The sequence below is a fragment of the Diplotaxodon limnothrissa genome, unplaced genomic scaffold (assembly GCF_057381915.1).
Source record: "Diplotaxodon limnothrissa isolate DT_005_m unplaced genomic scaffold, D_limnothrissa_male_GT1.1 unmapped_scaffold_7, whole genome shotgun sequence".
NCBI classification, from domain to species: domain Eukaryota; kingdom Metazoa; phylum Chordata; class Actinopteri; order Cichliformes; family Cichlidae; genus Diplotaxodon; species Diplotaxodon limnothrissa.
Genome location: NW_028188561.1, coordinates 512,923 through 581,655, shown reverse-complemented (window position 1 = coordinate 581,655; position 68,733 = coordinate 512,923). Strand labels below are relative to the sequence as shown.

General features: G+C 42.7%; 1 protein-coding gene, 1 long non-coding RNA gene and 1 pseudogene across 2 annotated transcripts; 1 reads left to right on the top strand and 2 right to left on the bottom strand.

Annotated features, from left to right (window-relative positions):
• Window positions 1-18,823: 18,823 nt before the first annotated feature.
• LOC146606797 (apoptosis-stimulating of p53 protein 2-like) lies at window positions 18,824-45,080 on the bottom strand. The gene is made up of 12 exons (XM_085349380.1): window positions 44,316-45,080; window positions 28,237-28,401; window positions 27,849-28,068; window positions 27,583-27,705; window positions 27,177-27,280; window positions 25,520-25,916; window positions 20,865-21,637; window positions 20,622-20,759; window positions 20,301-20,434; window positions 19,937-20,103; window positions 19,248-19,447; window positions 18,824-18,865 (listed from the first exon to the last, which is right to left on the bottom strand). Exons 1-12 carry the CDS (start codon window positions 45,078-45,080, stop codon window positions 18,824-18,826), a joined length of 3,228 nt encoding a protein of 1,075 aa, XP_085205506.1.
• A 6-nt stretch (window positions 45,081-45,086) lies between these two features.
• LOC146606796 (uncharacterized) lies at window positions 45,087-45,465 on the bottom strand. Its single transcript, XR_014905385.1, has 3 exons — window positions 45,350-45,465; window positions 45,205-45,258; window positions 45,087-45,124 (listed from the first exon to the last, which is right to left on the bottom strand). It is a non-coding gene; the product is annotated as an uncharacterized LOC146606796 (long non-coding RNA).
• Window positions 45,466-49,126: 3,661 nt separating this feature from the next.
• On the top strand, window positions 49,127-51,573 carry LOC146606795 (uncharacterized; annotated as a pseudogene).
• The last annotated feature ends 17,160 nt before the right edge of the window (window positions 51,574-68,733 follow it).

Sequence of the window (68,733 nt, the reverse complement as noted above, 5' to 3'; positions counted from 1 at the left end):
TTTTAATCACTTTCATCAAATTTAGGAGTACATGTACACTAAGTTTATCGTTAATTAATAAGAAAACTCCAGATGATTCCATTCTGAGCTGAAGAAGCTTCTGATAGGTTAGTAGAGTCCATGTGAGTAAATCGGTGGCACACCTGTGGATGCATATAAGGCAAAACACAGAGCCTGTTTCTTTGACATGGGAAAAATCAAGAGATGTCAACCAAAACACCAGGAAAAGAATTGTCGAGCTCCATAAGTGTGGCTCAATTTTGAATACAATTTGGTGCCATTTGCAATTAAGAAATACAGATAGTTTCTCTCTTTACTCTTAAAGTTAACAAATATGTTTTTTTATATTTATCAATCTAAAAAAATAAACATTTAGTCTGATTTGATGTTACAATTAAAAAAGTGTTTGTGTTTTTATCTGAAGAGTACATAAATATCTGGTTTCAACTGTATATTTGATGATGTTGGTGTTTGGCTTGATTGTCAGCACAGAGAGGGAGGGAGAGAGAGAGGAGAATGAGGACAGAACAGAGATGGAACAAGAGCAGGTGAGACACACATGTTAGTCAAATGGTTGTTTGCCAAAACTCATCAGAACATGTATCTCGTACCTAGTGTTTCTTTTTAGATACCATTTGTTACTTTTCAAATTCTATATTTATTAAGTTATGCAGGCTTGTTTGCACAACAAGGCTAAATAATTATATAAACTTTTCTCAATCTAAATATTGTACTTTGGTAGAATTAAAAAATAAGTGTAGTGCAGGTCTATGATGATTTTTAGTGCTACTATCATCTAGTTCTGATTCTGGTTCTGTCTTGGTTACTGTTGTAGTCCTGTTTTAATTCCGGATCAGTTCTGGGTCTTGTTGAATTGGGGATTAGTCCCTGTGTCTTGATACAGGCCCGACTTTGTTCTGCCTTGCTGCTTAAAACCCCTGGGTGGTCTTGGGGTCATTTTGTGGTTTTTTCAAATTTTGATTACATGCCATTTGCACAGTGTTGAATGGACTTCCAGAAGACGTCCTTCTGACCCGGCTGCCGGCCGTTGCGTCCTTCAAATACTTTTTATGTTTTTTTGGTGCAGATACACGGTAATTGGGCGGGTTAATAGGCAGGCAGATTTTCATCGCTGCGCTGAAAAGAATTAGTGCAATTCAGAGCACGCGCCCATTCGGCCCGACGCGACTTGGCGGTAATCATTTGAGGTGAAGGAAGGGGTCACCGCATGCTTTGCTGGCCACTGAAGAGTAACTCGCATGACTTTTGCAGCTCTTCAGCAATTTGCGGCTTTCAAACAGGAAGTGAGCATCCTCTCAATGAAAAAACCCCGAGTTTCATTATTGTCCACAATGAAGGGTCTGCACCGACGATGTTGGGTCTTTGCTCTTTGCATACGGCGAAGATGGCCTTCCAAAAGACGTCCTTCTGGCCCGGGTGCCGAGCGCTGCGTCCTTCAAATACTTTTTAATTCTTTGGGCGCAGATACACGGCAATGGGGCGGTTAATATGCAGGCAGATTTTCATCCCTATGTTGAAAAGAATTAGTGCAATTCAGAGCACGTACATTTGGCCAGACGGGACTCGGTGATAATCATTTGAGGTGAAGGAAGGGGTCATCGCATGTTTTGCTGGCCACTAAAGAGTAACTCGCATGACTTTTGCAGCTCTTTAGCAATTTGCAGCTTTTAAATAGGAAGTAAGCATCCTCTCAAAGAATTGCGTATCAATATGCAGCCAGATTTCATCTCAACATTGAAAAAAAATTAGTGCAATTCAGGGTGGTGTTGTACCTGGCTGCTCCGATCTTCTCCAGCAAATCCTCGATTCGAGGCATGGGGTAGGCATCAAAATCTGAAATGGAATTAAGCTTCCGGAAATCAATGCAGATGCGTAGGGAGCCATCTTTCTTGAAGATGATGACCACTCTGAGGGTTACACCACTCTGAGCAGGACGGCTCTATCACCCCAAGCTCCAGCATCTTCTCCACCTCCTGTCGCAGTTTATCCACTAAGTGTTGTTGAATCCGGTATGGACGTTGGCGGATGGGATGTCCATCCTTTAGGCGTATCACATGTTTGACAAGGGTGGTCCTTGGATCGGATCCCTGCTCGGGTTCTGTCTTCCCTTCTCTTGGCCATTCTCTTGCCACCAGAGCTTTCGCAGGGGCCTGGTGGGCACGCTCTTCCCATTCTTTCAGGAGATTCACATGGTAAGTCTGCTTCGGTTTCCTCTTTTCAGGATGATGAATCTCATAGGTCACTGGCCCCATTCTGCGAAGAACTGTGTATGGCCCTTGCCATTTTGCCAGAAGTTTACTGTTGGCTGAGGGGAGAAGTAACAACACCTTTTGACCAGGTTGAAATTCACGTTGCCAGGCCTGTTGGTCATACCAGGTCTTCTGGCTTCGTTGAGCATCTCGTAGGTTGACCTCGGCCTCTTCATGGTATCTCCCCAACCGATCTCTCATTTCCAGCACAAATTGCACCACTCCTTTATCATTTGGAGCAGAAGCAGGAGACTCCCAACCCTTCCGGAGGAGATCCAACGGCCCCTGCACATCCCAACAATAGAGTAGCTCGAATGGTGAGAAACCAGTGGAAGCCTGGGGAACTTCTCTGTACACAAACAACAGGAAGGGTAGCCACTGGTCCCAGTCTTTCCCAGTGGCTGACACAAACTTCTGCAGCATCCTCTTCAGAGTTTGGTTGAACCTCTCCACCAACCCATCTGTCTGTGGATGGTAGGGTGACGTCCTGATGGCAGAGATGCCTAGCTGGTTGTGGAAGAGCTGCATCAACCTAGAGGTAAAGTTAGTCCCTTCTTCTTCTTCTTCTTCCTCCTAGCGTTTTTCCCGCTTGGTTGCAGGGTCCGCTTTTCTGCAAAGTCGTCTCCACTTGGGTCGGTCAAGGGCGTCGGTCAGATCGACTTCGATCTTCTTCACGTTGTCCTTGATTCGGTCCATCCATCTCCGCTTTGGTCTGCCTCTAGGTCGACGTCCTTGGGGGCTGAGCCGCAGTGCTGTTCTCACCACTGAGTTCTCATCGCTCCGAACCACATGTCCGTACCACCGCAACCTCGCTTCTTGCATCTTATCTGTGATTGGCGCGACTCCCATCCTCTTTCTAACGTCGGTGTTCATGACGTGGTCCCATCGTGTCAAGCCTAGGCACCATCGCAGCATCCGCATTTCCATCGTGTGGAGGGCTTGTTCGTGCTTTGCGGTGGCTGGCCAGCACTCGGATCCATAGAGGGCGACAGGGCGCACTACACTCTTGTAGATCTTTGACTTGAGGCGATTGGGCATTCTTCGGTCACACAGGACGCCAGTGACTTGGCGCCATTTCATCCACGCTGCGTTGATCCTGGCTCGTACATCTAGTAGGATATCGCCGTCATTGCTGATCATCGATCCGAGGTATTTGAAATGAGGTACTTTCGCCAGATCTTCTCCATCGACGTTGACCGTGCCGTCGGTCTGGGGGCCAGCCTCTAAGTATTCGGTCTTGTTGGTGTTAAGCCTCAGGCCGAAGTCAGCTAGGCGAGTCTTCCACTGCTGCGTTTGATATTGCAGTTCTATTCGCGATTCATCAGCCAGGAAGACATCGTCGGCGTAGAGAAGTGTCCAGGGATGGGGTGACTGGAGATCCGCCATCACAGTGTCCATGCAAAGGATGAAGAGCAGCAGGGAGAGTGCCGAACCTTGGTGGACGCCCACATTGATGTTAAAGGGCGACGATGTTCCCACTGGGCTTCTGACCACGCTGGTGACTTGTCGGTAGAGGAGCTTTGTCCAGTTGACGTAGGCTTCAGGAACTCCATGTGATCGCAGGGAGTGCCAGATGAGGTCGTGTGGGACACGGTCAAACGCCTTTTCCAAGTCGAGGAAGGCCATGTGGATGGTCTTGGACTTCTCTCGGTGCTTCTCCAAAAGCAGGCGGGCAGCATGGATGGCGTCTGTCGTGCCACGCCCCCTGATGAAGCCACATTGGTTGGGCGTTAAGTTGACGATTTCTCGCATCCTGGCGTCGATGATCCGTTCGTAAACCTTCATGGTATGGCTTAGGAGTCGGATCGGGCGGTAGTTGGAGCATTCAGCCACATCGCCTTTCCCTTTCCAGATGGGCACCGTTATGCTGGTTGACCAGGCTGCTGGGACGGTCCCGTCTCTGATGATGCTATTGAACAGGATGGCGAGGACTAAGGCGCCTTGGCGCCCGAGCAGTTTCCAGACATCGGCTGGTATGTCGTCTGGTCCGGTCGCTTTGCCATTCTTCATATTTTTAACGGCTGTTTCCACTTCCTTGACGGTGATTGGCGGGACAGGTCCTGGGACGGGCGGGGCACTGTGGATTGGCTGGTGAGGGAACTCCACGTTGCAGATATCGGAGAAATACTCGCTCCAGCGATTGAGGATGGCGGGTGGGTCGCGGAGGGTTTGATGGTTAGCATCCTTGATGTGTTTGACCTGGCCAATATCCTGTGTTGCTCGATGGCGGCTACTGGCAAGGCGGTAGATTTTGTTCGCTCCTCCGGGTGTGTCCAACTCTTCATACAGTTGGTCATAGTGCGATGCCTTTGCCGCTGCTACCGCCTTCTTTGCGGCCGATCGTAGGGCCCTGTGTTGCTGGTAGTCGCCATCGCTGCGGGATTGAAGCCACACTTTGAGTGCCGACTTCTAGGCAAAGTTAGTCCCTTGGTCAGTCAAAATCTCATCTAGTATCCCCACCCGGGAGAACAGCTGTACCAGTGCACGCAGAACATTGGGTGCCGTGAGCGCACGCAGAGGGAAAGCTTCTGGGAAACGAGTCGCATAATCACACACCACCAAGATGTACTGATGACCCCGATTACTTTTTACCAGAGGACCCACAATGTCCATAGTTATCCTACGGAAGGGGGTGGAGATGACCGGAAGTGGCTGTAGCAGGGCCCTGTCAGACTTGCGAGCTGGACAAGTTTTCTGGCAGGTAGGGCATGTACGGCAATATTTTTGTATGTCTGTGTACATTGACGGCCAAAAGAAACGTGAGCTAACTCGCATATAGGTTTTTTGGCGACCCAGATGACCTGCCCAGGGGAGGGTATGTGCTAGGTGCATAATGAGGGGTCTACAACTAGAAGGTATCACAAGCTGTTGGTGGTCACCGTCAACTGCATACAACACATTTTTGTCAACAATGAACTTCTCTTTCCCTCCCCATTTTCCAGTTCTCCCTTCAGTCACATTAGCAAACGAAACTTTCAACGTTTCATCCTCCCTTGGCAACAAAGTGATATTTTCTGGTACATCCCTTTTCATGCTCTTAGTGTCCGGCCCATTTGACCATAGCTGCTTCTCAAAGCGGCGTTGGCGGCGGGATTTTCTTGGCCCATTAGTGCCACCCTCACACAGACTACTGTCAAAGTCTGGCAAGGGTTGGCATTCAGCCTTCGCCTTGGCTCTAGTGACCACTGGGCCAGACACATTTAATTTAGCATTCCCCTTATCCCCCACATCAGTCTCTGTCCACTGTTCTTCTTTTTATTGCAGCAAGTCCATGAGTACAGGCAAGTCCATCCCCAGAATAACCTCTACAGGCAAGTTCTGCACCACCCCAACTGACAACAGGTAGGGCTGTTCATTAATAGTCACTGTTACCGCCACTTTTGGGTATGGATGTTTATCACCATGCACACACAAAACTTCTTCCTATCTGCTATAGTCCACACTGTTCACTGGTACGAAACTATGCTTAATTAAAGATGTAAATGTCCAGTTTTGTTTATTGATCTAAGCCTGAACAGCTACGCGTAGTGTCCAGTAGAGGGCTCTGTTGTTTAGTTAGCGGCAAGCTGCACTTCCAGGTCAGACCGGTTTTTGTGGAGCACATGTCCCAGTAGGCAGCTCTCAATGAAGCGTGAAGCAGCGTGATACCGGACTCTAGCGAAATTAACAATTTGCAGCCCTTGGAATGCGGAGCGAGGTACATGTTTTAAGTTGTATTTCTTTGCTTAACTGATATTTTGTTGTATTTTCTGCTTTATTTGAGTTCATATTTGTAATAAGCGTCTAAGAAAATGTATTTTGTGTTTCTGTTTAGTTTTCACGGTGCATTGGTGCACCTCAGCACTGTTAGATTCTGAATGAATCTCAAAGTAAAAATTACTGCACCCGTCGAGGCTCTCTCTATTTCTTCCTTGGTCCAAGGGACTGCTACAAAAGACATAAAACTACCAGTGTCCAGCAAAGCAGTAGCTTGCTGACCATTGACCTTTACTTTTTTATAGCGTTGCACATCCACTGGCTGGACCCTTGTGGGCTCCATCTCCAGCCGGGGTGCATAGCAGGCACCAGTGACTGTAGCCTTCCGGATAGGGCATACCGAGGCTTTATGACCTGTAACAATAATAACAAAGAAAGTCCTTACCCGCTGCTCGTAAGTTTGATGCCTTGGGGTTTTCTGGTGGCTCTGGGATGCTCTCCCTCTTCAGAAGACCCGATGATGGGAGTGGTGGTCGCTGTGGCGTCCCACATGAGCGTGCAGGTGGTGCTCCTTTACGCACATTGAAGTACTGTGACACCAGCTTAGCAGCGGTCAGTCCATCTGCTGGCTCATGCTCCCTCACCTCCCCTGGAAGTACCCGGATTAACTGCTCCAAGATGATAGCTTCTCCCATCTCTTCTTTAGTATGCTACTCTGGTCGGATCCAGCACCGATAGAGGCCCTTCAGGCGATAATAGGTCTCAGTGGGGCTCTCACCAGGTGGAACTGTATTGGACCGGAACTTCTGCTGATACGTCTCAGGGGACATGTCAAATTTGGTTAGCAACTGTTACGGATTCAAATATTGGGGATGGATACAAGAGGAAAAACCACATGCTGACCCATGACTGCACTCCATCATATAGCTCCAACCTCTTCATCAAGTTTGCGGACGACACAACGGTGGAGGGTCTCATTAGCAACAGGGATGAGACCGACTACAGAAGTGAGGTGAGACGCCTGGCCACGTGGTGTGTTGACAACAATCTCTCTCTGAATGTGGAGAAGATGAAGGAGATTGTTGTGGACTTCAGGAGAATGCACACCCAACATGCTCCTCTGACCATTGACGGAGCGTCTGTGAAGAGAGTGAGCAGCACCAAGTTCTTGGGTGTGCACATCACAGAGGATCTCTCCTGGACGTACAACACCACAGCACTGGCCAAGAAATCACAGCAGCGTCTCTTCTTTCTCCGCAAACTACACTCAACAAAAATATAAACTGCTCCCATTCCCCATGGGATGGACGTAGAGACCTAAAATTCATTCCAGATACACAATATAACCATCCCTCCCAAACAGTGGTCACAAATCAGTCCAAATGTGTGGTAGTGGGCACATCTGCCATATTGAGATAATCCATCCCACCTCACAGGTGTGCCACATCAGGATGCTGATCTGACATCATGAGTAGTGCACAGGTGTACCTCAGACTGCCCACAACAAAAGGCCACCCTGGAATGTGCAGTTTTTTGCGCTATTGGGGGTCTGGGGACCCAGAACCGGTCAGTATCTGGTGTGACCACCATTTGCCTCATGCAGTGCAACACATCGTCGCATGGAGTCTATCAGATTGTCAATTGTGGCCTGTGGAATGTTGGTCCACTCCACTTCAATGGCTGTGCGAGGTTGTTGGATATTCGTGGGAACTGGTACACGCTGTCGTATACGCCGGTCAAGCACATCCCGAACATGCTCAATGGGTGACATGTCCGGTGAGTATGCTGGCCATGCAAGAACTGGGACATTCTCAGCTGCCATCTGCCCTGAACAATGTGAACCATGATTCATCCGTGAAGCGCACACCTCTCCAACGTGCCAGACGCCATCGGATGTGAGCATTTGCCCACACAAGTCTGTTACGGCGACGAGCTGGAGTCAGGTCAAGACCCCGATGAGGACGACGGGCATGCAGTTGAGCGTCCCTGAGACGGTTTCTGACAGTTTGTGCAGAAATTGTTTGGTTGTGCAAACCAATTGCTCCAGCAGCTGTCTGGGTGGCTGGTCTCAGACGATCTTGGAGGTGAACCTGCTGGATGTGGAGGTCCTGGGCTGGTGTGGTTACACGAGGTCTGCGGTTGTGAGGCCGGTTGGATGTGCTGCCATATTCTCTGAAACGCCTGTGGAGACGGCTTATGGTTGAGAAATGAACATTCAATGCACGGGCGACAGATCTGGTTGACATTCCTGCTGTCAGCATGCCAATTGCACGCTCCCTCATTGCTTGTGGCATCTGTGGCATTTTGCTGTGAGACAAAACTGCACATTCCAGGGTGGCCTTTTGTTGTGGGCAGTCTGAGGTACACCTGTGCACTACTCATGATGTCAGATCAGCATCCTGATGTGGCACACCTGTGAGGTGGGATGGATTATCTCAATATGGCAGATGTGCCCACTACCACACATTTGGACTGATTTGTGACCACTGTTTGGGAGGGATGGTTATATTGTGTATCTGGAATGAATTTTAGGTCTCTACGTCCATCCCATGGGGAATGGGAGCAGTAACAAAGGTGTTGCGTTTATATTTTTGTTGAGTGTAAGAAGAGCAGGAGCACCAGCCCCCATCATGTACACTTTTTACAGAGGCACCATCGAGAGCATCCTGTCGAGCTGCATCACTGTGTGTTTTGGAGCCTGCAATGCGTCCTGTCATAGAACCCTCCAACGCATAGTGAGAGCTGCAGAGAGGATCATTGGTGTCTCTCTCCCCTCCCTCCAGGACATTTACAGCACCCGTCTCACTAAAAAAAGCCCTTTGCATAGCGGCTGATCCCATGCACCCAATTCAAAGCTTCTTCAAGCTGCTGCCGTCAGGGAGGAGACTGCGGAGTCTCCAGGCCAGGACCAGCAGACTGAAGGACAGCTTCATCCATCAGGCTGTCAGGAAGCTAAACTCCCTCCCGATTCTGCCCCCTCTCCCCTCTTCTCCTCCATGGTCTCACTGAACTCTGTCACACACACACACACACACACACACACACACACACACACACACACTCTCTCTCTCTGACTCACTCACTGGCCTGCACCAGTTACAAGTCACTTTGTGGAGCATTGGACTGCCATTACCTCATAAGACTTTGTTGTTACACTATCTTTTACCGTACATTACTAAATCTCCATTTGCACTATTTGCCTATTTGCACTACTCTGCCTGGTTTACACTCAATTTCATTTACCCTTACTTGAACATTGTATATTGTATATTGTATAGCTTTCTTGTTATATGTAAAATTGTATTGTATTTATTTAAATTTTTTACTTTTTAATTATTTTACTTGCATTTTTTAATCATTCTGTTATATTTAAATGTTCATTTGCTATTTCATTTAGGGTTTGAGAGTAACGAAATTTCTATTCTCTGTATGTCCTGTACATGTGGCAGAATTGACAAATAAAGTTGACTTGACTTGACAATAACAACACTGGTCCGGCCGGGTTGAGTCAAACGATGATTTTAATGATCACACGCATAGGAGATGGACACCGTACGCAGACAGCATCAGATCTCAAAATGGTGGAGCATTGATCAAACTCTTATAGCCTCTAGTGGCCCCCACCTAATCATAAAAGCCTAAACATTCACATTCTTTCTCTCACACAGCGCCTAAGCTACGACCTTGGCTCCCTGTTTACCTGCTCCTGCTGAGATGGGGCAGAAAACTCCAGCATGTTCGGTTCTCTTCTAATTAGATAAATAAGGCGATGACTTTCTGCGAACAGTATTTCTTATAACTCAGCAGTATAATGCATCATAAAACAATATCATTCATTCACAATAAATCAGCAGTCTAATGTAATGCAAATCAGTTTAACAAATGCAATAGTTATCACCTTCTAATTCAGGAGAATAATGCAAACTAAAACTACATAATAATTCACAATTTTTAATTAGGGGTCTAACATGGCATAAAGTAATATTATAATCCCACACTCCCCCTGATGAGCTCTTTAGAATAAAGAGATCACCTACACCCTGCAATCCAGAGTTGCCGGGTTCATTTCTTCTCACTCCTGAGGCCCTTTGTCCCCCTGTTGGGTGAACCATATGTGAGATGACCTCTGTGTTTGCGCAGTTCAGATGCAAGAAAAACTATTATTACAACAACAATAGCAGGTACAGATGACACTCCCATCACTCCCCAGTTCTCCCACAGCTTTATTTTGGTGCTACCTTATACCCTTCAGACGTACTCAGACTAGAACCTCTGTCCGAGGAGCTTTTAGCCTTTATTTTATTGCTGCAGCCACCAGTGTCTTCCAATCGGGTGATCCTCTGCTCTTCTTTTTCAACCTCAGGGGTTAGACAACCCTTCAGTCGTTGCACAGATCAGGGGATTATTCTGCCCCGATTTTAAACAACGATCTGTGTATTCTGGGGTCACAGCTGTGTCCCCCAGAGAAAAGAACAGGAACGTGTCCCCCTTTTGACCAAGAGCCTCTCGAACCTCGTCGGTCTGGTGTTCCTGGATTTCCACCAACCCCTTCATGGTTATTGCTGTGTTAATGGGATCCATCCTTTTGAGGTGACTAGCTGGAGCCCAAAATGCCATGACACTTGAACCCAGTTGGTGTCTCGGCAGTCTCCACGTCTATCTCTGCTGCCAAGGATCCTCGTATATCTGTGACCTCATCTGGTGTCTGTTCCTTTCTCTGTAAGAGACAGAAAACCAAAACACCTCTCTTCCTAGCTCCAATAATCTAATGTTGTTATCCATTGTTCCTCTAGTGATTCAAAATCGGTTTAGCACATCATGTTCAGGACCCCCTGACCAGTAACTTATTCTAATCACAATTTAAGTGTGTGTAAGCGTGTTTGCATTTAGCCCTCTGCACTCAAAGTCAATACCTGCAATATATCAGTCCGGACCATCACGCCGAACGAAGCTTATGACCTTCAAAAGACCGAGTGCCAACTCATTATAAGCACATTTGCAGGGTGTGTATGAAAATTATTAAAACCACTCATTTTAACAAAAGACATAAAAAACAAATTAGCCATTTTTAATTCTAACATTTGCCCCCCCCCCTTTCACAAAAATCATGTGTTTCCTTCCGCCTACCGTTCCACGGTTTCCTCGGTGTGGTACTCAGCTTCTCATGAACACAGGCATTTTATCTTCTAAACGCTATTCAGTTCATTTTAATGATTAATGCTTAAACATGGAAATAATGATTTATGCTTCTCCCTGGTTCTCTAAAAAGTCTGGAAACCTTTTGGGTCATTATTGGCTTAAGTTTTACCATACCTAAGTTATTAAAAACACAAATGAAGTCATAAAAATGTTCATATAACCCTTGTTTGATGTTAAAACTCAACTCCCCCCCTTCTGACACATTCCCATGTGTCAATTCAACGGAGCTAGAAAATTAAAGGAAAAGGTTAGTGACCTCATACCTCAGAAAGTATCAGACATTCTCCTATCCAGTGTCGTTGCTCCAGTCCTGTCATCCTGTGCCAGGGAATGAAATCAATTTAATTGTCATGTTAGATCTGTTCAACTCCTGGCTCCGCCCAGAGCCTGCGTCCGCAGAATTGCCAAGAAACAAAACCTGTATTAATATGAAATTCACTTCAATATGAACCTGTTGACTACTTTTGACACGGCAAAGGAAGATTCTCTCCTCCTCGAAGACAGGCACTGACTCCCACTTATCTCCCGGAGCCAACTGTCCCTTATGGAGACACAACATTGCAGCTACAAGGTTCTGCAGATTGTTAAGTTGATCTGTGTGTAATGCTCTGAATCAGGTATGTAATATTAAATGAACAGTGTTGGGTAAGTTACTTTAAAATAGTAACTTAGTTACATTACTAGTTACTTCTCTCAAAAGTAACTCAGTTACTTCAAGTTACTCGTTACTTTCAAAGTAACTAGTTACTAGGGAAAGTAACTTTGGTTTTACTCAGAATTCTCTTGTTAATGTGTTGCTTCCATAACTTTGCCAGTCTTCTAGCTTGCTTACTTGCCACAAGTGCACTGTGCCACCTACCAATAGAAAGGAAAAGATAATGTTCATATTTCCACGAGAGAAATCCCACGCCTGGACCGTCAAATTCTATTTCAAATTCAAATTTTTATTTGTCACATACACAGTCATACACAGTACGATATGCAGTGAAATGCTTACACAACTGCTCGTGACCTAAAGAAAAATGAAAAGGCTATGAATAAGATAGGAAATAAATATGAAAAGGGTAAATTTAACTAGGAAGGAATAAAATAAAAATATATAAATTAAAGTTGAAAATAAAATAACTGTACAACAAAATACACAATACACAGTATAGAAATATATAAGAATGTATGAGAAATATAAATATATATACACAATAACAGCAGCTGTACAAGTATTAAATGGAAATGAAGAATATAATGTCCATGTTGTGCAATCCACATTTGTAAGTGTCTTGTGCAGTGCAAATATGCTTAAAGTGATGAAGTGAAAACAATGTCCAGAATGTCCAGTGTGTGTGTAAGAACCATATGTGTGGGTCAGTACTGTGTGGTGGTGTGATTGAGAGACCGTATCGCCTGCGGGAAGAAGCTCCTCCTCAGTCTCTCTGTGTTGGTCTTCAGGGACCGGAATCGCTTTCCTGACCTCAACAGAGAGAACAGTCTGTTGTTGGGATGGCTGAGGTCCTTCACGATCTTCCTGGCCTTGGTCCAGCACCGCCTGCTGTAGATTGCATTCCAAAGGTTTCTCCATGTAATGATCTGCTAGGGAGTGTGGGGAGCCACAGCCCTGTCCTCTATGGTATCAAGCAGGTATGGAGGAGATCAAAACTCCAGACATCCAGAGGCCCCCAGAACACAAGAGACCAAGGAAGACCCACAGAGGGGCAGCCGCATCACTGTCCCAGTAGGAGCTGAGAGTCCCAGATGAGGGCTCATTCAGCAGCCGCGGAGCAGAAGCCAGGGGGAGTTGCATGTGACGCGCCCGTGAGCTCCGCCGGCAGCCAGCTGTGCCTGAGTGACCGAGCCCCAGGCCGAGAGGCCGGGGGCACCCCACCTCCGAAGTGGCCCGAGCGAGCCCCAATAAGTGGCCGCCAAGGAGTGAGCCGGTGTGTACCCGGACACCCACCCCCAGATACAAAGAACCACCAACGCACCGACACCTGAGGGAGTCCGCCACCAGCAGGGGAAGTGGTGGTGGGTGGAGATGGGCCTCCAAACCTTGGAGGGCCCGAGATGTCCCCAGAGAGGTGGCGTCTGATACCCAACCTGACATATAGACACAGACACACAGGCACACACAGACACAAACATCCATTCCCACCCTCGTGCTCTCATGTGCACTTCACACTCAATCGACGTGGAGACAGACATAAAGAGACGCTGTACACACGATCACACTCCCCAAGCGTACTCTACGAACCGGGTCTAGGTACCCTTGCCCCTGGAGGGGGAAAGTGCACCCAGACCCAGGTGGTGTTACCCTTTTCCCTGCGGTGGGGAGAGGCAGACCGCCCCGACTCCGCAGCAGCAGGGAGGCCCCACACCCCAGACCGCAGTCGGACGGCCGACACCTCCCAGCCCCCCGCTCCAGCAGGCCGCAGAGAACGGGGGTGAGAGAAGACTCCAAACCTCCCTCCACCCGCTCATTGTAGTGTTGATGCATGTGTGTTCTAAGGTGCAATTAAAACCCAGGAGGGCATGGAGCTACCTGCCAGAGAGCAGCAGGTAAGCGCATAGTCCCTCCTGCTAGCCCTCAATGTCTACGTGTATTTAAAATTGAGAGGTGGGCAACGATGCCAGGGGTGAGGTGTACACCCTGATGGTAACTTGGACTCCGTGTATCATGCCCACCCCCAAGATCCTATATGTATGTGTAATGAGGGTGTGAGTAATGTGAATGTCTAAGTTGTGGGATAAAATTGAGGCAGAGGCAGCCAGAAGGGGACAGAGGGGGAGGGTAGCCTCCTCTGCACCCTGGTGACATACCCCTACTCCAAGGCCCTGCATGTGTGGGTGGTTGTGGTGGAGCGGGAAGAGGGAGGCAGCTGGAGATGGGGAGGGAAGGAAGGGAGGGGCAGGTGACCCCTCCCTGGGGCCAGCTCCCCCACTGACCCCAGTAGGCACTCCCATACTCCGCGACCCGCCAGGGAAAGGGGGCTCAGGCCCATCCAGACCGGGGCCCAGCGCAGCAGCGCCCCCCGGCCCCACAGAGCCCGGGACAGTCCACCAGCCCCACCACAGAGAAAACTGCACCCACCCCACCATCCACTCATCTTCCAGACTACATGAGACAATAGACGCCCAGGCTGAGATCTTCCTCCACCTCTCCTGTATCTCCCCCTCCTGCAGAGAGTTCCTGAGGAGAGGAAAGCTCCTGCAAGGTGTGACAATCCCCCCCACCGGTTGAAGAGCCCCACAGACGGCTCGACACATCGGCGGCACCCTGCACCAGGGATGGGCCCCCATGCACCCACCCGCCCAAAACCCCGGCAACACACAAACCAGGACCCAAGGCCCCGAGGCCCGGCCAGGGCCCCGGCCCAGAGACGGAGCGCCCCCAGACCCCCACGCCCATCCCGGACCCACCCAGGGGCAGACAGGCTACCAGCTCAGTAACCCACGTCCATCAGCACAGACCCTCCCCTAGCCCCGCTGCACGCAGCCACGAGGAAATAGTCAGAAATGAGCCCCCAACCGGACATGACCACTACCCCGGGTTGAGCCCCCCAAGGAAGATGCCTCCGGGGAACCCCCCGACGCCCTAAGCCTGTCCCTATCCCCACACCAATCACAACATTGAAGGCGGGACCAAACTATGACCCCCCCACCCCCACTAGGTGATGGAGCTGATCAAAGGAGCCCAGAGCAGTTGATCTGATGTGGTGGCCGAGGCTGTATCAAAACTAATGTAATCTAATAGATAATTTCTATATTGGTTAGAATTAAGATTGTTTTTATTTTTCCAGTTCATGAGGACAGTTTTCTTGGCTATGCATAGGGCAGTGAAAACCATATGGGCTATATTCTTTTCTGAAGTGACATTATCTAAGCTGCCCAACAAACACACTAAGGGGGAAGTTGGAATGTTACATTTCAGACACTTTGATAAGTCTTCACATATCTTGCGCCAAAACTTCTGCACTGGTGGACAGAACCAAAGAGCGTGAATGCAATTGGTGTATTGCTTTGACAGTGTGAGCAGTTGTTGGAAGATGTAAAGCCCATCTTGAACATCCGATGACCTGTAAGTTCAACATCATTAACTTCATAGCACCCACCCAGCTGTATAGAAACTCCGTCATGCTAGCTAGCACGCAGTACGGAAAAAGTCAGAATAACGAAAATAAACTCCACCTAAACTTGGTTCATATCTGACCCAGAGAGACTGCAGGTCATAACTTCTTACCTGAAGTTCAGTTCACACTTGGACCGGCGGCCGCCTCGGGTCTCTTTTCCTTCTGCGTCCCCTTTCTCCAGCCCGAGAACATGTTGCTTTCTCTCATCCACCTGCTGGCCTCCACCACTTGCTAATGTTACTGAATCTGTGGAAGCTCCACAATAGCCACCACACGAAATAACGAGTAACGACCCTATCTAAATCCCAGTAACGACTAACGCGTTCCTGATTTTGGCATAATAACTAGTTACCGTGCTCGTTACCACAATAATAACGTAGTTACTTTAACGCGTTACTTAATAACGCGTTAGTCCCAACACTGTAAATGAATGTTGTTTAATTAACTGCCACTACTTAAAACTTAAAAGATATAACTGAATAAAAAATCACAAAGAAAAGCATGATATCAGTGTTATGTAAGCGCGTGCGGCCTTCTATGCTCAAAGTCACTCCAGTCCATAGATCAGCCAAACATCGCGCTGACTGTAGCTTTTAACCCTTATTAACTTGAGCACAACTCTATAATGAGCAACAAACTGCAATATGTATAAAAATGATCATGGTTACACCTGCAAGGAAAGATCATACTGTGGTGGACCACTAGAGGGCTCCACTCACACCCAGTGTATAGGAAGTGTGTTCCTGTGTTTTGTGGCGCGATATGCGCAGTTCATGTTGGAGACGAATAAAGAAGGAGTGAGAACTGAGAGCTCTGTGTCGTTGATGCTTACCTCCACATTGGTGACCCCTGACTCGAGCATGCAACGGGCCGCAGATAACACAGACTCCGCTATGGATGCATCAGCGGCCGCCGGACCTCCGCCTCCTGTTACAGCTACGTTCGCTGTGGCGCTGAAACTGCCGGACTTTTGGCTCCATGACCCCCCGTCATGGTTTGTACACGTGGAGGCTCAGTTCGCCCTTCGCGGCATCTCGGCTGACGACACGAAGTATCACCATGTGGTGGCCTCGCTCGACCCGCTGGCCACCCGTCGCGCGATGGCGCTCCTCCGGGACCCACCCGCCCAAGGGAAATACGCTGCCATCAAAGAGCTGCTTCTTCGGCGCTACGCCTTCTCCGACGCTGAACGAGCCGAAAAGCTCCTCAATCACGTCGGGGTCACCAATGTGGAGGTAAGCATCAACGACACAGAGCTCTCAGTTCTCACTCCTTCTTTATTCGTCTCCAACATGAACTGCGCATATCGCGCCACAAAACACAGGAACACACTTCCTATACACTGGGTGTGAGTGGAGCGTGTTGGACCACTAGAGGGCTCCACTCACACCCAGTGTATAGGAAGTGTGTTCCTGTGTTTTGTGGCGCGATATGCGCAGTTCATGTTGGAGACGAATAAAGAAGGAGTGAGAACTGAGAGCTCTGTATCGTTGATGCTTACCTCCACAATATGATTATTCTGACACCTTTAAATACACTCAACAAAAATATAAACGCAACACCTTTGTTACTGCTCCCATTCCCCATGGGATGGATGTAGAGACCTAAAATTCATTCCAGATACACAATATAACCATCCCTCCCAAACAGTGGTCACAAATCAGTCCAAATGTGTGGTAGTGGGCACATCTGCCATATTGAGATAATCCATCCCACCTCACAGGTGTGCCACATCAGGATGCTGATCTGACATCATGAGTAGTGCACAGGTGTACCTCAGACTGCCCACAACAAAAGGCCACCCTGGAATGTGCAGTTTTTTGCGCTATTGGGGGTCTGGGGACCCAGAACCGGTCAGTATCTGGTGTGACCACCATTTGCCTCATGCAGTGCAACACATCGTCGCATGGAGTCTATCAGATTGTCAATTGTGGCCTGTGGAATGTTGGTCCACTCCACTTCAATGGCTGTGCGAGGTTGTTGGATATTCGTGGGAACTGGTACACGCTGTCGTATACGCCGGTCAAGCACATCCCGAACATGCTCAATGGGTGACATGTCCGGTGAGTATGCTGGCCATGCAAGAACTGGGACATTCTCAGCTGCCATCTGCCCTGAACAATGTGAACCATGATTCATCCATGAAGCGCACACCTCTCCAACGTGCCAGACGCCGTCGAATGTGAGCATTTGCCCACACAAGTCTGTTACGGCGACGAGCTGGAGTCAGGTCAAGACCCCGATGAGGACGACGGGCATGCAGTTGAGCGTCCCTGAGACGGTTTCTGACAGTTTGTGCAGAAATTGTTTGGTTGTGCAAACCAATTGTTCCAGCAGCTGTCTGGGTGGCTGGTCTCAGACGATCTTGGAGGTGAACCTGCTGGATGTGGAGGTCCTGGGCTGGTGTGGTTACACGAGGTCTGCGGTTGTGAGGCCGGTTGGATGTGCTGCCATATTCTCTGAAACGCCTGTGGAGACGGCTTATGGTTGAGAAATGAACATTCAATGCACGGGCGACAGATCTGGTTGACATTCCTGCTGTCAGCATGCCAGTTGCACGCTCCCTCATTGCTTGTGGCATCTGTGGCATTTTGCTGTGAGACAAAACTGCACATTCCAGGGTGGCCTTTTGTTGTGGGCAGTCTGAGGTACACCTGTGCACTACTCATGATGTCAAATCAGCATCCTGATGTGGCACACCTGTGAGGTGGGATGGATTATCTCAATATGGCAGATGTGCCCACTACCACACATTTGGACTGATTTGTGACCACTGTTTGGGAGGGATGGTTATATTGTGTATCTGGAATGAGTTTTAGGTCTCTACGTCCATCCCATGGGGAATGGGAGCAGTAACAAAGGTGTTGCGTTTATATTTTTGTTGAGTGTATATATATATATATATACTTACATTTCTTTGTGTCTGATGGTGTTGACAAAAACCTTGCACTTCCCCAGCAAAAACATAAATTAAAAAACACCTGGGAGATTGTACCAAAACATACTCAGACAGCCAAAACTTTGTGTAACAATTATATGTAAATATGTTTTGAAAAATCAAAAAATAACTTTTTTACCTGTTTTGTCCCTAATCTCAGGAATCGCTGAAATGCGAACTGCCAAGAAAAAGAATTGCATTTTTTTTTTAAATTTAAATTTAACCCTATTACAACTGTTGTGAAAATAATGCAGCATTTCATATAACACCATATCAACAGTCAAACATGGTGGTGGTAATGTGATGGTCTATGGCTGTTTTGCTGCTTGAAGACATGGACGACTGTAATTTGGAACCATGAAATCTGAAATGTTTAAGTGTGACAAATATGCAAAAAAGCTCCTGAGAAATCCAGATGAGGTTAAATCCTTTTCACATTCAATGAAAGATTGAGAAACATTTCCTTTTTTACATTTATTTTTTAAAAATCAACAACATCTGACTTTTTTTCCTCTACTATAAGAACCCAGAGGTTTATTCCCATGATGCACTTCTCTCGTGGAAACATGTAGTCCTCTGAAAGAGACACAAGCCGTCTTTTAGGCCAGGCTTCTTTGCCGGGGCTTAATCCTCAGATATAGCTGGGAATGAAAGATAGAGTTTCTCATTAAAACACCATTAAGATAACATTAAATACTGAAACGTCAAACTTAAGACTGTTAAGTAACAGGATTCTCAAAGCAGTTTTTAAATCTGATTAAAACATGTGATTTAAGGCCAACCTGAAGTAGCAACAGATTGGCAGACTAGACAGTTTAATTCCCGCACATTAGGAAATCTTACCGTCTTATTCTTTATTACATTTTTCTGATATTCTCCTGGGATGCTTTTTTACTTTAACAAGAAAGTTTTAAATGCTGATGTAATGGGACCCTAAACCCAGAAATCTGAACATTTCCTTATGAGTAGCTTCAGTCTAAAATGTTTATACAAGCTCTGCTAAATTTGGCATGGGCGGCTCACCCCCAGAAGGTTTCGGGGAATGTATCCCTCATGGTCACCGCATTGTGCCCACCACCACTCCGTTTCCACCTCATCCTCCCTTCTCAGCACTGTCATGCAGTCACCCTCACTGAAGCAAAGCTCGTCGTCACTCTGAGGCTTATAGTCCCACAGGGCATACACTACACCGTGATTCATCACACCCATCTTCTCCTGAACACCTAAAAAGACAAAAATAGATTAAAAGTTAATGAGTCTGATATTCTTTAAGCTTTTATGTGAAAATGTAATAACCTGAGACAAATTTAAACTACTTTAAGTCCAAGTCCATTTGCTGAAACACAAGCCTCACAAGTCTAGAAAACTTTTACAAAATTGATTTACTTCCTTGATATAACTGGTCTGAACCAAACCCCCTTAAAATGCATGAACCTATTCAACAGTCCTCAAAATCCAGGCAGATCACAACAAGATCCTTATGGCACCCAAGATCTTTTAAATCTCCTAAAGAACAATTAAGCAAATTCCAAACTCACCTGTAACCTGTACAGACACCCATCATAAATCAGTAAATCTCTTGTTGCTACAGAACACGCTCAACCCCTTGAAAGATTTGCGAAATTGTCCTTGAAATCAACAAATGTGTTATGAACTATGAGGCTTATCTCCCTGAACCCCTTTTGTTAATATGTTAACAGGTTTTGTCTCACCATAGAGGAACTGGGAGCACTGGACATAGCCATCTTCCATCTCTTCGCACTTGTCAGCAGCTGTCTGCATGTCACTATATGTTGTGGCGAATACAGCTGCTCCAGACTCGACAAGGAACTTACAGACCTGAACGTTGTTACAGGAGGCAGCACAGTGAAGGGGCGTCCTGGAGACACGAACAGAAGGAGAATGAGTAGTTAGTTAATAAGGACTGGTGCTGTGCCAAATTAATTTGTTTTCTTCCTACCATAGACAATGTAAAAGACAGACATAACATCCGGAAGTTATGTCCGGAGGTGTCACCATGGCTAAGTCCATCTTTTATACTGCCCATGTTTTCTACTGTTTCCTACATAGGCTCACCAGCCGTCACTGTCGGCAGCATTAACATTGACACCAAACTGAACCAAAAACTTGACAATCTCGGTGTGGCCGGCACAAACTGCGTTGTGCAGAGCTGTGATGCCCTCGTCGTTCGGCATACTAGGGTCATCCACCTGAAAGACACACAGTAACATACTGACCATATACCCTGGGGTGAAGAACAATTAAGGAATTTGCAAGTATAAATCTTTTTAGTGGATCTATAAAATAAGTATAGCAGTGTGTAGCTCCCACAATTTTTTGGTACATGTACAATGATAATAATGGGCTATTTTATTCTATTTGTTTTGTGTGACTCACATCATAGATAACCCTCTGGACAAGATCATATTCGCCCTCCAGAGATGAATCCAGTAGCAGGGCCAAAGGGTTGAACTTGACCCGCAAATTGTGGTTGGCTCGCTCTTTGCCAGCTTTATGGAGGTTTGATTTCTTACCCTAAGAAGAAAACAGAACTGCAATAAATTAGAAAAAAAATTGTGTTTGTATTTTAGGCAAACTGGATTTTTAATAACCTCTCAAAATCTGAGTCACCTCACTCACCGGCAGAACTGTGACCTGTCCTGCAACCTCTGGTGGCTGCAGGGGAACAGTATCATCTCCCTCTTCCAACTCCCCGCAGCTGGGGTAAGGTGGGGGTGGGTAAGGAGGGAACTCCTCTAGAAACGGTTCCTGGTGAGCTAAGGTTGATGGACATTTCTCTTTCTCCTTGTCCTTGTCTTCCAGCAGTGATAGCATGCAGTGGCAGGAAGTAGGATCAGAGATGGGTGAGCAAGGGGGTAGTGGGGGTGGGGTCAAACTTTTCTCAGGGAGTGGCTCTTTCAAGTCAGTTTCACTTTCATCCTGAACCCTGGCTACTCCATCTATGCCACCCATCCTGTCCTCATGAACTGTAGGCTGTATATGGATCCCTGCAGAATTAGCCGTCTCCATGGGGATGGTTTCCATAGCAACCAGAGTGGTTTTCTGGTAGAGCAGTTTCTGAATGTTGGGTCCTGCTGGGCCTTCGGGCTCTGTGATTGAGTTGCGTTTCTTCAGGGGTCGGGGTGCATGTTGCAGCCAGCGACGCAGATTATCCAGGTCAGCATCACTGGGGTTCCTGTGAGAGTTTGATATGAAGGGGAGGAGCTTGGTGGGTCTGAGCGGGCAAGGGATACTGTGTTCCGCTGTTTCTCCTCCGATACCTTCAGTGTTACCTGGGCAACTGTTGTCAGCTTCACTTCCGTCAGGTGCACAAAATTCAGAATTGAAGGAATGGTTTTCTGAGCTGATTGATTGCTGCCTGCTGCTGGCTGGAAGGACTGGTTTTCCATACACTAAGAAAAGAAAGAGAATACATGGATTCACAAGACATTTCTCACAGCAAGCTCTATTTGACCTCCATTAAACAAAAGCACAGATTACAAATTACATGTTTGATTATTGTTTGGGGTGAGAGGAAAAAAAACTCCCCCAAAAAACTTCATTATTGATAGATAAGTACCTGTTTTTCCTAAATACTGATACTGAAAAAGCTTGCTTTGCCAATAAACTACAAAGCAAAGGCAAATCAAGTGGTATCTAAATCAGTCCCTGACAACATGCCAGTAAATACCAGTCACAGCTGTTCCCTTCACCTCACATGGTGAAGTTTCCAAAATATAGTCTGAACAAGTACAACATCACAGAGGAAATGCTATCAAGTACTGGGCTATAAGTTTTATTTACATCCATCATGCAGGTATAATTAATGGAGTGAAATACTCCGTATTTTACTTCTAGGAGACAGGCTTATGGCCTGTATTTGTATAGTGCTTTACTAGTCCTTAAGGACCCCAAAGCGCTTTACACTACATTCAGTCATCCACCCATTCACGCACACATTCACACATATTGGTGATAGCAAGCTACATTGTAGCCACAGCCACCCTGCGCACTCCCGGCGCACTGACACAGGCGAGGCTGCCGGACACCGCGCCACCGGGCCTTCTGACCACCACCAGTTTTCTCTGTCAATCGTTCCTAGTTTAGTTATCTGTACAGGGAGTGCAGAATTATTAGGCAAATGAGTATTTTGTCCACATCATCCTCTTCATGCATGTTGTCTTACTCCAAGCTGCATAGGCTCGAAAGCCTACTACCAATTAAGCATATTAGGTGATGTGCATCTCTGTAATGAGAAGGGGTGTGGTCTAATGACATCAACACCCTATATCATGTGTGCATAATTATTAGGCAACGTCCTTTCCTTTGGCAAAATGGGTCAAAAGAAGGACTTGACAGGCTCAGAAAAGTCAAAAATAGTGAGATATCTTGCAGAGGGATGCAGCAGTCTCAAATTGCAAAGCTTCTGAAGCGTGATCATCGAACAATCAAGCGTTTCATTCAAAATAGTCAACAGGGTCGCAAGAAGGGTGTGGAAAAACCAAGGCGCAAAATAACTGCCCATGAACTGAGAAAAGTCAAGCGTGCAGCTGCCAAGATGCCACTTGCCACCAGTTTGGCCATATTTCAGAGCTGTAACATCACTGGAGTGCCCAAAAGCACAAGGTGTGCAATACTCAGAGACATGGCCAAGGTAAGAAAGGCTGAAAGACGACCACCACTGAACAAGACACACAAGCTGAAACGTCAAGACTGGGCCAAGAAATATCTCAAGACTGGTTTTTCTAAGGTTTTATGGACTGATGAAATGAGAGTGAGTCTTGATGGGCCAGATGGATGGGCCCGTGGCTGGATTGGTAAAGGGCAGAGAGCTCCAGTCCAACTCAGACGGCAGCAAGGTGGAGGTGGAGTACTGGTTTGGGCTGGTATCATCAAAGATGAGCTTGTGGGGCCTTTTCGGGTTGAGGATGGAGTCAAGCTCAACTCCCAGTCCTACTGCCAGTTTCTGGAAGACACCATCTTCAAGCAGTGGTACAGGAAGAAGTCTGCATCCTTCAAGAAAAACATGATTTTCATGCAGGACAATGCTCCATCACACGCGTCCAAGTACTCCACAGAGTGGCTGGCAAGAAAGGGTATAAAAGAAGAAAAACTAATGACATGGCCACCTTGTTCACCTGATCTGAACCCCATTGAGAACCTGTGGTCCATCATCAAATGTGAGATTTACAAGGAGGGAAAACAGTACACCTCTCTGAACAGTGTCTGGGAGGCTGTGGTTGCTGCTGCACGCAATGTTGATGGTGAACAGATCAAAACACTGACAGAATCCATGGATGGCAGGCTTTTGAGTGTCCTTGCAAAGAAAGGTGGCTATATTGGTCGCTGATTTGTTTTTGTTTTGTTTTTGAATGTCAGAAATGTATATTTGTGAATGTGGAGATGTTATATTTGTTTCACTGGTAAAAATAAATAATTGAAATGGGTATATATTTGTTTTTTGTTAAGTTGCCTAATAATTATGCACAGTAATAGTCACCTGCACACACAGATATCCCCCTAAAATACCTAAAACTAAAAACAAACTAAAAACGACTTCCAAAAACATTCAGCTTTGATATTAATGAGTTTTTTGGGTTCATTGAGAACATGGTTGTTGTTCAATAATAAAATTATTCCTCAAAAATACAACTTGCCTAATAATTCTGCACTCCCTGTATTTCTAGCCTAGGTTGTCTGGTATCTGGTCCTGTTCATGCCTGGTCTCACCTCAGTGTCCTCAGTGTAATGACAGGATTTCTGCGAGCAGTTTTGTAGAAATGGTGTCTAAAGGACCACTGATGGTTTTTTATAAAGTAATTATTGAAGTTAACTCAGGAAGATCAATTGGAGAAAAAGAGACAAAATAAATATCAGTGGTTCTGAAAGTACATGATGTTACATCTGTGAGATTGTTATGAGTAATTTTTTACTGCTGATCTGCACTGTGTTGGCACATGACATTGAAGAAGACAACGGGATGAATAATATCCTTAAATTAAGGATATAATTCCTCCCCTTGTACACTTTCAGAAAGACATCTGCTGTGATGAAATCTATTCCTCACTGCTGTGTAATCCATTATTGTAGATTGAAATGTTATTAGTAAACGATCAGACAAAACAGGGTTTTCAGGAAATACTGTTAACTGTTCAGTTTCGATCCCATATGTCATAACAAGATCTAGTGTATGATTAAAGTGGTGGGTGGGTTATTTTTTCATTTTGAATACAACGGATTAAATGCATGGATGATAAAATCACCTACAATAATTATCCTATCCGAGCTGAGCACTAAATCAGATAAAAATTCTGAGAAAACAGCCAGAAACCACGAGGCCCAAGTGAACAATAACAAATAAAGCTGTTTGTGTGGCTGTAATTTCAAATAAATTACAACTCTGCCTGTGTCTTTGGTTGATTAATAAGCTGGAGTGGAAGATTGCTGTCACACCCCGACTTATATTATTTAATAATAGACACTATTTTACTCTTTGGTGCATTTGTGGATACTATGTTTTTCTTTTGTTGTTATTTTTTATGTTTAAGTCATTATTTTGCTGATTTTTGGTTTGTTTTTTCTTGGTTTGGGAACAGACACAGTCTCTAAGGGGTTTTGGGGGATAACAGGGGGAGAGAAGCTGTGGAGAGGCGTGTAAGACTGCGACTCTGCTTCCTGATCCCAACTCTCGATAGTCACGCTTTTTTTGTGGGGGGGAAATTATTAGAGACATGGACAGTTTGGTGGTGTGGTGGTGTGAAGAGTGGAGAGGCCAAGGTACTAGTCAGTCGGCTACGAGCTAAGCTAAGGTAGTGAGTCCCTAAAGATGAATGAATACTTTGAATATAATTAGCAGGTTATTCAACAGAAAGTGTGCTTTGGATAAAGCATTTAAGGATTACACTATGTAATAATATAAGTTTTTAGATCAAATTTGAATCGAAATAAGCTACAGAAAACACCACTGTGTGCTGTAACAGGAACAGGAAGTGATGCTCTACCCCAAGACCAAGTGTTGGCAAGTTTGTCGCACACACCTTATTTTTCTGCAACGATGTAAATGCAAAAGCCTCTCCCCTGTTGACTGAATTTTGGTGTTTTGGTGAAATTTTTTAAATTCATATTTTTCTACTAAGACATATACTACATTTTGGTGAATAAGGAGGACCAGTGCTTCCAAGGACCAATCTTACACTGATCAAAATAATCAGAAAAATCCTTTTGGCCATAATTGTGCAGCCCTATCTTAACAGGAAGAGTATTCTAATACACGGGCAATCGTATCAGTGGATTACCTCGGGGCTGGCTCCGAGGCAGTGTTCCTTGGCCACTGTGTTGGTATCCCTTCCCCAGTGTAGCCTGCTGGGTGTACATCGAGTAGATTGAGGAAGCCGCCAGGGTCTGAGGTTTCTGAAGCACAGGTGGGGGACAATCAGAGAGTTCTGGGGTGTAGGGTCGCACAGCAGCAGCTGGAGGACTCTCCTGCTTGTTGGGCAAAGGGAGGGTGTTGCTATGACTGGATAGAATTCCTGGAGCCCTGAGGGGGGCCCCAACTGGCTTCACCTTACCTGGGAAGGTGCCAGTGTTATAGGGGGCTTTGGAGAAGGCTGACAGGCCAGAAGATCGGAATGGTTTGGGCTTGCTGGGAACTGGAGGAGGTGCTGTCAACTTGGAAAGACTTTTGGATGAGACCTGAAAGTAAAATATAGCAAACGTGGAAACACAGGGTTATACTCAGAGATTGATGATATAACTGCAAAATACAGAAAATGAAGCAATAAATCAAATATCAAAATGAGCTGAAATGTAAAATGGCTTTACATTAAAATTGTAAGTGCTCAGCAGCTATTAACCGGTTTGAGTTTGACTTTTCATATTTAGCCTTACAATTATTGTACCGTAATTGTCGGGCTATAAGCCGCTACTTTTTGCACAAGCTTTGAACCCTGCGGCTTTTAGTCAGGTGCAGCTTTTCTATGGATTGTCCATGATTTTTGTGATATCGTAAGAGGATTTGTTTTGTTTGTTCCGCTGTTGTACGGCACTACGTTGCCTGGCGAAAGGGCATGTGATCAGACACACAGTATCGGGGTTCAAGAGTTGTATGTTGGTCACATGTCCGTCCGCCAGGCAACGTAGTGCCGTACGAAGTAGCGCGAAAAACAAACTTCAAAGTAGCACTACGCGTTCAGCGGGAGGCGTGGATGATGAGCGGCGATAAACTTGCGAAAAGCAGGTTATGCTCAACTCCACCGGTGGATTCTGACAGCGTGGAAAAGTGTGAAAACATCCACGATCACCAACGGATTTCGAAGGGCTGGACTGCTGCATGATGGAGAGGAGGACACCGCCACGGCCCTTCTGAGGGTGTTCGACTCTGACACTGACAACGAGGATTTGTTTGGTTTTGAAAGTGACAACGAAGGAAAGAAGCGGAGAGTGGATGACGAAGCCACCCTGAGCCTGTTCGTTTCCGACACTGGAGAAGAGGACTTTGGTGGTTTTAGTGCGCAGGAAGAAGAGAAAGATGGTGGTGAATGACTGACTTTTCTTCTTGTTAAAGCCGTGTCACTGCACCTGAGCCTAAAAGGTAGTCCGAAGCTATTTTTCTGGTGTGCTGTAGGTTATTGTTATGTACTACATTTCTTACTCATTTATGAAGCACAGTATATGTTTCGTACTTGTAATTACCGCTACTTGTACATATACCTAAAAAGTTATGCAAATATGTACCCATAACTTGTTTTTCAAAATATTAATAAAAGGGGTGTGTCTCCAAACAGCCATCTCTTTCCTGACAATTCGCTTTGTGCATATTCTCTTACATATGATAAGTCAACATTGAAACACCTGCGGCTTTTAGTCAGGTGCGGCTAATGTATGTACAAAACAGGATTTTCTCCTGATTTTAGCTGTATGAGATGTAGAGACTAAATGGAAGCCCACTGATACCTGATTGTCCCTGAGCAGGTTCTCTGTGGAACGATTAGATCGTGAGGGGATGGGAGGAGGAATGTCGGACCCAGAGTAGCTCTTGTCTATGGCGGTCTCACCACCTAGAAAAGAGAAAGTAACTCTAACATCCATGGGACTTTGTTTAAACAATTTTCTATCTCCCAGATCTCATTCCTTCTATTCTCAGGTTGATTAGCCTGTCATTTGTACATGGTATTCTATGAATGCATGGATAGACCATCCTTAAATTAGGTTTTCAGTGAATGTCTCAATGTCTCAAAGAATCAGCGTGCCTGAACGTTTATGTGTCAGATTAGAAATGTAGTAACAAATGATTGTAAAGGCATAGAAAGTTTAAATCCTCTTTCTGCAAAAGGTAAAACAGAAACAGGACCTAACTGACCTGAGTTGCGGCAGCTTAGACTCGACATGCGAGGCAGAGTGGAGGCATGCTCGTAACCCCTACTGGATTCGGAAAATGAGCTTTCCCAGTCAAAGATCTTGCTTGTTTTTAAGGTGTTGAAACCTGTGAGGCAGAGATAACTACATCAAGTAGAGTTTTGGTACTAGAAATAGAAGTGACTAACTCAGACTCAAATAGTGTTTCAGCATGCTAGGACAGACTCAAAACATAGAAAAATATATTTCTTACATCACGGAAACATGTACCTGAGGCTGGTTTGACAGGCCTAGGAGGTGGCTTCAGTGATGAATCAGCCATGGGCAGGGTGACAGTGCCATCTGGGTATGCTGGCTTCACCAGAATCTCCTGGCGGACCGGCACAGGTGGCCCCTGAGAGCTTGATGTGGAGGATGACTGGATGTACGGCCCCACCGCTGCCACTCTGGAGCCCATGCTATATTGTGGGGCTGTACAGTCTGAAGCCACCTAGAGTGAGCAGAAATGTTTGACTGCTGCAGCCTTTTCGATCAGTACTTGTATATTAAGCAAACAACAACAAAGCAAAAATAAATGTTTTGTACAAAAAACAAACAAAAAAACCTTGAAATTGTAGAAATCTACTTTTGCTGATATTTTTTTCCTATATAAACTCACTGGCTGGTTCTCATTCTGCTGCAAAGCAGCCTTTTTCTTCCAGAGCCGTTCCCGGAGTTCAACCAACCGACGGTCCATCGCAGCTACTTCCAAGTTCCTTTTGTTCAAGCTGTCTCTCTGCTGCTGCAGCCTGCCACTATGATCCTGATTCAGCTTGTTTCTTAGCTGTTTGGAAAGGAGGGGGTGAGAAGTCAAAGTATGATTGAAAACCAACAGAAAAAATATTGTCTAGAATAATTTATTAGACACTAGGTTTAACCTCCTAGCAACTGTAGCTGGAAGTACTAACAGTGTGAGATAGAGGTATGTACAGCCTGATATCAAATCACTCCCTATATCAGTGGTTCCCAAGCTTTTTTTGCTTTTACGTTTAGTAAACAATTAAACAAATACAAGTTCACTCAGCAGCCGCGGAGCAGAAGCCAGGGGGAGTTGCAGTGACGCGCCCGTGAGCTCCGCCGGCAGCCAGCTGTGCCTGAGTGACCGAGCCCCGGGCCGAGAGGCCGGGGGCACCCCACCTCCGAAGTGGTCCGAGCGAGTCCCAGGTTCCAGGCCCCGATAAGCGGCCGCCAAGGAGTGAGCCGGTGTGTACCTGGATGCCCACCCCCAGACACAAAGAACCACCAACGCACCGACACCTGAGGGAGTCCGCCACTGGCAGGGGAAGTGGTGGTGGGTGGAGATAGGCCTCCAAACCTTGGAGGGCCTGAGGTGTCCCCAGAGAGGTGGTGTCTGATACCCAACCTGACATATAGACACAGACATACAGGCACACACAGACACAAACATCCATTCCCACCCTCATGCTCTCATATGCACTCACTCCACACTCAACCAACGTGGAGACAGACATAAAGAGACGCTGTACACACGATCACACTCCCCAAGCGTACTCTACAAACCGGGTCTAGGTACCCTTGCCCCTGGTGGGGGGAACTGCACCCAGACCCAGGTGGTGTTACCCTTTTCCCTGAGGTGGGGAGAGGCAGACCACCCCGACTCCGTAGCAGCAGGGAGGCCCCACTCCTCCCCAGTCGGACGGCCAACTCCTCCTAGCCCTCCCGCTCCAGCAGGCCGCAGAGAATGGGGGTGGGAGAAGACTCCAAACCTCCCTCCACCCGCTCATTGTAGTGTTGATGCATGTGTGTTCTAAGGTGCAATTAAAACCCAGGAGGGCATGGAGCTACCTGCCAAGGAGCAGCAGGTAAGCGCATAGTCCCTCCTGATAGCCCTCAATGTCTAAGTGTATTTAAAATTGAGAGGTGGGCAACGACGCCAGGGGTGAGGTGTACACCCTGATGGTAATATGGACTCCGTGATTGTGCCCACCCCCAAGATCCTATATGTATGAGTAATGAGAGTGTGAATAATGTGAATGTCTAAGTTGTGGGATAAAATTGAGGCAGAGGCAGCCGGAAGGGGACAGAGGGGGGGGGGGGGGGGTAGCCTCCTCTGCACCCTGGTGACATACCCCTACTCCAAGGCCCTACATGTGTGGGTGGTTGTGGTGGAGCGGGAAGAGGGAGGCAGCTGGAGATGGGGAGGGAAGGAAGGGAGGGGCAGGTAACCCCTCCCTGGGGCCAGCTCCCCCGCTGACCCCAGTAGGCACTCCCACACTCCGCGACCCGCCAGGGAAAGGGGGCCCAGGCCCATCCAGACCGGGGCCCAGTGCAGCAGCGCCTCCCGGCCCCACAGAGCCCGGGACAGTCCACCCAACCCCACCACAGAGAAAACTGCACCCACCCCACCATCCACTCATCTTCCAGTCTACATAAGACAGTAAACGCCCAGGCTGAGATCTTCCTCCACCTCTCCTGTATCTTCCCCTCCTGCAGAGAAAGTCCCTTGTCCATCAGGGAAGTGACAGACAAGGTAAGCGACCCATGTTGTAGGTGACGTCAGACGCCAGAGATTTTGGCGGAGAAAAAAAAAGCAAATGGTAGCATAGAGTTTAACAAAGGTTTTTCAAGCTTCAGTATTACCAAATATACTAATCAATTGTCATATAACTAACATCATCTGTCCTATCACCTTTATCACACTGGATGACAACGGGGAGAGTTTAGACGCTCTCCAAGATTACATCGACCGCTGTTTTCAAGATTTAGTAATGAAGAAGGCCCTGAGTGCATCTTCCCCGGCTAAAACTGAGACGCCGTCATCGAAGAGATGTCGCCCAGCAGACTCCCCCGGTACATCATCGCCTGCCGGCAAAGACATCACAGACATCCTGGAGTCAATCGACAAGCGATTGTCCAGTTTCGATGCGAGGCTGGCCCTGGTGGAGATCTTACACCGGGAATCTAAATCTCTGAGAGAATCCCTGGAATTCAGCCAGCAGCAGGTGGAAACGCTTGCCGCTGAAAATGCCACGCTACGGGAGTCGGTTAAATCTCTCACCGATAACGTGACCCAGCTAAACATTGAAAATAAAAAAATAAAAGAATCCGTTATCAATCTACAAGCCCGTAGCATGAGAGATAATCTTGTGTTTTCTGGTATTCCAGAATCTGCCGGAGAGAACGCAGAGGCAACGGTGAAAAGCTTCATTAAAATCCACCTGAAGCTGCCGGAGGACACCGTAAAGAACATCGATTTCGATAGAGTGCATCGCTTGGGGGGCGTGCGGTCGCGGACCGGGAGACCACGGCCTATTGTGGCCAAATTCGGTCAATTCAAACAAAAGGAACAGGTGAAGAGTCGCGGCAGAGAGCTGAAAGGAACTGACTTCAGCGTGAACGACCAGTTCCCCAAAGAGATCCTGGAACGACGCAAGGTCCTGTTCCCAGTTCGACGTAGCTTTATCCAGAAAGGCTCCCGTGCTGTCATCGCCGTGGACCGGCTCTACGTGGACGGACAGCTCTACAGCGACCCCGGCACCACACCGTGGTTATATTGACTGCACTCCAGATAAGAACCCGCTACACTCTTTTCTTATTCATTCACACTCTCTCCTTTAACATGAGTTTAACCTAGTAATATCAATATGATGTCATAGCAGATATAACACCGTCACCCTCCGTCATTGCTTTAATTGGAATGTTTCCGTTTCGTTTCTTTTTTTTTGGTGTTGCTCACAGTTCATGTGGTTTCTTTCTTTCTCTTGTCTTTCACTGCTGTGATCACCCACTTCCCCACTCACCTACAAACAACACCCTCTATTTCTCCATATTTTCACACCACGATCACGCAAACACATCAGCTCAATGGCAGCACATTCACAACAGCCTCACAGCACGCACAGATTTGCAGGACACATAACACAAGCCACGCTTGTTCATATTAGTGAATATTCACACACATAGTCAGACTTATGGAGCCTCTCACCACACTTCTTTTTCTCTTTCTATTTTACAAACAAGTGATGTTTCCACATCCTCTCCACCTGTCTAAACGAAACACCCAGCGTACATCATTAGACATACACACACAATTATGGGCATGCTGAGGTTTGTCACATGGAATGTAAATGGAGCTGGCTCCAGAGGAAAGAGGTTAAAGATATTTAACCAGCTTAAAAAACTACAGGCTACTACAAAACTACAGATGTTGTTTTATTACAAGAAACTCACAAACCTGTCACAGGTTTAAACGAACTTAAAACACCTGAGTTTCCTAACGTGTTTGCAGCCTGTTATAATTCTAGACAACGGGGAGTAGCAATTTTAATACATAAAAATGTTAATTTTACAGTACTCGATACAGTTATAGATCCAGAGGGTAGATTTCTAATTATTAAACTATCAATATTGAACAAAAAACTATGTATTGTAAGTATATATGGTCCAAATGTTGATGAACCCTCATTCTTCCACGGATTTTTTAGTGCACTCTCTGAACACCTTGATTGCACACTCATTCTTGGCGGTGACCTCAACCTTGGACTAAATAAAGACATGGATAGGCTCAACACAACAGGAACTCAGCGCAATTGGCAGTCCACAAATATAATCAATCAGTATATGAGCGACTTTGGTCTTTGCGATGCATGGCGCTCTCTTCACCCCACCAGTAAGGAATATACTTTTTTCTCGCATGTTCATCACTCTTACTCTCGTCTGGATTATTTTTTGGTCAGCAGCTCACTGCTGTGTGACATTTCAGACACTGAGATTCATCCTATAGCTGTCAGCGATCATGCTCCTGTATCTTTAACACTAATGCACAAGAATAACACTACGCCAAGAAAAAACTGGAGATTTAATATATCACTACTAAAAGATGAAGACTTTATTAAATATTTTAAAAAGGAATGGACTTCATATTTAGACTTTAATGACACTCCCGGAATATCTGCTTCTGTTCTATGGGAAGCAGGGAAAGCTGTGATGAGAGGTAAAATAATTTCTTTCTCATCACACAAAAAGAAAGAAGAAAACAAAAATATTCAGGAATTAGAAAAAACCATCAAATCACTAGAAGAAGCCTACGCGTGCAACCAAGATCAGGAAACATTGAACAAAATATGCAAAACAAAACTAGAATTAAATGAAATTATTAATAAAAAAACACAATTCCTTATACAAAGACTACGCTTGCAGAATTTTGAACACAGTAACAAATCAGGTCGATTTCTAGCTAACCAGCTAAAAATAAAGAAAGAAAAAACAACTATATGTGCTGCTAAAGATTTATCGGGGAACACAATATATGATCCTGGAAGAATAAACAACATTTTTAGGGATTTCTATGAAACTTTATACTCACCACAAATAAACCCATCTAAAAATGAAATTGATCTGTTTCTTGACAACGTAACTCTTCCAAAATTACTAGACAGTGAAGCAATGGAACTGGATTCGCCACTGACGCCAAGTGAACTCCAGGAAGCCCTGATAGGTATGCCCAGTAATAAGGCTCCAGGTCCAGACGGCTTCCCTGCAGAATTCTACAAAGAATTCTGGACAATTTTGGCACCAGTATTCCACGGCATGTTGCAGGAAATCGAGGAAAATGACAGACTACCACCAAATATGAATTCTGCCAACATTAGTCTCCTGCTAAAACCAGGCAAAGACCCTTTATTTCCCTCAAGCTATCGTCCAATTTCTCTTTTAAATGTAGACCTTGAAATAATCTGCAAAGCTCTCTCAAAGAGATTAGAGAAAATGACCCCCCTCTTAATTCATCCTGACCAAACTGGTTTCATAAAAGGTCGGCACTCCTCAACAAACACTCGTAGATTACTTAATTTAATAGACTACTCATACGATAAAAACATCGAAACCATAATATTATCTCTAGATGCAGAAAAAGCATTTGACAGAGTTAACTGGAAATTTTTATTCGCAACTTTACACAAATTTGGTTTTGGAAACTCTTTCATAAACTGGATAAGAATATTATACAATTCCCCAACAGCTCGTATCAGAACAAATGACCAGACATCCTCCAGCTTCTGTCTCCTGAGGGGCACCAGACAGGGATGCCCACTCTCCCCTTCACTTTTTGCAATTTTTATCGAACCTCTAGCAGCAACATTTAGACAGGCTACAACAATTAAGGGCATAAAACAAAATGTAAGAACATAGAACATAAAGTCAGTCTCTATGGGGATGATGTGTTGCTTTTTCTGCAAAACACACAAACCAACCTCTCTGAGGTAATTACTTTAATAAACTGGTTTTCAAGAGTTTCAGATTATTCAATTAACTGGCCAAAATCTACAGTTCTCCCCATTAACTGCTCCTTCCATAATTCTTCCTCTGCCCCACTGCAATCCGGAAATATTAAATATTTAGGTATTAATGTCTCTCCTAAGCTTTCAGACTTAACTAAATTAAACCACATCCCACTTCTAAAGAAAGTAGAAGGCGATCTGACTAGATGGAAATCTTTACCCATATCACTCATGGGAAGGGTCGCCACTATAAAAATGATGATCTTGCCAAAAATAAATTACTTATTTTTGATGATCCCTAACAAACCATCACAAGATTGGTTCAGATCTCTGGATTCATATATTTCCCCAACAAACCATCACAAGATTGGTTCAGATCTCTGGATTCATATATTTCCAAATTCCTTTGGAAAGATAAACCCCCGCGTATCAGCTTAAAAACGCTACAAAGAACCAAGGATAGAGGAGGATTAGATCTGCCTAATTTTTACCAATACTTCTTAGCCAACAGGCTTCAGTTCATCTCAGAATGGTTAAAATATACCTTCTTAGATGAGCCCTGGCTAGATGTTGAACAGGCACTATGCAAGGATCTAGAGATTTCAGACCTACCATTTATTAGCTCAAACATCAAAAGACATGAATGCTTTAAAAGTATCAACATCAGCTTTTCTCTGACAGCATGGTGGGAGTTTCTAAAAATAATGGAATCTTCATTAATCCCATGCAAACGTACACCTATCTGGAATAATCCAGACATATTACAAAACAATAATATGATTAATTTCCCAGAATGGAGTTGTAAAGGAATTAAATACTTAGAACATATATTAGAGGGAACAGAATTTATTCCATTTGACAGACTAGTTGCACAATATGGGATCGACAAGATTTTTAGAATATCAACAAATTAAATCCATAGTAAAAAAGAAATTTAACCTCAGTCAAGTTGAATTACAAACACCACTAAGTGCGGCACATTTTCTTACTCTTAAATCCCCCAAATTATTATCTAAAATATACAGAACACTTTCTAAATTAGATGAATCAATATCCCTTCCTATTGCAAAGTGGGAAGCAGATTTATCAGTCAGCTTAGACCAAAACTTCTGGTCTCAGATTTGCTTAAAAACCTTTAAATTAATTAAAAATCCCAGTCTGCAATTAATACAATACAAAATACTACATAGAGTGCACTATACAGGTCATCGGATGTTCAAGATGGGCTTTACATCTTCCAACAACTGCTCACACTGTCAAGGCAATACACCAGACAATTACATCCACGCTCTTTGGTTCTGTCCACCAGTGCAAAAGTTTTGGCGCGAGATATGTGAAGACTTATCAAAGTGTCTGAAATGTAACATTCCAACTTCCCCCTTAGTGTGTTTGTTGGGCAGCTTAGATAATGTCACTTCAGAAAAGAATATAGCCCATATGGTTTTCACTGCCCTATGCATAGCCAAGAAAACTGTCCTCATGAACTGGAAAAATAAAAATAATCTTAATTCTAACCAATATAGAAATTATCTATTAGATCATATTAGTCTTGATACAGCCTCTGCCACCACATCAGATCAATTGCTCTGGGGTCCTTTTATCAGCTCCATCACCTAGTGGGGGTGGGGGGTCATAGTTTGGTCCCGCCTTCACTGTTGTGATTGGTGTGGGGGTAGGGACAGGCTTAGGGCGTCGGGGGGTTCCCCGGAGGCATCTTCCTTGGGGGGCTCAACCCGGGGTAGCGGTCATGTCCGGTTAGGGGCTCTGTTGGCTCTCAGGTGACTATTTCCTCGCGGCTGCGTGCAGCAGGGCTAGGGGAGGGTCTGTGCTGACGGACGTGGGTTACTGACCTGGTAGCCTGGCTGCCCCTGGGTGGGTCCGGGACGGGCGTGAGGTTCTGGGGGCGCTCCGTCTCTGGGCTGGGGCCCGGGCCGGGCCTCGGGGGCTTGGGTCCTGGTTGGTGTGTTGCCGGGGTTGTGGGCGGGTGGGTGCATGGGGGCCCAGCCCTGGAGCAGGGTGCCGCCGGTGCGTCGAGCCACCTGGAGGGCTCTACAACTGGTGGGGGAGATGGTCACTACCCGGCTTTCTTTAGACCGCGAAGGCCGGGTTCTCAGGTGGAAGCAGCCTCTGAATTTGGACACCCCCGCTGTTTCCGGGCTGGCCAATAATAACGGTGACATTTAACGTATTTTATCTGATAAATAAACACTGTAAAATGCATTTATCACCCTAAATTACTAAAATATCGATATTTTAATGTGAAAATCGATTCTAGAACAGAAATGATTGGTATTGGAGGAACCGATATTTCAGGATCGATCCACACATCACTACCCCTAACTTTCAGTAGCTGTTGAAAGGATAAAGTTGTGGTATATCAGTGGTTATAAATACCATTATTACTTTGGGATTAGTTTAACACAAAGTTAGTGCTGATCTGGGAGCATTGCTGTGAGTCACAGTGCGCAGCCTAAAGGTCCTTTCACATCGGCGGCAGCATGTGCTGCTAATGCTAACTAAAGGCCAAGGATCCAGAATTTGTTGCGCTGGCTGTTGAGCTCTGTGGGTTTTTGCAGCAGCTCTACCTGTACTAGATGCACCTGCTCCTTGTCGTTTCTATCTCTGACTTTATGTCCTCTACAAGAGTTTGGGTTTTTTTTGCTGGTCCTTCAAATGTTCAGTAAAAACATGTATGCTAATTCATAACGAAGAATGCTTTGTAACTATCCCCACTAGTGAAGACTGTCATTTCCACAACACTGCCCCCCCTCCCCACCCCGAGGTCCGCAGCGCTGTTGAAAAGGCTCTAGAGGTCCCTGTATTAAGCACGTAAACCTGTCACACAAAAATCACCAAACTCGGACGACCACAGACTGTTTTCCCTTGTGGTGATGAAGGAAAACGCTGGGCTGGCATGTAAAAGGGCATTTATTCCCTTCAAGGACCTGAAGCTCCATAAAGCACCCCTCCAATAGCCAAACCTATCTGTTCTCTGATTGGATAGTTAAATTTGTGATTGACATGACATTGGCCAATCAGATGAAAGGAAGAAAAATAGGGTCAAAATTCGTACTTGTAACTTGAAACTTGAGTGCAGAGTTTCACGTGTATTTTTGGCTCAGTTCACACACAAACCTTTTTTACACACATACGAATTCGTTTTACACATACAAATCCTGATTTACAAATACAAAATATTTATGACCACAATTTGAGCCCATATAGTTGGTCATTATAAGAAGTGTTTGTGACCTAAACATCAAGAATGTGGGATACTGTTTGTCTGTGATTTGGAGAACCCAGTTCGTGCTCCCGACGCAGGGAAAACCAATTCTGCAGGGGAGGCCTATCTTGGCCTTGTGCAGGTAAAGCCAAAGGGAAGATATGCTTCACAATATTTTCTAGTCTTTGGCTTGGAAGGCAGTTGGTTTGGAAACATATTTGGCGATGCTTCATACCCTGCTTTGCATATGTGTGGAAGCCCCGCCAAAAACCTGTCCATTATGCTACCATGCCCCCCCCCCCTGCAATGGCTCTGCACCCCCCCCCCTCCCCAGGGGGCGGGCCCCACACTTTGGGAACCTCTTCTTGAGACTTAAGTCATGACACACTTCTCTCCCCAACATAAGTTGCCAATATACACTCAACAAAAATATAAACGCAACACCTTTGTTACTGCTCCCATTCCCTATGGGATGGACGTAGAGACCTAAAATTCATTCCAGATACACAATATAACCATCCCTCCCAAACAGTGGTCACAAATCAGTCCAAATGTGTGGTAGTGGGCACATCTGCTATATTGAGATAATCCATCCCACCTCACAGGTGTGCCACATCAGGATGCTGATCTGACATCATGAGTAGTGCACAGGTGTACCTCAGACTGCCCACAACAAAAGGCCACCCTGGAATGTGCAGTTTTGTCTCACAGCAAAATGCCACAGATGCCACAAGCAATGAGGGAGCGTGCAATTGGCATGCTGACAGCAGGAATGTCAACCAGATCTGTCGCCCGTGCATTGAATGTTCATTTCTCAACCATAAGCCGTCTCCACAGGCGTTTCAGAGAATATGGCAGCACATCACACCGGCCTCACAACCGCAGACCTCGTGTAACCACACCAGCCCAGGACCTCCACATCCAGCAGGTTCACCTCCAAGATCGTCTGAGACCAGCCACCCAGACAGCTGCTGGAACAATTGGTTTGCACAACCAAACAATTTCTGCACAAACTGTCAGGAACCGTCTCAGGGACGCTCAACTGCATGCCCGTCGTCCTCATCGGGGTCTTGACCTGACTCCAGCTCGTCGCCGTAACAGACTTGTGTGGGCAAATGCTCACATTCGATGGCGTCTGGCACGTTGGAGAGGTGTGCGCTTCACGGATGAATCATGGTTCACATTGTTCAGGGCAGATGGCAGCTGAGAATGTCCCAGTTCTTGCATGGCCAGCATACTCACCGGACATGTCACCCATTGAGCATGTTCGGGATGTGCTTGACCGGCGTATACGACAGCGTGTACCAGTTCCCACGAATATCCAACAACCTCGCACAGCCATTGAAATGGAGTGGACCAACATTCCACAGGCCACAATTGACAATCTGATAGACTCCATGTGACGATGTGTTGCACTGCATGAGGCAAATGGTGGTCACACCAGATACTGACCGGTTCTGGGTCCCCAGACCCCCGATAGCGCAAAAAACTGCACATTCCAGGGTGGCCTTTTGTTGTGGGCAGTCTGAGGTACACCTGTGCACTACTCATGATGTCAGATCAGCATCCTGATGTGGCACACCTGTGAGGTGGGATGGATTATCTCAATATAGCAGATGTGCCCACTACCACACATTTGGACTGATTTGTGACCACTGTTTGGGAGGGATGGTTATATTGTGTATCTGGAATGAATTTTAGGTCTCTACGTCCATCCCATAGGGAATAGGAGCAGTAACAAAGGTGTTGCGTTTATATTTTTGTTGAGTGTAGTTAAAGGTTTTTAGTCTTTTTAAAAAATATTTTCACATATCTGTGTTTATGTTTTTAGCTCCTATAACTGTGCCTTGCCTAGCCAGAGAACCAAACTGTCTTTCATTAAACAAACGAATTTAAATTAAAATAGTAATATTTAGACCCACACAGCATGCTCATCCAACTACTAATTTGGTTCTTAGTTGCTGAAGAAGATCCACATGTTAGAAAAAAAAAGAGTTATTCAGGAAAACGAAAATATTTCCGCTGCATACAGACTAAAATAAAATTTTCCTAACAGGAGTGTAAGGGATTTATGCTAACTTTATGCTAATGCTAAAATAAGATATTAAAGTTTCAGATAGGGTTTTCTTTTTTTTGGGGGGGGGGGGGGGGGGGGGGGGGGGAGTCACCAAATATATTGTACACACTTTTTAAATATTTGAATTATTACAAACAACATTTGTGAAATTACAGCAGTGTAATATCCTGCAAAATAATCGGCTAACTAAATCTGCAACCAGGTAACCGAACTTGCTAGCAAACCTGAGTAACTTGCTAAACATTATAGCTTATTAATCAAAACACAACAAAATTGTAAGAAAAAACAGGAGAAAGTCAATTCTTGTAGTCTTTCTAGTGTCCTGATGATTCATTCCAATCTTTTAGTAATATTTCCCTCAAAACAATTTTCAGAGTTACTCATCACTTATTGTAGCCACCTCACCTTTTCTGGCCGACTTTTGCTGGATCAGCGTTTGAATCATCAACCAGCAAGATGTGGTACTCCCTGTATGCAGAGAAATACAGTCTTCACCACAAAATTACACCACAGTGGTTAATAATAATCTCCATTCACATAAAAGCTGAGGGTGAGTTTAGCTCTTACTGTTTTAAATGTAAAAGTAGCTCCAGTCAGCTGAACCAAAGACAGAGGCAGTGTTGCCAACTCCTCAGTAAGGAAAATTGCTATTGGTTGTCCTAAAAGTCGCTAGAAGTCAAATGACGTCATTGTCTAATTTGCATAATTGGTCATGCTAATCTAATTGTAACCTATGTTGTTGGAGAGAGAAATAACATCATGGAAGAGACATAATGTGAGTAAAAAACGTCCTAAATGCATTTAGAGTTTATTTAGAACTACATATTAAATTTCTTTTAGCAATTATTGTTTTTTTTAATGTCACAATTCCAACCCTGCTCCTTTACCCGGGCTTGGACTGGCAAAAGTGACCCGAAATAGGCACTGTGGTGGAGTTACTTTGTGTGTGTTTCACAGCAAAATCTCCAGTGTTAAATTAACACTAGAGAGTGTCTATATGGGTCCACACCTCTGAGTGTTAAATACAACACTGTTGAGTGTTAAATTAACACTTTTGACAGTGTTATATGTTTAAAAGTAACCTAGTCAGTTTTGAAGATTAACAATGGCTAACACTGAGCAGTGCTGATTTTCTAACACTGGAATATTTCTAACATTTTGAGTTATTTTCCTCAACAAAGCCCCCAGGGGGGCTAGGAGGAGGAGTTGGCCGTCCGACTGCGGTCTGGAGTGTGGGGCCTCCCTGCTGCTGCGGAGTCGGGGCGGTCTGCCTCTCCCCACCGCAGGGTTCGTAGACCCGGTTCGTAGAGTACGCTTGGGGAGTGTGATCGTGTGTACAGCGTCTCTTTATGTCTGTCTCCACGTTGGTTGAGTGTGGAGTGAGTGTATATGAGAGCATGAGGGGGGGAATGGATGTTTGTGTCTGTGTGTGCCTGTATGTCTGTGTCTATATGTCAGGTTGGGTATCAGACACCAAGGTTTGGAGGCCTATCTCCCCCCACCACCACTTCCCCTGCCAGTGGCGGACTCCCTCAGACATCGGTGCGTTGGTGGTTCTTTGTATCTGGGGATGGGCGTCCAGGTACACACCGGCTCACTCCTTGGTGGCCGCTTGTCGGGGCCTGGAGCCTGGGGCTCACTCGGGCCACTTCGGAGGTGGGGTGCCCCCGGCCTCTCGGCCTGGGGCTCGGTCACTGAGGCACAGCTGGCTGCCGGCGGAGCTCACGGGCGCGTCACTGCAACTCCCCCTGGCTTCTGCTCCGCGGCTGCTGAGTGAGCCCTCATCTGGGACTCTCCTCAGCTCTTTCTGGGACAGTGGCGCGGCTGCCCCTCTGTTGGTCTTCCTTGGTCTCTTGTGTTCTGAGGGCCTCTGGATGTCTGGAGTTTTGATATCCTCCATACCTGCTTCATGCCCTGGGGGACGGGGCTGTGGCCCCCCCACACCCTCTAGCAGATCATTACATGAAGGAACCTTTTAAAAAAACAAGCGCGTCCATGCTCACAGGTGTACACACGGGTGCTCACACACACAAACTACACCCTTTTTGGCTCCTACCTCAAAGCACACTGTGTTCTGTTGATCTTATGTGCTGCACAATAATGTTTAATATTTAGTATTTACTGTCATATTCCCATATATCATTGTGATGTTGTTTATTCTATTACTCTTGTTTTCTTCTGCTTGTTTTCTTTTTTCTTTCTCAACAGGTGATCCAGGTGATCGATATATGCATTTTTTTTCTTTTTTTTTTCTTCTGCCCATTCTGTTGGTTTTTGTTTTTTGCCCTTCTCCCCCGTCCCTCTTCTCAGCTGTTTCTCTTTCCCTCTTTCTTTCTCCCCTTCTTTCCTCCAGTCAAGTCTGTCCCGTATTCAGCAAGTGAAAATAAAATAAACAATAAAAGGTGAATCAAATGGACCATTATGGCAAGGCTGGGATGGTCAATTTGGTAAAGTAAATCCGTTGGGCATCTTTCTTTGCCTTTAGACAATAATTCTGATGGCAAAAAGAGCCAAACGGGACAGGAAAAAAAAAAAAAAAAAAGAGAACTTTTCCCCAACTCAGCCAATGGACCTCTGTATGATAAGGAATGTCGGCAAACTCTGAATCTATTTCCTGCACAAAAGACTGAAATTTACGGTAATTTAAACCTTTAGCTAGAATACAATTGACCTTTTGCGTTACAGTACTCATTACATGCTCCATTTTTAGGACATTACTACACAGCGTTTGCTGGTGTATGATGCAGTGATATGCTGTTAACTCACCCGTATGTTTCACATCCTGCATCTTTTACTCGAATCCTGCCGAATACTTCTCTTTTTTCACCACACATTGCGGGTGCTCTATCTGTTGTAAGTCCAACAGGTTTGTCCCAGGGCAGACCTGGATGACCTCTAATTTTCTGCTTTTTAAATTCAGATAAAACTGAGGTTATTCAGCCCTGAACATTTTAGAAATATGGTATCTAACCAGATTCTTACTCTGTATGGCATTACCTTGGCCTCCAGTAACACTGTGAGGAACCGTGAAGTAATTTTTGACCAGGATATGTCCTTCAATGCACATATTAAACAAATATGTAGGACTACTTTCTTTCATTTGCGCAACATCTCTAGAAATCCTGTCTCAGCACGACGCTGGAAAACTAGTTCATGCATTCATTACTTCTAGGCTGGTCTACTGTAATTCTTTATTATCAGGATGTCCAAAAAAACTGCCTGAAAAGTCTTCATTTAATCCAAAATGCTGCACAAGAGTACTGACGGGGACTAGAAAGAGAGAGCATATTTCTCCAGTACTGGCTTCTCTTCATCGACTCCCTGTTAAATCCAGAATTGAATTGAAAATCCTGCTCCTCACATACAAGGTCTTAAATAATCAGGCCCTCATCTTATCTTAATGACCTTGTAGTACCATATCACCCTTTTAGAGCACTTTGCTCTCACTCTGCAGGCCTACTTGTTGTTCCTAGAGTATTTAAAAGTAGAATGGGAGGAAGAGCCTTCACTTTTCAGGCCCCTCTTCTATGGAACCAGTTTGGATTTTGGAGACAGACACTATCTCAACTTTATTTAGTTTAGGCTTAAAACTTTCCTTTTTGCTAAAGCATATAGTTAAGGCTGGATCAGGTGACCCTGAATCCTCCCTTAGTCATGCTGCTGTAGGTGTAGGCTGCTGAGGGATTCCAATGAGGCATTGAGCATTTCTTCTTCAGTCACCTTTCTCACTCACTATGTATTAATAGACCTCTCTGCATTGAATCATATCTGTTATTAATCTCTTTCTCTCTTCTGTCTTTATCCTGTCTTCCTTCTCTCAGCCCAACCGGTCGCAGAAGATGGCCCCGCCCCTCCCTGAGCCTGGTTCAGCCAGAGGTTTCTTCCTGTCAAAAGAGAGTTTTTCCTTCCCACTTTGGCCACAGTGCTTGCTCATAGGGGTCATATGATTGTTGGGTTTACATCTGTATGTATTATTGTAGGGTCTACCTTACAATATAAAGTGCCTTAAGGCGAATGTTGTGGTGATTTGCCGCTATATAAATAAAATTGATTTGAACCGAATTTTCTCCACAATAGATGTGTGTCGTTTGTCTTCAATGATGAGGTATCTGGAGACTGCTGTCTTCAAAAGTGTTTTGTCATGCTCAATGATGTTGTTTGACCACTGTCACTTTTCTGCAGCCATTGGTATAGCTAATTTGATTCCACCCCATGTTTTATAGGCAATCTGAGTTTGGTTAAGTCACCCTAGCACTAGTGGTTTTAACTTAATCCAGATTAATTTAGTACAAGACTCAATAGTCCAGGTGGTAGTAATCACTGTGTTTCAGAAAGGGGATTATCAAGAACTGATTAACAATTATAGATTATATAGACGCATCTTTGTTCCCTACAAGAATTATGAGGAAACACTACACAATGTGTTACTCTTCTATCACTCCCAGTTTCAACATTTTGCCCATTTTCTTCTGAACAATTTGCCTGTTGTGCTCGAGTCAGGCTATGAATGCATTATCACCCCAGGCTGCATTTCAAAATAGCACTCTATAAGCAAAGTAATGTCAGGCAGGGGGGAGAACAAATGTGCAAACCGCTGCAAAATTGAGGTCACTTTTTCTTTTGTTAGATTAACAAGTTCAATGCGGCTCCCTATGTGGATGAGAGCAAGTGGTTCAGAAGATGTGGTAGATTGTGGTGCTTGGTCTTTCCCCCAGTGGTAGGACATCTATGTACATTCTGATTAAGTTATGAAGTTTATGTGAACTTATTAGCCTTATGATTTTACAACTGAAACTTGTGTAGATATAGGACCAAATGGCATCAAATGGTTTGACTGTATAGTACAACATACCCCAAAACTTCAACATTTACATACTGACATTATATCTTAAGCTTTGATTTTTACTTCTTCAAGAAGCATGTCTCCTTTCTTAATTTGACTGATCTCACATATGGTGGAATTATATAATGTCAAGTCTGAGAGCACCAGTGATTCCAGAAAATAAAGGTGACAGTAACTCATTAGATGATCACTTTTAATTAAAAACTCTTTCATGCACCTTATTTTCTGAGACTTTCTCTCGCCATTTCTTTGAGGACTCTGTGGATTTTTCCTTCTTTTATTTCATAATCTTAATTCGCTTCCCCAGAGGCTCTGCCTGTATCTTTTCTTCCTTCCTTTTCCTTTTGCCGCTCATCTTCTCCTGAGGATCTGCCTGTATCTTTTCTTCCTTCCTTTGCCTTTTGCTCCTCATCTTCTCCAGAGGCTCCTGCTGTACTTTTTCTTTTCTCTTTTCTACTTTGGCTTCACTCTTCATCTTCTCCAGAGGCTCCTGCTGTACTTTTTCTTTTCTCTTTTCTACTTTGGCTTCACTCTTCATCTTCTCCAGAGGCTCTGCCTGTATCTTTTCTTCCTTCCTTTGCCTTTTGCTCCTCATCTTCTCCAGAGGCTCCTGCTGTACTTTTTCTTTTCTCTTTTCTACTTTGGCTTCACTCTTCATCTTCTCCAGAGGCTCCTGCTGTACTTTTTCTTTTCTCTTTTCTACTTTGGCTTCACTCTTCATCTTCTCCTGAGGCTCTGCCTGTATCTTTTCTTCCTTCCTTTGCCTTTTGCTCCTCATCTTCTCCAGAGGCTCCTGCTGTACTTTTTCTTTTCTCTTTCCTACTTTGGCTTCACTCTTCATCTTCTCCAGAGGCTCCTGCTGTACTTTTTCTTTTCTCTTTTCTACTTTGGCTTCACTCTTCATCTTCTCCAGAGGCTCTGCCTGTATCTTTTCTTCCTTCCTTTGCCTTTTGCTCCTCATCTTCTCCAGAGGCTCTGCCTGTATCTTTTCTTCCTTCCTTTGCCTTTTGCCGCTCATCTTCTCCAGAGGCTCCTGCTGTACTTTTTCTTTTCTCTTCCCTTCTTTGCCTTCACTCTTCATCTTCTCCAGAGACTCTTCTTGTATCTCTTTCTCCTCCAGTTGTTCTTTATTTTAAGAAAATAATCATTTACTTACTGATTAACTTAACATTGTTCATATTGTGCAATATAATGTTAATATTTACCTGAGGTTATTATTGCTGCAGATGACATTCCACTTTGGTCTTTCTTGTTGTTATCTAAGACCATATGAGAAATAAATAAATACCACTTCACCTTAAAGTTCTTTGAACTTGTGTATTTTTACTACAGCTGCTGGTTTCCGGTTACCAGATCTTGGTATTGTGTCTTCAAAGAGAGTTGACTGATGAAAAGTGAGCCTCTTCAAGCATCTGGTTTGGTGAATCACCCTTTTTTCTGAACTCTTATTCACAGTCATTGCTTTGTCTTGGCTTACATAGGCCTGCTGCATCTGAAAAATGATGATCGACAAAGAAAAACAAGGTTACTTTAGCTCATCTAGATGTAATGTTCAGATTTGTTATGTAACAACTGGAATTTGGTGTTGTAATCGTAATGAGCTCATCGCCGTTTCCCTGTCCTGTACATATAAAACACAGAAATGCAAGAAGAAGAAAAAAATTATAAATCAGTTTCATGTTGGTATTTATGGTTTTAGAAACAAATCAAACTGCAAGGAATGAACTTTAGCCCACTATTTGTGAGTAAAAGCATTTTGTAATAGTGCACCACTATAAGTGCCTGTGCTGATTTGTTAGCAAATAGTTTTTGGACCGTCCAAGTCCTCAGAACTCACTGCTGGTATTATACATACACCAGCACGATCATTAGATTTACTGCAGCTTTCTACTCCTCCTCATGACCTCACTAAAAATGGACTGCAGCTAACTCACGTCTTCCTCAAACACATCTTTTCTGAATTGTCTTTGAATTTATCTGGTGAAGGTTTCCCATCATGTTCCATCCTCTTCGAATAAGCTGAGTTCTTCTTCTTCTTCTGGCTCCTCCCTTTAGGGGTCACTATAGTGGATCATCTGCCTCCATCTTATTCTATCCATAGCCGCCTCCTCGTTCATACCAACCCTATCTATATCCTCCATCACTATATTCACGAACTTCTTCTAAGGGCTTGCTCTTTCCCTCCTGCCTGGCAGCTCCATATGGAACAATATATTCACTATGCCTCTTCTACATATGTCCAAATCATGTCAGCTTTGCCTCTCTAACTTTGTCTCCAAACCGCTCAACATGAGCTGTCTCTCTAATGCACTCATTTCTAATCTTCTCCATTCTGGTCACTCCCAAACAAATCCTAGCTTGAGCCCTGCCATCCCCTGCCTGGCCTTTTGCACTGCTTGTTGCTTCGGATGCTTGACTCCAGGTATTTAAAATCATGTACCTTCAATACCTTTACTCCTTGCATATTTCATATGAGCTGACCATCTGACGTCAAAGAATACAAAGACATATTTTGTTGAATGCATTGAAACTGAGAACAAATTTTACCTTTTCCGTGGCCACTTTGTGAATCATTTGTCCCAAATGTTCTGCTTCATCCTTTGAATCATCTTTAGATTCATCCTGTGTGGGTCTGCTATCATGTGTCCCATCCTCTTCAGATGCTGCCGCCATCTGTTTTCAGAGAAGACAACAATATGTTTGGTCATTTTTGATAGATAGATTGTGGAAGCACTTAAACTGAGGATGAATTTCACCTCTCTTTGTGGCATAGGACACCCAGTTTTGTTTTTCTTGGCTAACTTAGGAATCCTTTTACGTTCTTGTTCTTCCTCCTCTTCTGAATAGCCTTCAGATTCATCCTGTGTGGGTTTCCAGTCATCTGTCCCATCATCGTCAGATGAGCTCACAGACTGTTATTAGAACAGAAAAAAATATATTTTACTCATTTTTCATGGATGTGTGGAAACAAAACACTTACATCTTTAACTGCAGGAGAAGAAACTCTGCTGGATTTTTCCTGCCCACCTTAGGAACCCATTCCCTCGCTTCATCCTCCTCCTCCTCTTCTGGATTGTCTTCTTGTGTGAGTTTCCCCACATCTGTCCTATCATTTTTGTAAAAGACCACCATCTGATTTTAGAAAAGTAAAAGTAAAAAGGTAAAAGATTAGTAATCAGTGAAAACACTAAAAACAAGCACAAGAACATACATTACATACTTTTCTCTTGCGCAACTGGTATGTCACTTTTTGTAGATGCTCCACCCCCTTTTTCAAATCCTGTTTAGTTTCTCTTATTGTGGCTCCGGCACTACCGGCACCCTCACCCTGACCTGGGCTCACCATCTGTTTATGGTACAAATTAAATATGTTTTGTTCATGATGGAGTAAATGATTATATATGAAAGAAGTGCAACCAATCAAAACTCTTACCAAGGGAATCAGGGCACACATACCTTGTTACTGCTACACTGGAACAGCGTTCTGTCTAAAAGCTCCTCTGTTCCTGATGACTGCTGCTCTTCCTTGTCAGATCCTTCACTGTCCTCGTCCTGCACAGATCCTCTGTCCTCTCTCCTTTTCCTTTTATTTGCTGCATATGTTGCAATTGCATTGGTGGTCAGTGCTCGGCTCTGGAGTGTGTCCTCTGCAGGGTCCTCAGCTGTACAAAGCAATATCACTAAATATTAGTAAATGTAAGTGTATAGATAAGTATATGACTTCACTTTAGCTTATTTAAATAACCTTGATAAAATCTTTTGGCTGTGATGGCAGCATGGCACATAAATGTTGCCACTCTGTCATAAGATTTACGTCCCAACTGTCGCTTGGCCTGAAAGAATAATGTTTTAAAAAGAAACCACATGAATAAAACCCATGACACTTCAACCTACTTCATTGTGTGTCAAAAAATAAAAATGAAAGGTTTTCTCACGTAAGTGCTACAGGAGGAACGTAGCATGTTGAAGGTGGGGGCAATCCCCAGATTCATCATCTCCCAGGCTGCCTTGAAAAATACCGGTAGTCTATGAAGAACATCTCCACTAGAACTGTGGAAAAAAGTCGGTGCCTCCGAACCGCCTTCAACATACTCTCTGATATGATTGTAACGCTGCAACCAGGTATACTCATTCTTGTACAGGGGGACAGCTGCTTGCCCATGGTATCTTTGAGTTTGGTGCTGTTTAACCTAATACATGAAAAGACATGTGTTAGGTTTTGTATTGTTTATTGTCATTTATGCTTAGAAATATTTACTTATGTATGCTTAGAGTTTTATAATTAGTTTTAGATTGGTAGAGGTTTGATCCTTAATAGTCTGCAAACTTTGTGTGCATTAGAGAGCACTCTGGGAGCATGGGAGAGGTCGTACCTTCTCTTATTGTTTTATGGTAGGATAAACGTGGCTATATATGTTTTAGGCTAAGTGCCTTTTGTTTAGATGAACTGTTGGACTTCCAGACCAGCAGGTTTAGGGAAGTCACACACACACACACACACAGTATTCTTTGTTCACATGTATACCTATGTAAGATGTTATATGTTAATGACCCTATGCATATTCATGTAACCACAATAAAAGGAGTGCTATGGGGAACCTGGCTGAGAGTCTGACGGGGGTCAAGTGGTGGAACGACACTTGACTCCAGGCAGGTCTCCCTCATGCATGAGTAACACGAAGAACTTTGCCTACTTGGTGTTCAATGCTTTTGCTGTGTAATTATATTGTCTTCAACGTTCCAGAGAATAGGTTCAAGCTACAAACCTATCAACATGTTTATTCAGCTGAATAAAAAAATGTCTATGTATACTTAGATTTATATAGTTTTAGTACATACACGGATGATGCGGGCACCCTGCTTAGCTTTTTCTGCCATGTCAACCTCCTCAGTAGTCATGTTGATGATCACTCCCTTTCGGTGGCCAGTTATGGCAATAATATATCCGCCCAACAGTCCAAAAAACAATTTTACTATTGATCTGTTCTGGGGTTGCTTCTCGAGGTAATCTGTAAAAGCACAAAGAGAATACTGTATGTATCAATATGCTATGGTAACACATACACTGCATTTACATTTACATGTTCAGTCCCTTTGTGCCGATTATAGAGGGACTTTACAAGCACCATGTCTCAAGGACCAAAGGTCAAAGGTCTTAAAATATAAAACATATGTAATAAAAAATGATCAGAGTGGTAAAAAGAGCTTTTCTCACTTTTCCTAATTATAAAGTAGTTTTATTCTTAATCTAAGAGAAATCACAATGTAAATCTGATCAATATATAGATAACAAATGCAAAAGTGTTTGAGTAGTACAAATGGCTGCTATAATGACTGAGTCCTCTGTGTGTGTGTGTGTGTGTGTGTGTGTGTGTGTGTGTGTGTGTGTGTGTGTGTGTGTGTACACATGATCCAACTTCAAGCTAGGCAGTTTTGTGTGTGTGTCTGAAGGACAACAGGAAAGTAAGAACTGTGCCACCACCTCGTCACACACATAATCCAGAATACATAAAACAAATGAAATGTGTAAGTTAACCAGTGTAATGAATCAGAGAATAGAATAACAGTGATTCTAATAACAGGCCTCAGAGTGTCTGACCTTGGTGTGTGTGATGTATGATGTGACACAGTGGAGCAACTAATCTCAAAGAATATCTGATAAACAAAATGTATGTTTTCATAAAAAAAAAGGTTGCATAAAAAGTAAAGAAATAAATGGCAATTAACTGAATTCTAAAAAGCATTTGAATTGAAAATTGGATTATGTTACAATGAATGTTCATGTGAAAATGTCCTAAAGACAAATCTAACTGAAGTATAATCACATAAACTGAATGAAACAAAGGGCATTACATCCAGATGTGATAGAATGTAAATTCCTTATGTTAAGAATAACAATGAAAATGTAATGAAGTGTTTTACAAGTTTAAACATTTTTTACTTTTTGTTAAATCTTGTCAGATAGATAGACATTGATAGATGAGGTGTGGGAAGATGTGACGTCCGGCAGGAGAGGGGGGAGGAAGGGTGAGAAGGTGAAAAAGTGAGGTAAAGAAAAGATTTTTGTCTTCTGCAAGATGAGCAGCCCAAAAGATTGGATCGAAGGGGTTCACAGTTGAAAACCTGTCCAACCTGTGAATTCATTCCTTTTCTTCTGCTCATTGTTGCTGTGTTAGGCAGTTAATTTAGAAGGATTTTGATTTACATCATACTTCCAGTGGATGCCCAGCTGCTTGCTCATCCTTCCTCCAACCTCTCCTCACCAAAGAAAAGAACAAACTCAACATTACCTCAGAGCAGCTTAGTTGTATAAGTAGAGTTTAAGTAATCTGATTATTTTGGGGGGATTTTTTTTTTCTCTTATGCCTTTAATAAAATTTCCTGCCATTAATGTCTAAATTGTGGACACGTTTTATGAAACAATAAAGGTAAAAGTCTTAGTATTATTCTTTATAAGTGCAAATAGCTCTTACACTTTGCTCTAGCCATAATAATGAAAATAATCTTTCCAATCATTCCAGAAATAACAAGATCAAAATGTGCAGGGCTCCATCTTAATGCAGAGCTGCACATATTTCACTGCGATGGTGATGTGTTTTAGCTCTGGCTTCATGTGCATTACATTGACCAAGCTGCACATTATTCTTCAATTTAAACTGGGCATCAGAGAAACGTAGTCATCAGACAGAAAAGACATGAAATCCATTTCAATGTGTGGTTCACATTGACTGTGTCAGCTCCCAAACAGACAAAAAACAAACTAAAAACCAGCAATAAACAACTAAAACATAAAAAAAAAAATCACAAAGAAAGAGCAATACAGTATCCATACCTGAACCAAAGAGTAAAACAGTGAAATGTGGATTATTAAATATTAGGTCTCTCTCCTCCAAGTCTCAGTTAGTACATGACTTAATAATTGATCAACAAATTGATTTACTCTGCCTTATATAAAAACCTTGTTGCAGCAAGATGATTAGGTTAGTTTAAATGAATTAACACTCCGGAGTTATTCTAGCTACCAGAAATCTCGAAGCGCAGGCCAAGGGGGTGGTGTGGCAGCAATTTTTCACATCAGCCTATTAATTAACCAAAGACCAAGACAGACTTTTAATTCATTTGAAAGCCTGATGCTTAGCCTTGTCGACCCCAGCTGTAAAATTCAGAAACCAGTCTTACTTGTTATCATATATCGCCCACCTGAGCCTTACACACAGTTTCTCTCTGATTTCTCAGACTTTTTATCTGATTTAGTGCTGAGCTCCGATAAAATAATTAGTGTGGGTGATTTTAACATCGATGTAGATGCTAAAAATGACAGCCTCAACATGGCATTTAATCTGTTATTAGACTCAATTGGCTTCTCTCAAAATGTAAAAGAACCCACCCACCACTTTAATCACACTGGCATAGAAACTGAACATTTAACAGTGTTTCCTCTCCTGTCTGATCATTTCCTGATAACATTTACATTTACAATAATTGATTACACAGCAGAGGAGAGTAGACTTTATCACAGTAGATGTCTTTCTCAAAGCACTGTAACTATGTTTAAGAATATAATCAACTCTTAGTACCATTGAATGTTAGACTCTATTTCTCCAATTGATCTTTCTGAGTTAACTTCAATAATTACTTACTTACTTCAAACCATCAACGTGTCTTTTAGACCCCATTCCTACAAAACTGCTCAAAGAAGTCCTGCCATTAATTAATTCTTCAATCTTAAATATGATAGGACAATCTCCAAGCTTCCTTTCATATCAAAAATCCTTGAAAGAGTAGTTGTCAAAACGCTAGGAGATCATCTGCAGAGCAATGGTTTATTTGAAGAGTTTCAGTCAGGTTTCAGAGTTCATCACAGCACAGAAAAAGCTTTAGTGAAGGCTACAAATGATCTTTTTATGGCCTCTGACAGTGGACTCATCTCTGTGCTTGTCCTGCTAGACCTTAGTGCAGCGCTTGATACTGTTGACCATAATATCCTATTAGAGCGATTAGAACATGCTGTAGGTATTACAGGTACTGCACGGCAGTGGTTTGTATCATATCTGTCTAATAGACTCCAATTTGTACATGTAAATGGAGAGTCCTCTTCACACACTGAGGTCAATTATGGAGTTCCACAGGGTTCGGTGCTAGGACCAATTCTGTTTGAATTATATCTGCTTCCCTAGGCAGTATCATTAGAAGACATAGCTATGTCTATGCTATGCTATGCAGATGACACCCAGCTCTATCTATCCATGGAGCCAGATAACACACACCAATTAGTTAAACTGCAGGAATGTCTTAAAGACATAAAGACCTGGATGGCCGCTAACTTTCTGCTTCTTAATTCAGATAAAACTGAGGTTATTGTACTTGACCCTGAAAATCTTAGAAATATGGCATCTAACCAGATTCTTACTCTGGATGGCATTACCTTGGCCACCAATAACACTGTGAGGAACCTTGAAGTAATTTTTGACCAGGATATGTCCTTCAACACACATATTAAACAAATATGTAAGACTGCTTTCTTCCATTTGCGCAACATCTCTAAAATTAGAAATATCCTGTCGGCAGAGTGACGCTGAAAATCTAGTTCACTTCTAGGCTGGTCTACTGTAATTCATTATTATCAGGATGTCCAAAAAAACTGTCTGAAAAGCCTTCAATTAATCCAAAATGCTGCAGCAAGAGTCCTGACAGGGACTAGAGAGAGAGAGCATATTTCTCCTGTTTTGGCTTCCCTTCATCGACTCCCTGTTAAATCCAGAATTGAATTCAAAATCCTGCTCCTCACATACAAGGTCTTAAATAATCAGGCCCCATCTTATCTTAATGACCTTGTAGTACCATATCACCCTTTTAGAGCACTTCACTCTCACACTGCAGGCCTACTTGTTGCTCCTAGAGTATTTAAATATAGAATGGAAGGCAGAGCCTTTAGTTTTCAGGCCCCTCTTCTATGGAACCAGCTTCCAGTTTGGATTCGGGAGACAGACACTATCTCTACTTTCAAGATTAGGCTTAAAACTTTCCTTTTTGCTAAAGCATATAGTTAGGGCTGGACCAGGTGACCCTGAAAACTCCCTTCTCTGCATTGAATCATATCTGTTATTAATCTCTGTCTCTCTTCCACATCATGTCTTTATCCTGTTTTCCTTCTCTCTCTCACCGGTCGAAGCAGATGGCCCCGCCCCTCCCTCAGCCTGGTTCTGCCAGAGGTTTCTTCCTGTTAAAAGGGAGTGTTTCCTTCCCACTGTTGCCAAAGTGCTTGCTCATAGGGGTTCATATGATTGTTGGGTTTTTCAATCATATGACCACCTAATCAAGGCAACTTTTGTTGTTATTTGGTGCTATATAAATAAAATTGAATTGAATCACGGTGATGTAAAGAACTGTAGGGGCTATGTCTTAACCCAGACCACAAACAATTTTACTTAAGAGGGATTATACAATCTATTTACAGATTTAAGCGTTGCAGTGATCCATACCCAGTGCGGCAGCAATCTTCTGGGGAGCCTCTTCAATGAACAAAGCATGTTTTTCTGCTTGGACAAGTCTGTCTGAAAACAAATGTAAGCACAATCCCTTAGACAGTTTACCTACTTTAAAGACATAATGTTAATAAAAGAGGTAGAGATATGTATTATAGACATACTAGACTTAGATCTCTGCACATTCAGCTGGTGCACGACTACTTCACGGCCAACATCTCTGTTACGTGCCCTCAGTTCGACCAAAAGGGCGTTGAACCTTTTTTTTCCAAGTCTGACTTGTGGTGGTGACATGTTTAATATATATTTCGTGAAAGCAACAGCATCCATGAGATAAGCTTTCTGAGTTGTTGGTTTAAACCCTTTTGCTTGCAGGTGTGCTAGAAAACTCCAAAGTCAAAAATACAAATTAGTTCATGTGTTAAACTGTATATGCACACATGTATATAGAAACTAATAATCATTCAAATTAAGCACTTACTCACGGACTTTTCCATGGTTCCTCAGAAACAGAAGGTCAACATTTGGAATTTCTGGGTCTGCCATGAATTCCAGAAAATGGATGACATGAGTGGCTCGCTGCCTTGCATTTTGACATAGTTTTCTGCTAGGGTCCACACCTTCTGCATGGGCCCTAAATTCCTCCACAAGTCTTACTGATGAGGCAAGAACAGACATCATATCAAAGTAAAGTTATATTGCACTCATTTTTAGGCCTCAGGTCTTTTACATCAGGGGGATTTTATTGACAAAAGACAAATCTTTTTTCAAGCTTCTCAATGCATAAAGAAAACCTCAATGAAGAGCAATTCTTAGAAGAACTCACTCTTCACAAATGAACTGAGTAAGGATTGCTATCCGAGGATGGTCAGTCATACTATGTAAGATTATCTCCAGTTAATACATTTTACAGTAGTAAGTTTGATAAGATATATTATTTACCATAGTGAGGGGCTTTGCTGGGTGAAAACCGTTTACATCTGCTATATTTAACCTGAAATAAAAAGGATCATTAAGCAGATTTGTTTATCAAAAGTAAATGAAAGAATGTTTTACAATGAGGTGTACAATCATACGAGGTAAACAATACTCACATTTGCACGCTTGGTTGAAGAGTGTATCTGCTTGAGCTCATGATTCCTTTCAATTTCACACTCTAGCAACTGCTTCACCACCTGTAGCTCAGTGAACAGTATCTGACAGTGTTTGCAACCAGGAGCAGGTGTCCTCAGGAGAGGCCTTCCCCTCCATTGCTGTACTGCATAGTAAGGTGCACTGCTTGGGATTAACACATCAGGAGATACCACTGTTGAATGACAAGTAACCTTGCTGCTGGAGATAGAAGGAGGCTGCATAATTGGGATGGTGTGGTCACTGAGAGTGTCACTGGCAGAGAGAGGAGGCTGTAGGTTTGGTCTGGTAGAGTCACTGGGAGCCTCGCTGTCAGAGGGAGGAGCAGGCCGATGGTTCAGTGTATCATGGTCACTGGGAGCCTCGCTGTCAGAGTCAACGGAATCGTCTCGAGCAGGCTGGTGGATCAGTGTATCATGGTCACTGTGAGCCTCGCTGTCAGAGGGAGGAGCAGGCCGGTGGATCAGTGCAGCATGGTCACTGTGAGCCTCGCTGTCAGAGGGAGGAGCAGGCCGGTGGATCAGTGCAGCATGGTCACTGTGAGCCTCGCTGTCAGAGGGAGGAGCAGGCTGGTGGATCAGTGCAGCATGGTCACTGTGAGCCTCGCTGTCAGAGGGAGGAGCAGGCTGGTGGATCAGTGTATCATGGTCACTGGGAGCCTCGCTGGAAGAGGCTATAGCAGAAGCAACCTTTGACCCTTCCTCCAGTGCCCTAAAGATGCCCTCCTCAATTACAGCATCATCCACTTCATCCATGTGTGAGACCATTTGCGGTGTGGGATTTGATGCCCTCAGAAGTGCCAGTTCTTTAGCAACGTGTCTGTCCTTGGCCTTTTGCATGTAAAGTTTAATCATAGGTTTCTGAAAAAGTTGGTATTAGATGTGATTAGGATTAAATTTAAACAGTTTTCTGTGTAACCATATATCAAAACTGTCAGTATTTTACTTATTTGGGCATCCTTCATGTTTTTATCTATGCACACAACATGCTTTCTAGAGCTCGAGGAACATTATATAAATACAGCATACGGACAAAGAAAGAACCACCGTATTCTTCTATGGAAACTGGAAGACTTTCATTTCACCAGAGTAACAAATATGTAAAATGCAAGGTGCTAAATGTAAGTCCCTTTAACATAAACATCTGATTCCAGAGATCAAGGCTGCCTCACCAACACACAAAAACCACATAGAGACACCACAAGTCAACTAGAAAGTGCATTTTCTGAAGAAACTGCAGTGTGAATGCTTGAATCTGAATGTATGCACTGAAATGAATTAGTTACTGAATTTAAGTTAAAAATCTTGAATGAGATAAAAAAAAAAACCCGAATTTAACCTAAAAACAAAAGTGCTGAACTGCTAAAAGCTGAAGGTTACACAGAAGAAGAAGTTGGAAAAAAGCTGAAAATGTTTTAATTGTAAATTAGAAAAACCTAAGAAATGAGAAAAGAACATTTAGAGTCAGAAAACATCTGAAAGAATATTAAAAGGTCATATTCTTTGAATCACTGAATGACTAAAATGTGATCCCTCCACTTGGACCCACACAGTTTAAAAAGTTTACATCTCTGAGCTTTGAAAGACAAGATGTTGGAAAAAGAACAACGATGGCGACGTTTTGAGGGTAAAATGATGGCTTTAACACTGTGGACACAGCAGCAGTTGAAAGAGAAGTGTTTAAGATGAATTTTGGCAGAGTGGCAGAGAGAGCTCGTTAAGCAGGCAGGTGTGAGCCTGGTTGCTATAGTGACCGCACCCAATGGCTCCATACACACGTACACAGACATGCACCTCACTTTTGCTGCTTAAAATGAACAGAAAAGTCAGGCCGAAACAAATCGCTCCCAAATGAAAAGTAAAAGTCGTATTGACAAAATTCTTTCACTGTGAGCGACAGCAATGTCTAGTCTACCTAATTCTCAGTTTTCATGCCTGTGGAGCTTATTATATGGACGTGGTGACAGTGGAAAGACACCATGCTCTTCTGATTTTCAAACGAACCTTCTGAGCCATTTTAACATTAGAGTCTATGGAAGAGTTGGAGGGAGGAGGCTGTGCATTGGTGACATTTATGAAAGAACCATAACACCTAGTACAATAGTAAACACATTGGATGAAAGAGGACAGCCATGGCTACGTTTTGAGGGTAAAATCATACCTGTAGAGCAAACGCTGCGGACACAGCAGCAGTTTTAAAAAAGATTTTAAGATTAATTTTTTTGCTCCTCTCACTCTAGCAGTTGAGCTGCCTCACTCTAGCCCCAACATTCCGTCCCATACACACCCATTATAAACTCTGAAACGGGTGAAAAAACATCATGAAACTTAAACTGGAACTGAAGAAAAAGTATAATAGATATTGAAAAGATAAATACAAGTTGAATAGTTGAATGTCTTGTCTTCGTTTTAAAGTTTGAATGGTGGCTCTATGTGAACGTATGTTGAAGTAGTAAGAGTTTAAAAATGAGTAAGTTGAATGAGAATTTGAAGGGTCTCCCCATTGAAATACATGGGAAATTTTTGTTGAATAAAGTTGAATAAAATTAAAAATATAAATGTTAAAAATGAGAAAAGTAGAAGCACACCATTCCAAAAGAAGAGGAATCTAATGGTGTTTGAATGGTTTTTCTAAGTTGAACGGTTTTGAAGGAGATAGTCGGCGAAAAACGTACGGAATAGGAAAAAATAACTAGAAAGTGCATTTTCTGAAGAAACTGCAGTGTGAATGCTTGAATCTGAATGTATGGACTGAAATGAATTAATTGCTGAATTTTGAGTTAAAAATTTTGAATGAGATAAAAAAAAAAAAAACTGAATTTAACCTGAAAACAACAGTGCTGAACTGCTAAAAGCTGAAGGTTACACAGAAGAAGAAGTTGGAAAAAAACTGAAAATGTTTTAAATGTAAATTAGAAAACCCTAAGAAATGAGAAAAGAACATTTAGAGTCAGAAAACATCTGAATGAATATTAAAAGGTCACATTCTTTGAATCACTGAATGACTAAAATGTGATCCCTCCACTTGGACCCACACAGTTTAAAAAGTTTACATCTCTGAGCTTTGAAAGACAAGATGTTGGAAAAAGAACAACGATGGCGACGTTTTGAGGGTAAAATGATGGCTTTAACACTGTGGACACAGCAGCAGTTGAAAGAGAAGTGTTTAAGATGAATTTTGGCAGAGTGGCAGAGAGAGCTCGTTAAGCAGGCAGGTGTGAGCCTGGTTGCTATAGTGACCGCACCCAATGGCTCCATACACACGCACACAGACATGCACCTCACTTTTGCTGCTTAAAATGAACAGAAAAGTCAGGCCGAAACAAATCGTTCCCAAATGAAAAGTAAAAGTCGTATTGACAAAATTCTTTCACCGTGAGCGACAGCAATGTCTAGTCTACCAAATTCTCAGTTTTCATGTCTGTGGAGTTTATTATATGGACATGGTGACAGTGGAAAGACACCATGCTCTTCTGATTTTCAAACGAACCTTCTGAGCCATTTTAACATTAGAGTCTATGGAACAGTTGGAGGGAGGAGGCTGTGCATTGGTGACATTTATGAAAGAACCATAACACCTAGGACAATAGTAAACACATTGGATGAAAGAGGACAGCCATGGCTACGTTTTGAGGGTAAAATCATACCTGTAGAGCAAACGCTGTGGACACAGCAGCAGTTTTAAAAAAGATTTTAAGATTAATTTTTTTGCTCCTCTCACTCTAGCAGTTGAGCTGCCTCACTCTAGCCCCAACATTCCGTCCCATACACACCCATTATAAACTCTGAAACGGGTGAAAAAACATCATGAAACTTAAACTGGAACTGAAGAAAAAGTATAATAGATATTGAAAAGATAAATACAAGTTGAATAGTTGAATGTCTTGTCTTCGTTTTAAAGTTTGAATGGTGGCTCTATGTGAACGTATGTTGAAGTAGTAAGAGTTTAAAAATTAGTAAGTTGAATGAGAATTTGAAGGGTCTCCCCATTGAAATACATGGGAAATTTTTGTTGAATAAAGTTGAATAAAATTAAAAATATAAATGTTAAAAATGAGAAAAATACAAGCAATCATGTCCAAAATAATAGGAATCTAACGATGTTTGAATGGTTTTTCTAAGTTGAATGGTTTTGAAGGAGTAGGCTTTCAAAAAACGTACGGAATAGATAATAATAACTAGAAAGTGCATTTTCTGAAGAAACTGCAGTGTGAATGCTTGAATCTGAATGTATGCATTGAAATGAAATAATTACTGAATTTAAGTTAAAAATTTTGAATGAGATAAAAAAAAAAAACCTGAATTTAACCTGAAAACAAAAGTGCTGAACTGCTAAAAGCTGAAGGTTACACAGAAGAAGAAGTTGGAAAAAAGCTGAAAATGTTTTAATTGTAAATTAGAAAAACCTAAGAAATGAGAAAAGAACATTTAGAGTCAGAAAACATCTGAAAGAATATTAAAAGGTCATATTCTTTGAATCACTGAATGACTAAAATGTGATCCCTCCACTTGGACCCACACAGTTTAAAAAGTTTACATCTCTGAGCTTTGAAAGACAAGATGTTGGAAAAAGAACAACGATGGCGACGTTTTGAGGGTAAAATGATGGCTGTAACACTGTGGACACAGCAGCAGTTGAAAGAGAAGTGCTTAAGATGAATCTTGGTACAGTGGCAGGCAGAGCTCGTTAAGCAGGCAGGTGTGAGCCTGGTTGCTATAGTGACCGCACCCAATGGTTCCATACACACGTACACAGACATGCGCCTCACTTTTGCTGCTTAAAATGAACAGAAAAGTCAGGCCGAAACAAATCGTTCCCAAATGAAAAGTAAAAGTCGTATTGACAAAATTCTTTCACCGTGAGCGACAGCAATGTCTAGTCTACCTAATTCTCAGTTTTCATGCCTGTGGAGCTTATTATATGGACGTGGTGACAGTGGAAAGACACCATGCTCTTCTGATTTTCAAACGAACCTTCTGAGCCATTTTAACATTAGAGTCTATGGAAGAGTTGGAGGGAGGAGGCTGTGCATTGGTGACATTTACGAAAGAACCATAACACCTAGGACAATAGTAAACACATTGGATGAAAGAGGACAGCGATGGCTACGTTTTGAGGGTAAAATCATACCTGTAGAGCAAACGCTGCGGACACAGCAGCAGTTTTAAAAAAGATTTTAAGATTAATTTTTTTGCTCCTCTCACTCTAGCAGTTGAGCTGCCTCACTCTAGCCCCAACATTCCGTCCCATACACACCCATTATAAACTCTGAAACGGGTGAAAAAACATCATGAAACTTAAACTGGAACTGAAGAAAAAGTATAATAGATATTGAAAAGATAAATACAAGTTGAATAGTTGAATGTCTTGTCTTCGTTTTAAAGTTTGAATGGTGGCTCTATGTCAACGTATGTGGAAGTAGTAAGAGTTTAAAAATGAGTAAATTGAATGAGAATTTGAAGGGTCTCCCCATTGAAATACATGGGAAATTTTTGTTGAAAAAAGTTAAATAAAATTAAAAATATAAATGTTAAAAATGAGAAAAATAGAAGCACACCATTCCAAAAGAAGAGGAATCTAATGGTGTTTGAATGGTTTTTCTAAGTTGAACGGTTTTGAAGGAGATAGTCGGCGAAAAACGTACGGAATAGGAAAAAATAATAATAATAAAGATTAGAATAACAATACTGTGAATGCTTTTCAAGCATTCACACTAATTAGAATAACAATACTGTGAATGCTTTTCAAGCATTCACACTAACTAGAAAGTGCATTTTCTGAAGAAACTGCAGTGTGAATGCTTGAATCTGAATGTATGCACTGAAATGAAATAATTACTGAATTTAAGTTAAAAATTTTGAATGAGATAAAAAAAAACAACCCGAATTTAACCTGAAAACAAAAGTGCTGAACTGCTAAAAGCTGAAGGTTACACAGAAGAAGAAGTTGGAAAAAAGCTGAAAATGTTTTAATTGTAAATTAGAAAAACCTAAGAAATGAGAAAAGAACATTTAGAGTCAGAAAACATCTGAAAGAATATTAAAAGGTCATATTCTTTGAATCACTGAATGACTAAAATGTGATCCCTCCACTTGGACCCACACAGTTTAAAAAGTTTACATCTCTGAGCTTTGAAAGACAAGATGTTGGAAAAAGAACAACGATGGCGACGTTTTGAGGGTAAAATGATGGCTTTAACACTGTGGACACAGCAGCAGTTGAAAGAGAAGTGTTTAAGATGAATTTTGGCAGAGTGGCAGAGAGAGCTCGTTAAGCAGGCAGGTGTGAGCCTGGTTGCTATAGTGACCGCACCCAATGGCTCCATACACACGGACACAGACATGCACCTCACTTTTGCTGCTTAAAATGAACAGAAAAGTCAGGCCGAAACAAATCGTTCCCAAATGAAAAGTAAAAGTCGTATTGACAAAATTCTTTCACTGTGAGCGACAGCAATGTCTAGTCTACCAAATTCTCAGTTTTCATGTCTGTGGAGTTTATTATATGGACGTGGTGACAGTGGAAAGACACCATGCTCTTCTGATTTTCAAACGAACCTTCTGAGCCATTTTAACATTAGAGTCTATGGAAGAGTTGGAGGGAGGAGGCTGTGCATTGGTGACATTTATGAAAGAACCATAACACCTAGTACAATAGTAAACACATTGGATGAAAGAGGACAGCCATGGCTACGTTTTGAGGGTAAAATCATACCTGTAGAGCAAACGCTGCGGACACAGCAGCAGTTTTAAAAAAGATTTTAAGATTATTTTTTTTTGCTCCTCTCACTCTAGCAGTTGAGCTGCCTCACTCTAGCCCCAACATTCCGTCCCATACACACCCATTATAAACTCTGAAACGGGTGAAAAAACATCATGAAACTTAAACTGGAACTGAAGAAAAAGTATAATAGATATTGAAAAGATAAATACAAGTTGAATAGTTGAATGTCTTGTCTTCGTTTTAAAGTTTGAATGGTGGCTCTATGTGAACGTATGTTGAAGTAGTAAGAGTTTAAAAATGAGTAAGTTGAATGAGAATTTGAAGGGTCTCCCCATTGAAATACATGGGAAATTTTTGTTGAATAAAGTTGAATAAAATTAAAAATATAAATGTTAAAAATGAGAAAAATACAAGCAATCATGTCCAAAAGAATAGGAATCTAACGATGTTTGAATGGTTTTTCTAAGTTGAACGGTTTTGAAGGAGTAGGATTACAAAAAACGTACGGAATAGATAAAATATAATAACTAGAAAGTGCATTTTCTGAAGAAACTGCAGTGTGAATGCTTGAATCTGAATGTATGGACTGAAATGAATTAATTGCTGAATTTTGAGTTAAAAATTTTGAATGAGATAAAAAAACAAAAAAACAACCTGAATTTAACCTGAAAACAAAAGTGCTGAACTGCTAAAAGCTGAAGGTTACACAGAAGAAGAAGTTGGAAAAAAGCTGAAAATGTTTTAATTGTAAATTAGAAAAACCTAAGAAATGAGAAAAGAACATTTAGAGTCAGAAAACATCTGAAAGAATATTAAAAGGTCATATTCTTTGAATCACTGAATGACTAAAATGTGATCCCTCCACTTGGACCCACATAGTTTAAAAAGTTTACATCTCTGAGCTTTGAAAGACAAGATGTTGGAAAAAGAACAACGATGGCGACGTTTTGAGGGTAAAATGATGGCTGTGACACTGTGGACACAGCAGCAGTTGAAAGAGAAGTGCTTAAGATGAATCTTGGCAGAGAGAGAGAGAGAGAGAGAGAGAGCTCGTTAAGCAGGCAGGTGTGAGCCTGGTTGCTATAGTGACTGCACCCAATGGCTCCATACACACGACACAGACATGCACCTCACTTTTGCTCCTTAAAATGAACAGAAAAGTCAGGCCGAAACAAATCGTTCCCAAATGAAAAGTAAAAGTCGTATTGACGAAATTCTTTCACCGTGAGCGACAGCAGCTTCTAGTCTACCAAATTCTCAGTTTTCATGTCTGTGGAGTTTATTATATGGACGTGGTGACAGTGGAAAGACACCATGCTCTTCTGATTTTCAAACGAACCTTCTGAGCCATTTTAACATTGGAGTCTATGGAAGAGTTGGAGGGAGGAGGCTGTGCATTGGCGACATTTATGAAAGAACCATAACACCTAGTACAATAGTAAACACATTGGATGAAAGAGGACAGCGATGGCTACGTTTTGAGGGTAAAATCATACCTGTAGAGCAAACGCTGTGGACACAGCAGCAGTTTTAAAAAATATTTTAAGATTAATTTTTTTGCTCCTCTCACTCTAGCAGTTGAGCTGTCTCACTCTAGCCCCAACATTCCGTCCCATACACACCCATTATAAACTCTGAAACGGGTGAAAAAACATCATGAAACTTAAACTGGAACTGAAGAAAAAGTATAATAGATATTGAAAAGATAAATACAAGTTGAATAGTTGAATGTCTTGTCTTCGTTTTAAAGTTTGAATGGTGGCTCTATGTCAATGTATGTGGAAGTAGTAAGAGTTTAAAAATGAGTAAGTTGAATGAGAATTTGAAGGGTCTCCCCATTGAAATACATTATAAATTTTTGTTGAATAAAGTTGAATAAAATTAAAAATATAAATGTTAAAAATATGAAAAATAGAAGCAGTGTTGTCCAAAAGAATAGGAATCTAACGGTGTTTGAATGGTTTTTCTAAGTTGAACGGTTTTGAAGGAGTAGGATTACAAAAAACGTACGGAATACAGAATAAAATATAACTAGAAAGTGCATTTTCTGAAGAAACTGCAGTGTGAATGCTTGAATCTGAATGTATGCACTGAAATGAATTAATTGCTGAATTTTGAGTTAAAAATATTGAATGAGATTAAAAAAAAACAAAAAAAAAAAACGAATTTAACCTGAAAACAAAGGTGCTGAACTGCTAAAAGCTGAAGGTTACACAGAAGAAGGAGTTGGAAAAAAACTGAAAATGTTTTAAATGTAAATTAGAAAACCCTAAGAAATGAGAAAAGAACATTTAGAGTCAGAAAACATCTGAATGAATATTAAAAGGTCATATTCTTTGAATCACTGAATGACTCAAATGTGATCCCTCCACTTTGATCCACACAGTTTAAAAAGTTTAAATGCCTGAGCTTTGAAAGATACGGTGTTGGAAAGAGAACAATAATGGCGACAATTTGAGGGTAAAATGATGGCTTTAACACTGTGGACACAGCAGCAGTTGAAAGAGAAGTGTTTAAGATGAATTTTGGCAGAGTGGCAGAGAGAGCTCGTTAAGCAGGCAGGTGTGAGCCTGGTTGCTATAGTGACCGCACCCAATGGCTCCATACACACGCACACAGACATGCACCTCACTTTTGCTGCTTAAAATGAACAGAAAAGTCAGGCCGAAACAAATCGTTCCCAAATGAAAAGTAAAAGTCGTATTGACAAAATTCTTTCACCGTGAGCGACAGCAATGTCTAGTCTACCAAATTCTCAGTTTTCATGTCTGTGGAGTTTATTATATGGACATGGTGACAGTGGAAAGACACCATGCTCTTCTGATTTTCAAACGAACCTTCTGAGCCATTTTAACATTAGAGTCTATGGAACAGTTGGAGGGAGGAGGCTGTGCATTGGTGACATTTATGAAAGAACCATAACACCTAGGACAATAGTAAACACATTGGATGAAAGAGGACAGCCATGGCTACGTTTTGAGGGTAAAATCATACCTGTAGAGCAAACGCTGTGGACACAGCAGCAGTTTTAAAAAAGATTTTAAGATTAATTTTTTTGCTCCTCTCACTCTAGCAGTTGAGCTGCCTCACTCTAGCCCCAACATTCCGTCCCATACACACCCATTATAAACTCTGAAACGGGTGAAAAAACATCATGAAACTTAAACTGGAACTGAAGAAAAAGTATAATAGATATTGAAAAGATAAATACAAGTTGAATAGTTGAATGTCTTGTCTTCGTTTTAAAGTTTGAATGGTGGCTCTATGTGAACGTATGTTGAAGTAGTAAGAGTTTAAAAATTAGTAAGTTGAATGAGAATTTGAAGGGTCTCCCCATTGAAATACATGGGAAATTTTTGTTGAATAAAGTTGAATAAAATTAAAAATATAAATGTTAAAAATGAGAAAAATACAAGCAATCATGTCCAAAATAATAGGAATCTAACGATGTTTGAATGGTTTTTCTAAGTTGAATGGTTTTGAAGGAGTAGGCTTTCAAAAAACGTACGGAATAGATAATAATAACTAGAAAGTGCATTTTCTGAAGAAACTGCAGTGTGAATGCTTGAATCTGAATGTATGCATTGAAATGAAATAATTACTGAATTTAAGTTAAAAATTTTGAATGAGATAAAAAAAAAAAACCTGAATTTAACCTGAAAACAAAAGTGCTGAACTGCTAAAAGCTGAAGGTTACACAGAAGAAGAAGTTGGAAAAAAGCTGAAAATGTTTTAATTGTAAATTAGAAAAACCTAAGAAATGAGAAAAGAACATTTAGAGTCAGAAAACATCTGAAAGAATATTAAAAGGTCATATTCTTTGAATCACTGAATGACTAAAATGTGATCCCTCCACTTGGACCCACACAGTTTAAAAAGTTTACATCTCTGAGCTTTGAAAGACAAGATGTTGGAAAAAGAACAACGATGGCGACGTTTTGAGGGTAAAATGATGGCTGTAACACTGTGGACACAGCAGCAGTTGAAAGAGAAGTGCTTAAGATGAATCTTGGTACAGTGGCAGGCAGAGCTCGTTAAGCAGGCAGGTGTGAGCCTGGTTGCTATAGTGACCGCACCCAATGGTTCCATACACACGTACACAGACATGCGCCTCACTTTTGCTGCTTAAAATGAACAGAAAAGTCAGGCCGAAACAAATCGTTCCCAAATGAAAAGTAAAAGTCGTATTGACAAAATTCTTTCACCGTGAGCGACAGCAATGTCTAGTCTACCTAATTCTCAGTTTTCATGCCTGTGGAGCTTATTATATGGACGTGGTGACAGTGGAAAGACACCATGCTCTTCTGATTTTCAAACGAACCTTCTGAGCCATTTTAACATTAGAGTCTATGGAAGAGTTGGAGGGAGGAGGCTGTGCATTGGTGACATTTACGAAAGAACCATAACACCTAGGACAATAGTAAACACATTGGATGAAAGAGGACAGCGATGGCTACGTTTTGAGGGTAAAATCATACCTGTAGAGCAAACGCTGCGGACACAGCAGCAGTTTTAAAAAAGATTTTAAGATTAATTTTTTTGCTCCTCTCACTCTAGCAGTTGAGCTGCCTCACTCTAGCCCCAACATTCCGTCCCATACACACCCATTATAAACTCTGAAACGGGTGAAAAAACATCATGAAACTTAAACTGGAACTGAAGAAAAAGTATAATAGATATTGAAAAGATAAATACAAGTTGAATAGTTGAATGTCTTGTCTTCGTTTTAAAGTTTGAATGGTGGCTCTATGTCAACGTATGTGGAAGTAGTAAGAGTTTAAAAATGAGTAAATTGAATGAGAATTTGAAGGGTCTCCCCATTGAAATACATGGGAAATTTTTGTTGAAAAAAGTTAAATAAAATTAAAAATATAAATGTTAAAAATGAGAAAAATAGAAGCACACCATTCCAAAAGAAGAGGAATCTAATGGTGTTTGAATGGTTTTTCTAAGTTGAACGGTTTTGAAGGAGATAGTCGGCGAAAAACGTACGGAATAGGAAAAAATAATAATAATAAAGATTAGAATAACAATACTGTGAATGCTTTTCAAGCATTCACACTAATTAGAATAACAATACTGTGAATGCTTTTCAAGCATTCACACTAACTAGAAAGTGCATTTTCTGAAGAAACTGCAGTGTGAATGCTTGAATCTGAATGTATGCACTGAAATGAAATAATTACTGAATTTAAGTTAAAAATTTTGAATGAGATAAAAAAAAACAACCCGAATTTAACCTGAAAACAAAAGTGCTGAACTGCTAAAAGCTGAAGGTTACACAGAAGAAGAAGTTGGAAAAAAGCTGAAAATGTTTTAATTGTAAATTAGAAAAACCTAAGAAATGAGAAAAGAACATTTAGAGTCAGAAAACATCTGAAAGAATATTAAAAGGTCATATTCTTTGAATCACTGAATGACTAAAATGTGATCCCTCCACTTGGACCCACACAGTTTAAAAAGTTTACATCTCTGAGCTTTGAAAGACAAGATGTTGGAAAAAGAACAACGATGGCGACGTTTTGAGGGTAAAATGATGGCTTTAACACTGTGGACACAGCAGCAGTTGAAAGAGAAGTGTTTAAGATGAATTTTGGCAGAGTGGCAGAGAGAGCTCGTTAAGCAGGCAGGTGTGAGCCTGGTTGCTATAGTGACCGCACCCAATGGCTCCATACACACGGACACAGACATGCACCTCACTTTTGCTGCTTAAAATGAACAGAAAAGTCAGGCCGAAACAAATCGTTCCCAAATGAAAAGTAAAAGTCGTATTGACAAAATTCTTTCACTGTGAGCGACAGCAATGTCTAGTCTACCAAATTCTCAGTTTTCATGTCTGTGGAGTTTATTATATGGACGTGGTGACAGTGGAAAGACACCATGCTCTTCTGATTTTCAAACGAACCTTCTGAGCCATTTTAACATTAGAGTCTATGGAAGAGTTGGAGGGAGGAGGCTGTGCATTGGTGACATTTATGAAAGAACCATAACACCTAGTACAATAGTAAACACATTGGATGAAAGAGGACAGCCATGGCTACGTTTTGAGGGTAAAATCATACCTGTAGAGCAAACGCTGCGGACACAGCAGCAGTTTTAAAAAAGATTTTAAGATTATTTTTTTTTGCTCCTCTCACTCTAGCAGTTGAGCTGCCTCACTCTAGCCCCAACATTCCGTCCCATACACACCCATTATAAACTCTGAAACGGGTGAAAAAACATCATGAAACTTAAACTGGAACTGAAGAAAAAGTATAATAGATATTGAAAAGATAAATACAAGTTGAATAGTTGAATGTCTTGTCTTCGTTTTAAAGTTTGAATGGTGGCTCTATGTGAACGTATGTTGAAGTAGTAAGAGTTTAAAAATGAGTAAGTTGAATGAGAATTTGAAGGGTCTCCCCATTGAAATACATGGGAAATTTTTGTTGAATAAAGTTGAATAAAATTAAAAATATAAATGTTAAAAATGAGAAAAATACAAGCAATCATGTCCAAAAGAATAGGAATCTAACGATGTTTGAATGGTTTTTCTAAGTTGAACGGTTTTGAAGGAGTAGGATTACAAAAAACGTACGGAATAGATAAAATATAATAACTAGAAAGTGCATTTTCTGAAGAAACTGCAGTGTGAATGCTTGAATCTGAATGTATGGACTGAAATGAATTAATTGCTGAATTTTGAGTTAAAAATTTTGAATGAGATAAAAAAACAAAAAAACAACCTGAATTTAACCTGAAAACAAAAGTGCTGAACTGCTAAAAGCTGAAGGTTACACAGAAGAAGAAGTTGGAAAAAAGCTGAAAATGTTTTAATTGTAAATTAGAAAAACCTAAGAAATGAGAAAAGAACATTTAGAGTCAGAAAACATCTGAAAGAATATTAAAAGGTCATATTCTTTGAATCACTGAATGACTAAAATGTGATCCCTCCACTTGGACCCACATAGTTTAAAAAGTTTACATCTCTGAGCTTTGAAAGACAAGATGTTGGAAAAAGAACAACGATGGCGACGTTTTGAGGGTAAAATGATGGCTGTGACACTGTGGACACAGCAGCAGTTGAAAGAGAAGTGCTTAAGATGAATCTTGGCAGAGAGAGAGAGAGAGAGAGAGAGAGAGCTCGTTAAGCAGGCAGGTGTGAGCCTGGTTGCTATAGTGACTGCACCCAATGGCTCCATACACACGACACAGACATGCACCTCACTTTTGCTCCTTAAAATGAACAGAAAAGTCAGGCCGAAACAAATCGTTCCCAAATGAAAAGTAAAAGTCGTATTGACGAAATTCTTTCACCGTGAGCGACAGCAGCTTCTAGTCTACCAAATTCTCAGTTTTCATGTCTGTGGAGTTTATTATATGGACGTGGTGACAGTGGAAAGACACCATGCTCTT

Excerpts from the sequence above, each read along its gene's own strand:
- LOC146606797 (XM_085349380.1), bottom strand. The coding sequence starts at position 45,080 with ATGAAGAGTGAAGGCAAAGAAGGGAAGAGAAAAGAAAAAGTACAGCAG. Across the intron at positions 25,917-27,176 it reads ACCTGCTCAGGGACAATCAG|GTCTCATCCAAAAGTCTTTC; the intron begins GTATCAGTGGGC and ends TTTTACTTTCAG. Across the intron at positions 20,104-20,300 it reads GCTGCCGACAGTGACGGCTG|GACGCCCCTTCACTGTGCTG; the intron begins GTGAGCCTATGT and ends TCGTGTCTCCAG.